At 34.2% G+C, this 72089-nt stretch overlaps 3 protein-coding genes across 4 annotated transcripts; 1 reads left to right on the forward strand and 2 right to left on the reverse strand.

The window, feature by feature from the left end:
• The first annotated feature begins 1430 nt into the window (after nucleotides 1-1430).
• On the forward strand, nucleotides 1431-22815 carry LOC123542798 (multiple epidermal growth factor-like domains protein 11). 2 transcript variants are annotated; one of them, XM_053531118.1, is made up of 10 exons: nucleotides 1431-1597; nucleotides 10385-10433; nucleotides 10759-13593; nucleotides 13848-13968; nucleotides 14355-14458; nucleotides 18004-18212; nucleotides 19906-20022; nucleotides 20433-20520; nucleotides 21302-21366; nucleotides 22034-22815. In XM_053531118.1, the coding sequence occupies exons 1-10, from the start codon at nucleotides 1556-1558 to the stop codon at nucleotides 22139-22141; spliced, it is 3738 nt and encodes a 1245-aa protein (XP_053387093.1). In that variant the 5' UTR covers nucleotides 1431-1555; the 3' UTR covers nucleotides 22142-22815. The 2 variants fall into 2 exon arrangements, with proteins under 2 accessions (XP_053387093.1, XP_053387094.1); XM_053531119.1 differs by having other exon boundaries at nucleotides 14355-14425.
• Nucleotides 22816-34235: 11420 nt separating this feature from the next.
• LOC128551003 (uncharacterized) lies at nucleotides 34236-44531 on the reverse strand. Its single transcript, XM_053531241.1, has 2 exons — nucleotides 43748-44531; nucleotides 34236-34306 (listed from the first exon to the last, which is right to left on the reverse strand). The coding sequence occupies exons 1-2, from the start codon at nucleotides 44529-44531 to the stop codon at nucleotides 34236-34238; spliced, it is 855 nt and encodes a 284-aa protein (XP_053387216.1).
• An 11245-nt stretch (nucleotides 44532-55776) lies between these two features.
• Nucleotides 55777-66450, reverse strand: LOC128551004 (receptor-type tyrosine-protein phosphatase S-like). Its single transcript, XM_053531242.1, has 11 exons — nucleotides 66447-66450; nucleotides 65239-65447; nucleotides 64919-65035; nucleotides 64419-64506; nucleotides 63589-63653; nucleotides 61325-61361; nucleotides 60478-60584; nucleotides 59621-59743; nucleotides 58798-58946; nucleotides 58324-58459; nucleotides 55777-57551 (listed from the first exon to the last, which is right to left on the reverse strand). Exons 1-11 carry the CDS (start codon nucleotides 66448-66450, stop codon nucleotides 57486-57488), a joined length of 1101 nt encoding a protein of 366 aa, XP_053387217.1. The 3' UTR covers nucleotides 55777-57485.
• Nucleotides 66451-72089: the final 5639 nt, after the last annotated feature.

A 72089-nucleotide genomic window follows, 5' to 3' on the forward strand; every position in this document is an offset into this window, starting at 1 on the left:
CAGATTGTTTTTCTGTGAGTCCTCACCTTTCCACCAGTTAAGTAACATAACCTCGGCCCGACATCTACATTTATTACAGGGACCACACTTCAGCGGTTCGCTCATATCAACTTCGCTACAATCGCAATCTCTCGGACTGTCACACCTAGATAACGCATCGCAGTGAGGCTGAAGTCTACTTGGTCGGTATTCAATCGAGAAGTTGAAAGGTGCCAGGATTTCTATCCATCGGGCTATTTTCCCGTTTGGATCTTTCAGACTAAAGAGCCAAATCAGGGCTTGATGGTCACTCCTCGCGGTGAATTTTCGCCCAAGAAGGTACTGCCGGAAGTACTGCATGAAGTTCACTATTGCAAGTAGCTTGCGCTCGGTCACACAGTAATTGCGTTTGGTTTTGATGAGTGATCTACTTGCATAAGCTATTACCCTCTCTTGATCAGATTGCACTTGTGAAAGTACACCTTCTATCCCAGTACCTGAAGCGTCTACATGTAAGAAGAACTCGCCGCCTTCGTTGATGGGAAATCATATCACATCTGCATCCGTCAGCTTCTTCTTTAAGGTCATAGATGCATTCTCACATTCATCAGTCCATGCGAAGCAAGCATTCTTTTTGGTCAGCTCAATAAGTGTTCGTGCCAATTTTGGGTCCTTGATATAGCGCATATAGTATGACCCAGTGTCTACAAACTGTTTACTTTGCTTTGGTGTCGTAGGCCTTCGGCATTCGGTAATCTTTGCTATGTTAGTAAGATCCGGTCGTATACACTCTTTAGACACTACATGCCCCAAGAAAACTACTTCCGTCTGAAGCATGTGACGCTTGTCTTGGTCGTAACTTCATACCAGTCTGTCTTATCCTGTCAACTCGTCAACTCTTTATATGTTCCGCAGTCTGTTCCAAATAAAATTATATCGTCGATATAGACTAGGCACGTCTGCCACTGTAAACTCTGCAATACTAGAACGTGCTGCTGCTGCTGCTGCTGAGACAAAATGGCATTCGTTTTATTTCAAACAGGCCGTATTTACAGGTAAAAGCACTTTTCGGAATATTTATTTATATGCACTAAGACCCTTTCTGCTCACGTCTCTGTGATGAAGTATTTAGAGTTTTATTGGTATAAACCATAAATGAATTAATGACAAAATTTGTGACAGAGTCCATTTGAGACAGTCAGCTTTAGTTTTCCCTGTGTCAAGTGTATTGATAAAAATGATACAGGAAATAATGGTAAATTACTCAGTCAGCAGCACACGCACTTAATGGCTCATACGGAATTACCTCATGATTATTTGTTTCCTTGTACTTACTCACTCACTCACTCTCTCTTCGATGATTTATCAATCTGAAATTCTTAGTAATCTTACAGAATATACGTATATTATACTTCAATCTTTGTAATAATGATAGTAATGATTGTAAATCACATGATGCTGTTGACAATATTTATGTGTCGGTGGTAACGTAAGAAGGTAATTGTGACTTACAATATAAATTACCTGGATTAACAGATGAAGCGGATACAATAGGAAGATATACGATTTAAAACCAATGCTGTTAAGTTATAGGAATTGTTTTAAAACGTCACAAACAGTTAAGTAATTGATTCTTTTAATTAAGAATTGAATGGTATTTTTCTGCGGGTTCATCGATGTATGAACTGTCAGGAAGTTTACATCTAATTTGCATAAACACCGAAATTAGATGTAAACTTCCTGATAGTTCATACATCGATAATCCGCAGAAAAATACAATTCAGTTCTTATAATTACAACTATAAAAACTTCAATCAGTATGTACAAAATCCAAAGGGATCGATGATATCAATTAATAATAAACAACTCTGTTTTATACAACGTTTCGGCTTTATTCGCCTTTATCAAGTATGAATGTTCTGAGACGATTCTGAGACGATTATTATTGTATATTCATTTATCTAATTGTTTATTACTATATGAAAAAAAAAATTATTATTGTTATTTTTATTATTTAAGAGATACAGTGTTTGATATTGGTATATATACTTTTTTAAACAGATACTAACAGGTTTTGTAGATTTAGTTGTTTATAAGCGCTTTAAGAACATTTACTTAATCTCTTTGTCATAAGTTTTGATTATTCTATTTATTTATTTTTTTGGATAAGTATTTTGATAGATATTTGATAGATTTCTTAAAGTTTATTTAGTCTATAGACTGTTAAAAATATACTTCGTAAGAATTAAAGGGAGGTAATTACATTTACTATATTTGTATAATTTTTACCTTAAAATCAATTTTATAATTTTGTAAAAGTAAATTACATTAAATGTAATAACATGCTTTAGAATTTCAGATAGACTTTAATATATTATTTTAATTTTTAAACTTATAAGTTGTACAATACAGCTTAGAATATATAGTAGAAAACTGTCACGTTTAACAAACATCCGGACTTAAGTACGTTTAGGTCTCATTGGCCGCTGAACTTTCAGTCGTAATTCGGCTACGAAATTCATGCTCTTTGGACGAAACTCTCTGGGAATTGCAGAGAGGTACTCAATACCCCTACATTAGAACCAAAACACACTTTAAGAACATGATAAAGGGCATGTTCGCGGTCTATACTCTACGTGGCACTTATATGCTTCATTGTGTCTAAAAGGGCGGATTGACCGTAATTAAACTTAAATAGTCAGTCAGTCGTTTAACAAATATTAACTACCGTTTTCAAAGTCCCATGAATCTTGGGTCTTATGACTTTGTCATCTTCTTTTTTTTAATATTATACTTCTCTGCTAGTCAACGTTTTTCGGCGCGCTACAGTTTATTTTACGCTATGGTAACGTAACGTCATATCCGTAGTAGTGTTATTATTATCATTATTGAGAAAGCAATGAACTTGGTCGAAATGTGACGTGATCATCTCAGAACATTTATACTTGATAAAGGCGAATAAAGCCGAAACGTTGTATAAAAAAAAAGAGTTGTTTATTATTAATTGATATCATCGATCCCTTTGGATTTTGTACTTACTGATTGAATATTTAACTCCTCACATGAAATATTCTGAGATGGGTGTATCGAAGATGACGGATAAACTGTTGCGTTACCAAGCACATGTAGAATTTTTGCAAGGCTGTATAAAAGAAGAAATAATTCCGAGTGGATTCAAGATTAAATGGAATATGCAGATGGATGTAAATGATGTTCTTCTAAATAATGCGAACAAATAAAGAAGAGTTCCTCATTACAATTAATGTCGTTGACAGCAGATGTGTGTAAGAATAAACTCAGCCAGTTGAGACATCAACATAGTGAATCAATAGACAACATAAAAATGAGTGAACGGAAGAAATTACTAAATAAAAGAAAGAACAAAAAGATAGAAAAGGTAAGACGTTCAGATATTTTTACCCAAGATACATATGTCAGTCTACAAGATATTACTATTAGGAAAGTAAAAGGTGACGGCAACTGCTTCTACAGATGTGTAGCGGAGGAAATGTATGGGCATGAAGAAAAACATGGAAAAAAATTAGAAAGAAGGTTGTAAGTCATATGAGAAATAATGTGGAGTTGTACTCGGCGATGATTGATGGGGATTGGGATTCACATACTTAAGATCAGATGCAGACAGATAGGAGGATTTCATCTTGGGCTACGGAAGCCAAACTAGTAACTACGGCAAATGTGTTCAGATTTGTTCCTGGGGTGTATGATAGAAACATACCTGGGCAAGTACCTCTGAAATGTATCCCTAGGAGTAAAGTTAAACCAAATCAACATATTTTTATGAAATTAGAAAACAGCCACTTTGACCTTTTGTATGCCAAGCCATTGAATAGAAAAAATCTCGCTGAAACAGACAAAGAAAATGACAAAAAATGAACTACCCATATTTGATTGGTTTGATATATCGTACGAAAAACATAACAGTTTCAATAGAACAACAGAGACTACTACAGATTATGAAACAGGCACATGTGACAAGAGTTATGCAGAAGAAAGACGTGTCGGATCGAGCGAAAAGGAAGAAGTATTAGATAGTAGAAGTAGACAAATTAATGCAGGTTTTGTCAAAAGTGCAAAAGAGAAATATCAACGAAGCCTGGTAACAAATTTATCTTCTCGCGAATTATCGAATGGCGAAACGAAACTTTTGGCAAAAGGGTTTACATTTATTCCTACAAGAGACAAAATAGATATAACTAAACTGCAGAGTGACCTGATTAAATGGGAAAGACGCATGCGATTGAAAGAGTATATTCATGAGAAGGAAGATGAAAAAAGGAAACTAGAGCACCCATGGGACAAGAAAGAAAGTACATTTACGCCAGAATGTGGTCGAGACAGATGGCTTGACACCTACATAGAGACAGTGAAAAATGATATAATGAACGGCATCAAGAGTAAGATTGAATCAAATCTCACACAAGATGAAAGAAAAGCGTTGTCTAGATTACTAAATGATTCAAGCATTCCCTGCGGACAAAGGATCTGGGATAGTGGTAATTGATACAGAACAGTACGTAAAACAGCTAGAACGTGAAATAGATAGAAGTGGTTCGTACAAACAAACATCAGGAGAAAGACTTTCGGAAGCAGAAAAACGGGTAAAAACTACGGCTGATAAAATGTACAAGGATGGTCTAATATCAAAAAAAACTTTAAGAACTACATCATTCCAAAATACCCAACATGTGGAAAATTGAAGGGGAAACCGAAGCTCCAGAAAAGCGGACATCCATACCGAACGAAATGGTATAGGGACAGCTACAGAACGGATGGCAGAAGTGGCAGAAATGGAGCTTAACAGTTACGTAAAGAACACACCTAGTTACATAAGAGTCACATCTGACTTCCTCCAAAAATTGGAGAATGGCCAGCCCAACTACCCAAAGGGGCTATACTGTTCTGTTTTGACGTAATCAAATTATACCCGTCTATACCACAAATAGAGGGAATTATGGCGTGCAAAGAAGCTCTACAATCACGGATATCGCCCAACATACCAGATATAGCAGTTATTAAAATGATAGAAACAGTTCTAGAAAATAATGTTTTCAAATTTGATAGGCCATTGGATCAAAACTAGGACGTAATTTTGCATGTACTTACATGAGGAAATGGGACGAAGAGCTTCAAAGTATGAGAAACAGCCCCTTTTCTACAAGAGGTTCATCAATGATGGATTTGGGGTCTGGCTCAGCGGTACAGAAGAACTGCAGAAATTCAAAAACTATGCGAACAACATACACCGTAGTATACAGGTTGAATTAAGATCAAGCACAGAAAAATATAGAATTCCTTGATACTTGGGTGAAAATAGTAGACGGCAAAATCCTCACTGATTTGTTCATTAAACCAACTGATAAACACATATATGTCGACCAGAAATATTCCCACCCAAAAAATGTTAAAAAAGCCATTCCCTATGGACTAGGAATAAGATCGAAAAGAATACGTAGCCGCCAAGAAGATTTTCAAAATCATAGAAATCAGTTAAAGAGTAACCTAAGCCGAAGAGGATATTCTCGTAAATTCATTGAAACACAGCTTAAGAGGGTAGACGAGAAGGAGAAAGCGGACATAATGAGCAGTAAACAGAAATCAAAAAATGACATGAATAGGGTCCCACTAGTCCTAACATTTACAAAGCAACTTCCGAATATACACAATGTAATACGAAAGCACCTTCCAACGTTATATAAATCAACGCGCATGACAAGTGTATTCAAAGAACCACCGACAGTAGCATTTAGAAGAGACAGAAATCTAGCAGACATGCTAGTACACGGTAAGTTGAATAAAGTTATGAAGAACAGACAGGAACATTCAAGCGAAATACGAATATGTCAGAGGTAGTGTATGTGGGGGAAACTGGAAGGACTGCTAAGGATAGGCTGAAAGAGCACGAAGCCGACGTTAGGCACAACAGATTTAAACCAGTAGCAGCACATTTTAACACACCATTCACCGAAAATGATGGGCGCAGTGATTCTCGAGCGGGTGAGTGAAACATCTCGTTTTTACAGACAAATAAAAGAACAAGAATGGGTTAGGAAACTTGGTGCTAAAATAAACACTAAACATGTGGGGGAGCTGGAAGGACTGCTAAGGATAAGCTGAAAGAGCACGAAGCCGACGTTAGGCACAACAGATTTAAACTAGTAGCAGCACATTATAACAGTGATAACCACTCACCGGAAATGATGGACGCAGTGATTCTCGAGCGGGTGAGGGAAACATCTCGTTTTTACAGACAAATAAAAGAACAAGAATGGGTTAGGAAACTTGGCGCTAAAATAAACACTAAACAACAAGTAACTACAACGAGACACAACTATTTTTAAATAATTTAAACACTTCATACGATGATAAAAATAACTGAACAACAATTAGCCATTAACTTTGATCAGTCAACATGTATTTTCAATTTATTTTCATATATTATTATTATTATTATTATATTCATTTATCTAATTGTTTATTACTATATAAAAAGTATTATTATTGTTGTTATTTTTGTTATTTAAGCGATACACTGTTTGATATTGTACATATAGATCTATATATATTTTTTTAAAAGACACGAATAGGTTTTGTAGATTTAGTAGTTTTATAAGCGCTTTAAGAACATTTACTTAATCTCTTTGTCTTAAGTTTTGATTATTCTATATATTTAATTTATTTTTGATAAGTAGTTTTTATAGATATTTGATAGATTTCTTAAAGTTTATTTAGTCTATAGACTGTTTAAAATATAATTCAGTAAGAAGTAAAGGGAGGTAATTACATTTACAGTATTTGTATAATTCTTATCATAAAATTAATTTTATAATTTTGTAAAAGTAAACTATATTAAAGGTAATAATATGCTTTACAATTTTAGATAGACTTTAATGTATTATTTTAACTTTCAACCTTATAGGTTGTACAATACAGCTTAGAATATATAGTAGAAAACTGTCACGTCTCACAAACATTAACTACGGTTTTCAATGTCCCATGAATCTCGGTTCTTATGACTTTGTCATCTTTGTTATTATACTCTTCTGCTAGTCTACGTTTTTAGCGCATTATAGTTTATTTTACGCTATGGTAACGTAACGTCATATCCGTAGTAGTGTTATTATTATTATTATTATTGAGAAAACAATGAACATGGTCGAAATGTGATGTGATCATCTCAGCACATTTATACTTGATAAACTTTCATAAAGGCGAATAAAGCCGAAACGTTGTATAAAACAGAGTTGTTTAATATAAAAATTCTTCCATTTATTTCCTATTTGAAAAAAATCCGACCTTTTCAGAAACGAAAAAGTAATCCGTAAAATTATGAATATTAATTAAATCTAATGAATACGTGATGGCTTCATTGAGAAATGAAAGTTGATCACATGTGCTGAAGCAGCCAACCAGAAACGCGCAAATCTATGAATTGAGTAATAGTTGTAATTATTGAAATTTAATATGCAATGAATTTACCGTAACGGTAAATATGATTATTGCGACTGTGACAATAGACCAAAAGTCGCCATTTCAATTTTTTTTCGAGATTTTTACCAGAACTTAATGCTAATCAATTTATACTTAAATAAAGTGTTGTCTCGTTAATAAGTATATATTTGTGTGCATTTGCCTACTTAAAAATACTTTAATTCTTTACCGAAAAAGCTGGATGTCCTTTCTTTCTGCATCGTGTTACTTTGATAGTATCATAAAAATATTTTGTTTACCTTTTATCATCAACAAGTATTTCATATTTTTATATTTACAAGTTAACAATAGGCTTGTGCAATATCTTCGCTACTGCGTCAGTGTGTATTTTCACATCTAATCATTAGATAATATAAAAGTGATGTTGTATATTGCATAACGGAAGCAGCACTCGCAGCAGGAGAGGGCAATAAACAGGACACATGGGGCTTTTTTTACACTGAGGCATATATTTACTGGACTCAAAAGGGCACAGGGCGCTATTAAAAACGGCAGGGCGCTTTGAGAAAGGGACAGGGCGCCGCGTCCTTCTATTCTGCGCTAGCTGGAACACTGGAACATTGTTAAATGTTGTTGTTTTAGTCAAAGGCTTATGGTGAGCTTTTGTGACCGCTCAATGTCCGTCGTGCGTCGTGCGTCGTCCGTCGTCCACCGTGCGTCGTGTGTCAGTCAACAATTCATAAAAAAGTCTTCTTTTTGAAAACCTCTGGCCAGAATTACACCAGATTTCACAGGAATGATCCTTGGGTAGCCCCCTTTCAAATTTTTTCTAACAATTTAATTCCAAGCAGAACTCTAGTTGCCGTGGCAACCAAAAGGAAAAACTCTTCTTGTCCAAAACCACAGGGCCTAGGGCTTTGATAATTGGTATGTAGCATTATATAGTGGTTTTCTACCAAGACTGTTCATATTATTCCCCTAGGGTCAAATATGGCCCCGCCCCAGGGGTCACATGGTTTGGCTGTGTGGCGGCCGTAAAAAGTCGCCCCGACTTCATCTCAGTGTTGTTATATTTTCTGGTCCTTGTTGATTTCAACTCATTTAGATTTGAAAATTGAATACTGCTTAAGCCGGTGCTAGGGGGTGTGGGCAGTGTTACATTTTCCATTACTGCTCATGAACAGACTCAATCAAACCGAGTCTGCAATTTTCATTGTTTGCACTGTTGTCGGTGCTTCCGAGGGATCTATTTTCCAGATTATATTATATAAACTTATATAGGAAAAGACTTTAAAAATCTTCTTGTCTGAAACCACATGACCTACACCTTTGATATTTGGTATGTAGCATTGCCTTATTGTTGTCTACTAAGATTGTTTAAATTATGCCCCTAGGTCGAAAAGAGGCCCTGCTTCGGGGTACCAAGTCTAACATAGACTTATATTGGAAAAATTTTAAAAATCTTTGTGTTTGAAACTGCAAGGCCTAGGCTTTTGATATTTGATATGTAGCATTGCCTGGTAGTCCTTCACCAAGAGTATTCAAATTATGCCCCTTAGGTGAATAGAGGCCCCACCAGGGGGTCCCAAGTTTTACATAGACTTACATAGGAAAAAAACTTTAAAACTCTTCTTGCCTGAAACTGAAAGGCCAAGGCATTTGATATTTGGCATGTTGCATTGCCTAGTGGTCTTCTACCATAATTGTTCAATTATGCTCCTTGGGTAAAACTCGGGGACCCCAAGTTTTACATTATATAGGAAAAAATACAAACAACTCTTTTCTGAAAGTTCAAGGCGCAAGCCTTTGATATTTGGTATGTAGCATTGCTTAGTGGTTCTCTAACAAAATTGTTCAATTTATGCCCCTGTGGTGAAAAGAGGCCCCGTCCCGGGGGTCACTTGTGTATGAGTTATGTAGGAAAATATACTTCAAAAATTCTCTGATCATATTTCCTAGACTGTTTAATTATAATTACCTGATGACCCCAGGTAATTAGGGGTTACTTGACTGTGACCTTGACCTTCTGACCTATATTTTTGTTTTTAAGATACAGCCTTGAAATTTGGATGACATATACAGCTTTGCACACCGATCTTAACAGCATAGAAATTTGGACCACGTCAATAACTTTCGATAAAGATTTCAATGCTAATCTTTAATGTTCTTAGCCCTGACCTACTGACCTACTTTCTTGTTTTTGAAGCTACATCAAAAAGATTTTGACCATATGTATTATTTTTGATACAGATTTCAATACTCATCTTAAAAAGTCTTAATCAGTTGAGCGATATAGGGCCATCATGGCCTTCTTGTTTAAGATACAGCCTTGAAATTTGGATGACATGTACAGTTTTGCTCACTTATCTGAAACCTGACTTTCAGTGACCATGAATATAACCAACTGACCTACTTCCTTGTTTTTAAAGCTTTAGCAAAGAAATTTGTTCAAGCAAGCAACTTAACTCAGATGAGAGATGAAGGGCCATTATGGCCCTCTTGTTTTTATTACAGTATCAATATTTTTGCTACATTATCCATAACAGACTCGTACTTTGGCTATTGCCATATCTTTTTATCAAGTTTGCCTAGTGATGCGTGTCCTTGGCTCTATAGTAAAATAATGTTGCAGGATAGGATGCAACCAAACAAAATAATAGCAGACTCGGTTTGACTGAGTCTGTTCATAAAAGGTGAAGAAAAGTACAACACCTCTTTTGCACCTAGCATCTGCTTTATATAAATACATTTTATTAAGCATCTGATCCATAAGGACAAGGAATACTAATATCACTGACTTTTTTCCCAAAATATATCAGGCTTTTCTTTTTGCCATGATTGTCCCGCATCTTGATAATAAATTCTGGTTAGATAAATTATGTAATTTCGATTTTTTTTAAACAATGGATTAAGGTTTGCATAATAAATTGACTCATATATCATTCATGTATTTCAGATGTTACTTTTGTTTCTTATCCGTTTCATGCTGTTAACTATAAACTGCGGTAAGTATTCATATAACATATACTGTAGCAAAAATTCTTGCGATTATCTGATTTAAATTTTAAAATGTTAAAAAACATATAATCCAAAATGATATAATGATTCTAAAATGTTTATGCCTTAGCGTTAGACTAATGGTTGAATTTTCTGAAACACTTTGTGGTATGATTTGACACTAAGTTTTTCACACCTGATCAATATCATATGATGAGTACGTCAATGTATTAAAAGTTCAAATGTTTTAAAAAATAAATATTATTCTATTTTATATGAACTACTGGATTTAAGATGACCCAGTTTGACATGACGTTTGCAATTTGTTTTTAGTGTCTGGCCAACATATATGTGAAGTAGGATGTAAATGTACCATGTATGGTTTCTGTGCCGCCTGCGAGGATGGATATTATATGCAAAACTGGACTTGTATAAAATGCTCAGCAAATTGCGTTAATTGCTTATCGGGCCAAACTTGCTTAGGATGTGACGCCGGACATTACTTAAACAAATATAACAATGATGCGGATGTATGTTCTCCGTGCTCCGAAGGATGTAACAAATGTTTATCTAAAGGAAAATGTTTAGAGTGCGACACGGGATATTTCAAGACCGATAATTCTTGCAGGAAATGTTCAGCCAGATGTAAAAGATGCACATCAGATAATAATTGTCTTGAATGTAATGTCGGTTTTCATCAAAATGGTATCTTGTGCTTGAGTTGTCCCGAAGGATATTTTGAGGCCGGTGATTCCTGTTCACTTTGCCCAAATAACTGCGCTTCTTGCTCTATTTCTAATGAATGCACGAAATGTAAGACAGGGTACTTCGGCATTACTTGTACACAGAAGTGCTCTCTTGGATGCGTTGGAAACGTTTGCGGTAAAGACATGGGTAACTGTACTTGTCAAGGTAACTTTATAGGAAATGCATGTCATCTATGTATTCGGGGTAAATTTGGTCCCAATTGTACTCGTGTTTGCCCTAAACATTGCATGACGTGCAATTCGTCAGAAAAGTGCGTTGTTTGTCATCCTGGTTATTACGGAATTCAATGTCAATTTAATTGCCGAAATGAGTGTTCGATTAAAAGATGTCACAAAATAACTGGTGCTTGCGTTAAATGTAAGCCATATTTTAAGTTGCCAAACTGTATAAAATGTGTGGATGGCAGATGGGGAAAGAATTGTGGCAGAGATTGTCCAGACAGTTGTCTTTCCTGTTTATCCACTACGGAATGCACAAAGTGCAAAACTGGATATCACGGCAAGCAATGTGAAAAGAAATGCTCTGATGGATGTTCGTTGTTATCGTGTGAACAAGCAACAGGGATCTGCTCTCAAAGTTGTAAAGGTAACTTTGTTGGGCAAAAGTGTGATTACTGTAAAAACGAAATGCACGGACAAAATTGTAGCTTATTATGTCCAAAGAATTGTAAGGGTCACGTATGTAATAAATTGGATGGAAAATGTTCGGAAGGGTGTAATCCTAAGTTTCACGGGACTCATTGTAACGATTCATGTCCGGCCAACTGCAAGTCATGTATATCAGATACAGTGTGTCAATCCTGTGAAGACGGACATTGGGGAGAGCGTTGTCATAAAAAATGTCCTGATGGGTGTTTGGACAGCACATGTCGGTCGAATGGAACTTGCAGTGCATGTATTGCTGGTAACTACGGAGATTATTGTAATATAGAATGCCCAAACAACTGCAAAGACTCTTTGTGCAATATGGCAGGTTATTGCAACGATTGTCAGGCAGGTCATTTTGGTACCTTTTGTTCTGAACTTTGCCCTCCGAATTGTTTTTCAAGTGATTGCTTAAGAAATGGAAGTTGTTATTCCTGTCCATCCGGGCTTTATGGGAAGAAGTGTGACAGATCTTGCCGTGAGAACTGTCATTCTTGTACGGATTATACGTCGTGCAAGTCATGTTTCAATGGTTTTTATGGTCAGTTTTGCCAAGACAAATGCAGTTACTGTAAAACAGGAACAGATTGTAACATTGGTACTGGTGATTGTCAATTTTGTGAAGATGAGATGTACGGCAACAAATGCCAGTCAAAATGTAATACAAAATGTCAAACTTGTAATAGTTCTAGTGGTCGAATTAATGAATGTTTAACGTGCAAAAAAGGTAGTTACGGACGAAATGAAAGCAGTGGGTTTCATCATTGCAATATACGCTGCTCTAGAAATTGTATGAATACAACATGTAATGCTGATAATGGCACATGTGAATACGGCTGCAAACAAGGCTACTGGGGAGGACAGTGCGAGTTGGAATGTCCCAAAAATTGTCTTCACAGCGACTGTCACAGCGATAATGGAACTTGTAGGCAAGGGTGCTTAGCTGGTTTTAATGGAGATAAATGCGACTGTCCAGTTAGCTGTATATGTAATTTAGATGGCACTTGTGCCAAGTGTAGGACTGGTTTTGGAAATTTAGCTAAGAACTGCACATGTACATCGGAAGTATGTAACAATGTTAAACAATGTTCATCATGCTTTAACTCAACGTATTACGTACAAAGCAACTCATGTTGTGAGTGTAATAGCAATTGCCGACAAAATGAATGTTTTTCTGAATTTCACTGCAGACATGGGTGTAAAGCTGGATTTTATGGATCCGCGTGTGTTTCTAAATGCAGTACAAAAGATGACATGTGCACTGACTGCATAACAAACACTGATGGAGAGTACGGCGGATGTATCTCTTGTACACAGGGCTATTTTCTAGACTTGCATTCAAATACAGCCAGCAAACACTGTATAGAATGCACAAAGACATGCACTGATGGGAAATGTGATGCTAGAACAGGTGTTTGCCTTACTGGATGTGTAAATGGTACATGGGGTGATCGATGCGAGAAGCAATGCTTTGAAACATGTTCGGTGTGTCATCGGGGAACTGGAGCCTGTATGAAATGTGTACGTAACACATTGTTAGGACCACTTTGTGACCATGAATGTAATAATAGATGTAAAGATCAGGATTGTGATTTTGCGACGGGAAAATGTAGCGTAGGATGCGTGGTTGGCTTCTACGGAGAAGATTGCAGTTATTCATGCAACGATAAATGTCGCAACAGAACATGCGATAGAGAGACAGGATCCTGTGACTATGGATGTCTAGAAGGTTTTGAAGGGGCCATGTGTTCACAGGGTGAGAATCACTGTCATTATTAAAGTACAAGTTAATACCATTTTGAAAGAAAGTCCCATTAATAAAGACATATTGACAAATGTAAACAGAATAGTTTGATTCGGTAGATTAGTACTTACTCATGATTAAATATATGTTATTTCATTTACGGCATACGTGTAAAATTACTATATAACTTATCAACAAAAAACGTAATTCAAAATACAAAAGACCTAGTTAAGATACCCTATACTTATTAAATATGTTTTGTACAGAAAGAACAATCGAAAATAACTCTAGTACAACAAAACAACTTGGTTCTGTAATACTGCTGGTATCCGTGGTAATACTGACCATCAGTGTAGTTCTGGTAGCTGTCATACTGCTTAAAAGACGGTAAAATATCTTTATTAATTTACTAAATTTCTTTAGTTACATGTCAAAATATAATGAAACTAAAAATAATAATAGTATCGTTATTTTATATATGCGAGATATTATTCAGTTTTATTTTATTTTTGTTTTGTTTTGTTTTGTTTTGTTTTTTCAAGAAAAGTTGTTCTCTTAAAACAAAAGCCAGACATATAACGCTATTAAAATATGTGAATTGGTGACATTTTATGGTTATTTTGACTTCTATTGACTTCTTTTACTTTGATTTAGGTTAAACACCACACAACAATAAAAGTAATAATCTAAAATCACGTATGATTAGTTGAATTAAGCGTTTCACACGTGTATAAGAGGTTTATCCTAATAGTGTAATATATTTTTGTTTCAAGACAAAGCCCGAAACGAGAACGTGTAGTCAGTGGGAGGTTTGGAGAAGTTGTGACATACAGACAAGTTAAAAGTACGTGTGACCGTTCGGAGGACAACTCTTTAGGTGTATAAGTATTAAGATTTGGTTGCGTATAACTTTTGCTGTAGCAGCATACCAACCTTTGAAGTAAATGATAATATGTCCAGTTTGTTTACTGAAAACCCTAAACACATCCTATGCAAATTGTTCACTTACACGTGAAGAGATTAGGATTCTCCTTCACTTGAGCAAAGTTTCATGAAAATAAATTGCTTCAAAAGACGCCATTTCCGATATTAAAAGTCACAGAATAAAATATGAAATCTTGCAAAAATTAAGGACTTTTTTATGTCACATTTAATAAATCGGCAATCATTAACCCCAAGAAATATATTTCTATATGATATTAGTTAGTGCTGCTTAAATATTAAATGACCCAAACAGCTCAGTTACTGCTCACTTAGTTCAGTTGAAGGTCTTAATCATAAAACTTTTGACTGCCTTATTGACAGGTTTTATTTAAGGTATTGGACCCCTAACAGTAATGTTTAAGAAAGGTATTTGCTAGGTATATTCTTAAAGTTGACCATGTTTCGCACTGCGTTGCAAATTTCAAACAACTTTTACCGTGCCGTTTTTTGGTAAATTTTGTATAATATATGGTATATCCTCAAGCTAAAGTAGAAACATATTTCAATGTGATGGCCACTATCTAAAACGTTTGCTGAGAATTCATTACAGCCTTAATTTTTATAAAAGAAACATCAAACTATTGTTAAACAGTTATAAAACACAAAATTAAACTGTAAATATCATTTTTTCTAGGGCGCTTCAAGTAAACAGATTTAATGAGACAGAGTTCTAACTCCAACATTGAAAAATTAAGGTCGAATCCTTTTGCTCACTTCATTAAAAATAACTTTGGGGCAGAAGTAAAACCTACCTGCATTTCTTCCACAATAATATTATGTTATCTAAAGAATGAAGTAAAATAGAGAACTTTTACCGCATGTATCTCAGTATTTTTAAAGATGTCTAACTCTACCCTTCCTGCTTCAGAGGAAAATTCACTTTGAACAGCAAGAAATCGCTTATAAAAGAACATTTTCCACTTTTGTACAATGCATCCATAATAAGTCTTGAAAGAAGTAAAAACTAACTAGCAAAAAAGGAAACTATGGAGAAAAAAATTTGGTCCCAGTAGGGCTTGAACCTACGCCCTCCACCCCTTTGAAAATTGCAGTTAAAGTAGGTTTATGGTAGGAATTGAATACTCTTCAAAAAGGAGGTACTCTAATACGGGTCCAGTACCTTAAACAGAAAGTTTGAAATATTTCACTAAAATAACTTGCTCTGTCGTGGTCAGTAAAACGATGTGTTCACACATCCTGAGTGAACTTACATCAAAATTTCTGTTAGCGTATGAACTAATTATTGACTTCAGTTGGCCTTTTTGTGCTGTTTTGGAAAGATTTTAAAGAAAACACGACAAACATGAACGATTCACTTATTAATCACCGGAACCTTTATCGGACGACGACTTTTATACATCTACTGCGTTGGTCAAACTTTTTAATAACAATTGCGATATATCTTCCTTATATGAACAGTCTATTGTTTTGTATTCAAAGTCATCACGTTCAGTTGATGATTGGTCTATTGTTTAATTTTCTGATTCACTAGCCTTGTTAGTAAAACACATGAGTAATACATGAACCTTCAAGTGACATTCAGCACCACGGTATACATATGTACCTTATTACCCTGCATTTTGTGAACGCAACAAGTGATAAAAAGACGAGAAAAAGATATTTGATAGAAGAAATTTTCAATAAATTCATTTTTATACGATAAACAGCAAAAATAATGAACAGCTAGGTGTTATAAACTAGTTCATTATTGAACATTATACGAGGGGCGTTCAATATGTAATGTTACTCCGTATGTAGCCTATGGTTATTTTAGATGCGGTTTTCGGCACATTATAGAGCAATTTATTTGAAACACATTGCTGTATAAATTATAAAAATCGACAGGTTCAAAGTAAAGATATAATCATTTTAGTGAGGTGTACTCAGGTATACTGGACCATAATTATAATTTAGGTTGGTCCTTGGCATCCAGAGTCTCAGAAAAATATAATAACTTGTAAAATCGCAAAATTTTATCATTTTTCTACGAGGTACATCAATTTGTGATGAGTTTGCGTTTCTTTTAAACTATTTATTGCATTTTTAATATTACAACACAACTAAAAAATCTAAACTCGAGGTTGATTCCACCTGGAATGAGTGTTGAGAGCGATTAATCAAAGTTGTAAGAATTAGTTTCGCAATCGAGAATTAAAATACAAAATGTTTTAAACGATGATAATCGCGCCTGACAAAATTGCAGAGGCTTATTGTACTCACCATATCATTTTTCGAGTAAAAATATACACACTCAATTTAAAACTGTTATAAACATTTTTATTTTAGTTTTCATATGTTTTTGTGATGATCATGATTTGTTTTATCTGAGTGTTTAAACTGAAAATTAAACTATAGTTCTAGTTTTTGAATAGTAGAATCAAGAAACTGCATATTACAAACTCAATATTTTAGACATAAAATTGTCCAGTATACCCGAGTACACCTCATTCATATGATTATATTTTTACTTTGAATCTACCGATTTTTATAAATTATATAGCGTTGTGTTGCCAGTAAATTGCTCTATAATGTGCCGAAAACCGCATCTAAAAATAACAAACGGTTGCGGAACTACATGCAGAGTAACATTACATATTGAACGCCCCTCATAGAACTAATCATTAGTTTACTCTCACTTCCTACTGATGTCAATGTATACTATTATTCTTCTTGGTTGCATTCTATGCTTCAAAAGAATCTTTTTACAGATTTTGTTATCTATCACAACGGCAATCTTTTAAGTGCCATGTGGCGGCTTTAAAAATCTCCCCGTAGTTGAATTTAGTGTTGTTATATTTTCTGGTCCTTTGGGACCACCGAGTCAATTCATTGGATGTGTAACAGAGTTCCGCTTAAGCCGGTGCTAGGGGACCTGAGAGGTGTTGCACATTTCGCAAATTTGCAAATGTCTTCATATTGGGCGCTTGATCTCTTTTGTTGAGAGTGCTAAAACTAAAAACAGAATCGCCTTTAAAAAACTTCTTCTAACGAACTTCTTGACATATATTCATCAAACTTGGCCTGTAGCATCAGTCTTGCTTCTCCAATATTTATTGAAATGGGTGCGCTTGGTCCTTTAATGGACCACTACAGCACAAAATCGAAAATACATTTAAACGCCTTCATGTAATAAACCGCTTGCTGGATACTAATATTGATTTGTAGCATCATTAAACAATAACCAGCTTCTTATCATATCATAAAAAGCTCCTTATCATGAAGTGTGTCCTAACGGTGACGCATATTATGGCTTTCATAGCAAAATATAAAAACATTTAATGATAACTTTCAGTGAACTCCTTAAAGAATGTTCACCAAACTTCAGACAACAAGTCAAATGGCCAATGTCCTGTTCAAGTGATTTACTTACATTTAGGCCTCTTGTACTTATAAATTACATTTTTACTTATGTTTGCTATTTCTATTGTTTGTGGTTAGGCATTGTCTCCATAAAGAGAAATAACAAACAGAAACAAAGGCTATCGGGAAACAAGAAACATAAAGGAGCCTGTCCAGAAAGCTCAGCATCCAACGTTGATAACCATCCAACACACCGTCTGTCCGAAAGCACTGCTGAATATGCCACAATCGAGAGGAAACATTTAGATACGATGTTCCAAGAAGGCGCAGCAGAATGTTCTGAAACAGTGTGTATAACTATTTGTTGTTGTTTTTCGGCGACGCCGTCTAAATTCGTTTTCGTTTTCCTATGCCACGTGACTTCAGTTTGCCAATCAAACTTCTTGATAACGCATTATAGATAATTTATCAAAACGGAAGATTTATGCAACACTCTGCCTGATTGGACGAGAGTGTCAATTTCTTTCACTCTGTTGACTGTGCTACGCTGAGTGAAATGTAGACAAAGCGTTTATCCTAAACGACGCTGCTCACAGTTTTAAAGCCAACTTTGGCTCAGTATATTTAGCAAGAATATTGATATATCTCAAAATAATAAGTAAGTTTAATAAATATGATAAAAACCTGTTCAAACACCAACATATATCAAATTAAAGAAAGAGCTGAATACGGTCTGCGTATCACATGAATAAGGGTGTGATAAGAGTCTTTTATGTAGAGAAATGCTTTTTAAAAGATTTTCCTTGTTACAATTGTCGTCTGTATATGAAAAGGTTTCTTGCTTTTGTGACTTATTCAGTTTGCATATTAAAATGAGTACTTGTTTGCTTTGATATATTTGTTACAAATTATTTAACTGATTTGTTATATATGAATATTTTTTTTTAGTATTGTATGCAAGTATTGAACTCAGTTGAAATCTGTTTCATTATATATATGCTATATAATGACTGAATCTCATTTTACACTGAAATGAAGGTACGTTGCATACAGTTTATCTATGTGATATAACTACGGTCAAACTTTGCTTATGCGGTCAAAATTTGCTTATGAAACAGAAATATTGAAATAATAACAATTTTATGTTTTGCTTGACCTTCACTTTTTATTTTAGAAATAAATAAAAATAATAAATAAAAAAATCCTTTAATTGATTTTTTCTCAGGTATTCTAATCAAACTTGATTTGTAGCATCTTTATTAGGCCCGCAGCCAACTTTGTTCAGCTGGGACATTTGACCCCTTTTAGGGGCTGCTAGAGCTAAAACTAGAAATGCCTTTATACAGCGTCTCATGAACAGCTTGATGGATCTTTGTCATACTTGGTCTGGAGCATCATTATAAGGGTCTCTTCCAAATTTATTTATATAGGAACTTGGGCCCTATTAGGGACCACTATAACTAAAAGTAGATATGCCTTTCTTCGCATTAACCACTAAAATGTAATGGATTTTTATCAAACTCGATGTGTAACAATATAGTAAGGTCTCCTGCTATTTTGTTACAAATGGGGATAGGGACCAATTTAGCTAAAAATATAAACACGTTTAATGACCTCTTCTCATGAACCGCTTTATGAATCTTCATCGAACTACTGCTGTAATTATTCGTCTAAGGATAAACGAAACAAAATTGCAACCCTACGAAACCTTTGCGAAAAATTAAAAGAGAACCATTTAAATTGTTAAAGTGCGGTGTTTAGTTTTGCAATTTGAAAAATGTTAGATGAAAGATGAATGTTAGATGAAAAATTTATAAACTTCTTTCCTTATTACAATTCGCCGACCATCATTTTTAAAGATATTTCTTGTTTCCGTTAATTGCGTACATGTACTAATACATTATAAAATACTAAGTTTCTAAATTGAACTTATAATGAAAAGCATTTTGTTGCTGAACAGAAATGGTAATGCACTTATTCATATTAAAATACAGTGGCATCTCAAAGTTTTCTACTGAAATTACTATGTCTACATTACAGTTTGACGATCATATATACTTCAATGCAGATGAAGTTATGAAAAGAAAAATACCGTTAGATCAACTTAGAGAGTTTGTAAAAAACAAAACTATAGACAATTATGTTGAAGAATTTAAGGTAATATCTTACATCATATATATTAATGATCAGCTGTATTTATTAATTTATTTTGTTTTCCAAGTTGTTACATTGAAACTCGGTGTTGTTTCCTCCGATCTTGTAAAGGTAAGAGGCTGTCAATAAGTTCTTTAATTATCATTTTAACAATTTGTTTTTTCTAGATTAGTCTGTGTCAAATTGCGCTGGGACAATTTCACCGTTATGCCCGAATAAAAAACACATTCAAGTGCCAGAAATTCATTGTCATACTGATCATTAAATTAAACTCAATGAGATAAAGGGAAATGTTATATGACATGCCTATTTCCAAAACTAAAGCTATCTCTGTACATGTATATACAGAGGAACAATCAAAAATGACCTGACAGTGAAGATTGTGGACTTAATAAATTATTCTCTATCACTAGGAATTACCGTCGGGACTTATTAAGCCGCATAAAGTTTCACAGAAGAGAGAGAACATACTGAAAAACCGTTACAGAGATATATACCCTTGTAAGTTAATATATTGTATACATTTCTCGACCACGTCAACAAGGCCTCGATATAACAAATATAGCGTGTAAGCCTACATCGCCTTGCAAAAATAAATCGTGCATGTAATACGTTGCTATTACACAAAACACACTGTGTATTTACGATCAGAATGTATACCTTCTTTAAGTTAAAGATATGACTGGTGTCAAACATGTAAAATAATAACTTTGTAAATAGGAAATATCTATTTTAACCAAGTAAGACATAGCACCGACATCGATTCGTTATAATCGCCTCACAACAAATTTCAAAACCTCCTGGCTCTCCGAAATAAAATATTAATATAACTTGCGACTTTGATAATGTGGCAATGAATGATATCTATAATAATGGCGGTTCTGACTAAAAATCATTACAAAATTAAAAAATGCATTGGTCTAGTGGCAAACACGTTTGACTGTCAATCCAGACGACTATTAGAATCACGGTCAAAACACTGGGTATTTCTGAGATACTCTTAAAAAGTACCTTCCACCCAAATGAGACGCCTGTTCTGTATTTTCCAAAAAAGAGGGCTTCGTGTGTATCGGTGCTCTCTACCGGACACAATTAGAAAAACAATGTTGTCTATTTACAAACAACCGGGATAAGTAAGCAGTGCATATCTAAAGTTGTTTTCTTTTTTCTGTGTCTTGGATCTTCCTCGTGTCAGATCGCTCTTTATTAGCACTATACTGGATGAACTTTTACAAAGAAACGATTATGTAAATCACTTATACAAATAAAATGATTGTTGCAGATGACAGTAAAAGGGTAATTCTACGGGAAGGTAAATCTGACTACATTAACGCAAGTTACATAGACGTGAGTAACTATTTCGTAACATTATTTCTGCTAGTAATTGAAGTACTCAGACATTTACTTATATTGTTATAGATACAGCTATATTATAATGATAAAGATAGGGGAAAAAACTTTCTGGAAGATTTTTGAGTCACCTATATGATATATCTGAAAAAATAAACACGAACATTTTCTTTGTGTAATAAGAAATACATCATGTTCCTTAAAATATTTGCAAATGTTTTGCAGAATCTTTTATTTCTTTCTTTATATTTGTTGGTTATTAAGTCAGTTTGACGCAGTTTAGGCCATATTGCGACTTGTTTGAGGAAGACCCTAGTTGCCCCTCCGGGCATTGGTTTAGGAAGGAACCGACACCTGGGTAAAAGCTCCGTTCTATTTATAAAGAATTGAATACCGAAAGCGAGGTTTCGAACCCACCTTGCCGATGGCCAATTGATTCAGTCAGCGACCTTAATCACTAGAGCACTGAGGTCATTGGATAATATTTTCTATAGTTGTGTTGTATGAATAGTTATCAAATGACGTAAAACATGCTGAATAAATTTAAATGTCGATGCAAACAGCGGCTGTTAACAACTCTGAATGTAATAATATTAAACGACAAAGATCTTGTTTTAAGATGCAAAATGTACTAATGTGATACATTTTTCGGATTCTATTTTAGGGTTACATGAAACAAAGAGCATACATTGCTTCGATGGGTATGACATTTGTATACATTATACATATCTTTACGTACTCAAACTGTATCACATGTGCAAATTTACCATGAATAACACTTTTTCAGACATACACATTCCAACACATGTATTTTAAATAATAAATGATGTCCACGATACAGGAATTATTGAATACTATAAGAGGCTTTAAAAGTGTAAGAACGCAACGAAAGTCAACTAAATGCAGACTCGGTTCTGTTCGATTTGCTTACCTTTGTTTTTGTTCGGTTTAACGTCACATCGACACAGTTACAATTCATATTGCGACTGTCCAGCTTTTGATGGTGGATGAAAACCGCAGATACTCTCCAGGCAATATTTAACCTGGGCAGAATCAACGATCTTCCGTAAGCTAGCTGGATGATTTCTATACCAAAGCGAGATTTCGAGACCATAGCAGTTAGGGGCAGTGTATTCGAAGTGAGCGACCTTAACTTCTCGGCCACGTAGGCCCGTGTTAGTGATTAGTAAAAAAAAATGTGCAAAACCAACTATACAACCAGCTTAAGTGGAACTCTGTTTACATTATTGGCCAATACAGTACGATAATTAAGACAAGAGAACATAAATTACAGTACTTAGATTAAGTAAATACAGATACTAGCCACGTCATCCTAGCTACAGTCCTGTGAATGATGTTACTACAGCTAAGTGGATGTTTAGAGCTGGAATATTTTGTATTTTGTAGGAAATTAGAACGTAAGGCAATTACATTTATTCAACGATTTAGTACACCAGATATGTGTTTAAACGAATATTATCTTATTTTATCCGCTTCATTTAAAAAGCAACAAACATTATATCTTAAAGCTACAATCTTTCTGTTATTTTACCACAGATACACTCAAATTCTATTTAATTAACTATATTTCTAATGCGTTGCATAGTTATTACTAAGCTTGAAGTGTAATAATACAGTTTCATGTGATTATTAACTTTAACAGAAATAACAATAAAACATAATGAACAAGCATTAGGAAAAATACATTAAACGTATTCAATCAGGAAGGAAGTGAAAGTAATGGCGTGTTAAGTTCATACTGACTGTGCCGCTACATGGAAACTGTGACACTTGCGGTAAGTCCGCCCCTTCAGTTTAGTGAACGTCATCTCTGACTTAGACACATGTTATCATTTGATTCAATGGTAATGTAAAAAGTGCATAACAGATAATATGAGCGTGAAAATGTATTTCATTGACGTAAGAACAGATGTCATACTTTCTTTGAACATAAATATTTCTTTATTCACAGCCGTGATTCCCTGTATGTACCTGACGTTTTGACGTTACGTCAGAAAAGTGATATAGCACAAACTAAGGAACGGCGATATATATCAAAGCAACATAAGGGTACTAAAGAATGGTGTTCATGTGTAAATCCTGTTGGATAACGCGCATATTGAATAAAAACGCCGAAACTTGTGTTGTCTGATCAGACAATGATGCAAATTTGAAATATGCGTATGAAAACAAAACAATAAGAATCATTAATAGGTTCATCGGAGTATGAACCTCTCCACTAAACTAGTTAGATAAGGCCTAACAAAAAAGTATTTGTTTAAGGTAACATGCTAAAAATGTGGGTAGGTAGGCCGGTAGTTTCAAAGAAAAGGAATACAAATGAGGGGAATATGGCTATAGAGCATGTGCAGAGAGTTGATTTCTAACATCAATGACCATGTTTTAAGCATAAAAAGTGCAGTTTTGCAACTTTTTGTTAAAAAGTTGAAAACAAATTCTCCAAAGTCATAAAACCATTTAGTATTGGGCTAAAAATTTAGAGTAGGTCGGGGTACCGGAAACAAACATTTTTAGGCTTACCATTCGCTTTGCCACAACCGTTATCAACAACTGGAATTTCCATTTTTTTTTCAATGTTTAGAACATTGTTATCTAAATGATAGCATTGTTATCTAAATGATCTTTCCGAGAATTGAAAGATATTTGTTTCTGTTCGAAAACTGACAGTTCGAGAAGCGCAGACCGTCATAAACTTCTGTATTTTTTTATCTCACCTGTCATGAAGTGACAAGATGAGCTATTTTGACCGCTTGATGTCCGACGTCCGTCGTGCGTCAACATTTTCTAAAAAATCTTCTTCTTGAAAAACACTCGGTAGAATTACAACAAACTTCACAGGAATGATCCTTGGGTGGTTTCCTTTCAAAATTGTTAAAAGAATTGAATTCCTTACAGAAGTCTGGTTGCCATGGCACCCGAAAGGAAAACCTTTTAAAACTTCTTGTCCAAAACCACAGAGCCTAGGGCTTTGATATCTGGTGTGTAGCATCACCTTGTGGTCCTCTACCGAAATTGTTCAAATTATCCCCCTTTAAGGGCACATGGTTTATATAGACTTATATAGGGAAAACTTTGAATATCTTCTTGTACAAAACCACATGGCCTAGGGCTTTGATATGTGGTATGTAGCATCATCTAGTAGTCCTCTACCTAGATTGTTCAAAATATCCCCTAGGGTCAAATAGGCCCCGCCCCGGGGTTTTACATAGACTGTCCCAAGTTTTACATAGACTTATATAGGAAAAAAAGTTTAAAAATCTTCTTGTCTAAAACCACAACACTTAGACCTTTGATATTTGGTTTGTAGCATTGTCTTATGGTTCTCAACAAAATATGTTCAAATTGTACCCCTTGGATGAAAAGAAGCCCTGTCCTGGGGGTCCCAAGTTTTATATAGACTTATATAAGAAAAAGCTTTAAAAATCCTCTTGTCTGAAACCATACGACTTAGGCTTTTGATATTTGGTATGATGCATTGTCTAGTAGTCCTCTACCAAAATTATTCAAAATATGCCCCTGGGATTAACGAGGCCCAGCCCTGGGGTCACTTAGTTATTATGTGAGTTATATAGGAAAAAATACTTAAACCATCATCTGATCCGATTTCCAAGATTGTTTAATTATAATTACCTGATGACCACAAGTAATATGATGTCACTTGACTGTGACCTTGACCTACTGACCTACTTTCTTGTCTTTTTAAGATACAGCCTTGAAATTTCGATGACATACACAGTTTTGAACACAAATCATAAAACTGAATTTCATTGACCATGACTGTGACCTACTGACTTTCTTAATATTTCATTATCAGTTTGACATTTGAAACATATTGTTACGACTCGGGTGTTGCGGAGATGGGTAGGCTAGGCGTACTGAAGAACTCTGGGTAAACTTCACTCAAGTAGTCGAGAAGACAAATAGGGTATAGCCAGGTTGACTCAGTGTACCGTAAAACTAACTAAACTAGAGAGACTATAAAACTCAGGATAACAAGTAAAGAAATTTATTAATGTTGATATATCATACTCCAGAAAATACAGGTGAAGTCAACACATTAAACAAACACATCTAACTGATATCAAATGTAACCACACATTCTTCTTGAAATAAACATATTCAACTTTTGAATTCTGTCAGTATAAGTACAAGCTTATCAATAAGATTAAGACTGTTCCGGCTTTCTATAGTTTACAGGTAGCGAAGCGAGTTTCAATGAACTTTAAAAATGTTTTACAAAACAATACTGCACACTATTAAAGGCCCAAAATGCAAGATTCAATACACAACTCCTTTCGTATTAATCTATTTATGACATATCTGGCGTTCCATAAGTTGTAAATATTGACACGGATATAAAGACAATGTTCAGCAACAGAAATTCCTTCTATAAAAATATAGTCGCTATATTCTCAGTACTTTAATTGTCTTTACTTTAAATAAGGAATGAATATGTAAATACATCTGTGTAAATAAAACTTGTAGAAATGTTACTAAATGTCGTATCAAAAGGGCTTTTATAGACCTATGGCTTTTAATTAATATAAATTCTGATTGCAGAGCACTTTTCTTGCATCTATGTTCAGCATAGTGTTCATTTTAATTAAAATCTATTTAAACAAGCCAAACGTGGTTTTAGGTCTGAACGCTTGAGCTGAAGAGATTTCAGATGGCCAAAATCGGGCCCTTTTATAGTTTTCCAGAGAACGTGACCCAAAACAGTTACCAAAACAGTCCAAATGGGTTACTTTGGGTAAATTGACCGAATGGTTAGTGACCGACGGGTCACAGTGACCGAATAGTCACAGTGACCTAAAACGTTAAACTCTATGCTGAATACTGCTGCTTCATAAAATTGGCGATTTTAAAGAGTGTATAGATGAGAAGAACATCAAAATATGCACCATTGGGTTAACTCTAGCATGTACAAGTGGTTTAAACATCTTAAAAGATTGTTGCAGATTACAACGATATCAATTTTACTTAGCAACGGAAGTAAACAAGCCCAGAATGCAATGCAAATAAAAGTACATCCTGTTTGGAAAATGTGACAAATTCGAGAGAATAATGATGAAATGTGCAAATCACAGACTAAATAAAAGGAAGATACTTATCTTAAACAGACAATTCAGATGTTTGGAACAAATTTGTAGCAGCTGAAGTAATTAACACACTGTGAAATTGATGAAAAGTCCTAAAATAACATGTCAGCGGAAAAGTAAACAAGTTTTGGATTAGATTTAAACGAGCATGGGGATGTATGATAAGCGTCCGATCGTTCTTGTTAATTAGATCAACACTCATGTGTACTTGCAACATAAAAGAATAAACAGATCACTGACTAGAAGACAATAAATGGTAAGCCCCACCCCCACCCATAATCCAGGTTGTTACAATATTACTCAGGTGAGCGATCCAGGGTCATCATGACCTTCTTGTTATTTCCTCCTGTGTGTTCTACACAATTGTTTATTGTATTTTCAGCCCGTTTACTAACAATAAGACCTGAGACATGACATGACGTCATTTGTGTAGTCCTTTATTGTCAGTCCTCCTGATAATATATCGAGCATTGTTTCAATGTCTATAGATTTCCGTTTTGTTTCAAACTCAACGGCCTTCTAGTTTAATTGCGTTGTTCGTTAACTTTCACGCGAGGCAAGGTATGTGACAGTGAAGGTTGCTTTTGTAAACTTTTATTTGTCGAATGTATTGCTTCCAAGTACAAATGCCTGTCACTAAGTATTTGTTGATGTTCTTGTAGTGTAGGAGCATGAAATAGTGAATAACTGATTTACTCAAAATAAAAGTTGAATAATTTAAAAGATATATTAACGAGGTATTGGAATTTAGGAGAGAAACATCTATTTATTTGTGCTAACATATATTTATATTCTTGCTTACGTATTTTTCGACTAAAGTGCCTTGATTTGCATTTCTATTTAAAGCGTTTAATAAATGAATGAATGAGTTGGATTTTAAGGCGAATCGACACAAAAGGTCATATATCGCCAAAAAAAGTTAAATTGATAACATTTATTGTAAAGCATATCTAAAACCATTTAAGTAAAAATGTATATACATATATAGTGTTACAAATTCAGTTTCAAACATAAAAAGAATTGCAAAAGTTGTGAATAAAAATTCAATAAGGTTGAGAGTTTATAATGTAAGCCTATTTTTCAAAAATTGTAAACTTTTGTCGACAGGAATTTGCTCAAACAAGTATCTAAATGATTCAACATCATAGTATAAATTGCGCTGTGGATCGACGTCTACACAGTCGATTAAAATATGTTTGATAGTAAGCGGTGTTTGACATGGTATACACTCAGGTTGATCTTCATTGTCCAGAAGATAAGAATGAGTCAACCGAGTATGATATATTCGACAACGAGAAAGAACAACTTCCTCCCTGCGAACAGATCTGTTTCCTTGGTGTCAGTCACCTAGAGTAGGTTTAATACCATGAAGTTTATTGAACGAAGCATTGTTCCATGATGATTACCATTTAGATATATTTGTTAATATTTGACTTAAAATCAGTATATAGTAATTTCAAATTAGATTGTGTTAATGAAAGGGAATCGTTGTTGCAGTATCAGCATCCTCATTTCCATAAATACCAACATGACTAGGAATCCAACAAAAAATAATCGACTTTTAAAATGATAGTTCATGAACCTTGAGAAGAATATTTTGAATGAAAGGATTTTCCATATTTCGGTTGAGAATTGATTGTAAAACTGGAAGTGAGTCGGAAAAGATAATAAACATTTATTCGTTATATTTGGAAACAAAATTTAACGCCAAATCAATAGCTTTTGCCTCAGCTTAAAAAATTGTGGCGCTATTTGGCAAACGTAATTTTGATTGTTGTAGGTGGCTGACGGCGGCCAATAATTGTATCATCTTTTGAACCGTCTGTGTAAATTGAGAAATGACCCTTGTAAGTTGACTTGATTTCATTATATTTGGACTTGAATATTTCAGGGTTTGTTTCTGACCTTTTTAAGGCAGTTTTCATATAAAAAAAACTGTAGGAGAAACAAGAGTCCATGGTGGTGTATCCGGAACCTAATTCTCCTCCACACCATCGAACTCAAAGTCAGTTTCTTTCATAGAAGTGTTAATGTGAAATCCAAAAGACTTGATTTGTTTTGGTTTTTTATCAGAGTATTTCGGTTTAAAAACGATTTTCTAAGCAGGATTGGATTTGTTTGCAGCCACCCACAAAGCATTTTGCAATGACAGTTTTTCACGTTGGGTGTAAAGTGAGGGTTCATTTGCTTCAGCATACAAGCTTTAAACAGGCGATGTTCTAAATGCGCCAAGAGCAATACGAAGACCTTGATTATGGATAGTATCTAACATTTGTAGATATTATTTTCTTGCTGAATCATAAAGAACACAACCGTTATCTAGCTTGGATCTAATCAAAGCTCTATAAAACCTTGCGATTGGCTCCCCAAACAGTATATGAAATAAACTTGAAAAGATTCAATGATTTCAAACATTTGGCTTTCATGTATTTTACACGTGGTATAAAAGAAAGCTTTTTGCCAAAGATAACACAAAGAAGTTTTGCTTCGTCAAAAACGGGTATTTTTGTACCATTTAGGAAAAGCTGAGGGTCACAATGTTTTGTTTCCGTAAGTGACAAAAGTGGACACACTGAGTTTTCGATTTGGAAAATTTAAAACCATTTTTCCTGGCCTAAGTTTGAACTTTATTCAAACAGTGCTGTTATTGGCGTTCAATTGTAGGCATATTTTTGAGTGATAGCATGTCAGAAAGTCATCCACATATATAATGAACAATCTGTCCCTGGTAACAAACATTTCACAATATTATTAATTTTAATGCTAAAAAGTGTAACATATAAAATAGTACCTTGCAGAACTCCCAGTTCTTGCTCAAAAGAGTCAGAATGGGTAGAACTAACACGTACTTTAAAATTACGATCAGATAAAAATTGTGACATAAATGTTGGAAGACGACCTTTTAAACCTAAGTCGTCAAGGTCATTCATAATACTATATTTCCATGTCGTATCATAAGCTTTTTCTAAATCGAGAAAGACAAACACAGTATGCTCTTTTTAATAAATGCGTCACAAATAAAATTTTCCAGTCGAAGATGATCAGTTGTGCTGCGCTGCTTGTGAAAACCGCTTTGAAAGTTCGAAATTAAGCCATACGATTCAAGATACCGAACTAGTCTAGAATTTATCATACGTTCTAGAGTTTACATAAACAGCTAGTAAGGGCTATCGGTCTATAATAACTGGGGTCCGTGCTATCTTTCCAAGGTTTTGGTATTGGAATAACAATAGCTTCTCTCAAGGAATCTGGAAAAATACCAGTTTCCCATGTAATATTTCAAATCTAATGATTCTTGTGGCACATTAAGTGTTTTAAAAATTGGTAATGAATTTGGGCTGAACCAGCTGCCGTATCATGACATTTGTCTAGAAAAAATTTCACCAAGAGTATTGGCAATGCCCTCATTGGTTGATGCAATAGACTGGCCTGATTTTGTTAGATGAGAAACATTGGACGTTTTTCCTTTTCCATTATTTTACGAATCATTTCCCAGACGTTTTAACCGACGACCTAGAATTCAGTTTAGAAACGTATGAATGCCAAGACTTTCTTTGCTTGTTTTATAGTTCTTCGAGCTTTTGCTCTCAGAACCTTAACAGACTATAGATTGTCTTTTGTGGACCGCTCTACGTTTTCGAATAGCGGTCTTACAATCATCATTATACCATTACTATTTCTTAAAGTTTTCGGAATGGATTTTTCTGCAATATCAGATAAAGTAATAGAAAACTGGTCAACAGGATCATAAAAAAGTGTGAAATTCTCCAACGTCAAATCATTTTTACACAAAGACTGATATTGTTGTCAGTCAGGTTTATTAAATTTAAAATAAGAGGGATAGTCTGACGTTTGATGAACGATATGATGAGATAAAAGGAAAATGATCACTTCTATGTAAGTCATCTGACACCGTCCATTCAAAGTCAAGAAAAAGGCTTGGTTGGCAAATTGATAAATTAGCCTTAAGGTGGAATGCGCCCCAAAAGTTTTTGCCGAATATTATCCTGAAATTTATACTGTTCAAAATTCAAGATATATGCGACTGAGTTCCGGTTTTACTTTTTCGCCATATGTTTTTTTTTTTTGCTATTGTGTCACAAACATGGCCCCTGACGTCACTTTTCGTGACCGAGTTCCGAGTGTTTTCGGCATTCTTCCTTTCCCGCGCTCTGAATGTCATATAAATGAAAAAAACAAAATAATGTTCATTTTGCAAACAGAAAATGCAACTCAATGGTATAAAATTCAGTGAAATGAAATTGACGCTTAGGACGTCAGTGACGATTTTGTGACGTCAAGTTTTCAAAATCGTTCTGTCTTAATAATTATTATACATAAGTTAATTGTCAACAATTTTGCCAACTGATAGAATGGCTATTGTCGGAATTATGCCTCTTAAAGTTAGATCATCCATACCTGCAAAAACCATGTCAAATGCATAGGCTATGCTGAATAAAATTTGCCCATAAAACTATACATTTAATATCATGTCTACTTATATGATAAACGCATTTAAACATTCATTTCTATATTAATATCTTTTTTTGGCTTATGTACTTTCAAAGATGACAATAAAAGCTACATTCCACTATATTTGACCAGTGTTATTTCTGTTACTTTTACTTAATCCACCAAAAGTCGATGTTTCCAATACTAAGCAGCAGTTACTTTTTCCCTAATAAATTTGTTGTGTCTAACCAAGTAATCTTGATAAATCATGTAGTTAACACTCAAGCCATTAAGTATGTCTGAATAGTTCAATTCATAATTTTACTTAACAGTTTTTGCTTACCCTTCTAAGAAAGTTTCCCCTTGATTTCACCAATCCAAGTGAAAAAACTCCACCGAGGTCATGCCACTCCGCCACTCCTAGTGTAATGTTTGTTTTGACAGTGATTCTCACGCCATCCCCCGATCCTAGTGTACTGCTTGATTCAACAATATTCTCATGTCACCCTGGTGTACTGTTTGAATCGACAGTGCTTCTCCTCTAGCTCCAATATAATAACATATAGCAACAGTTCAACGCATATGACAAGAGGATGTAGAAGCTGCATACGCGAACATCTAAACAAAAGAAAATCAAATATCTAGTTTATTTATTTATTTTGTTGGGTTTAACGTCGCACAATTAAATATCTAAAGAATAGAAATAATATACAGTTACTCAGTTATTGATGACATCGTTCTTACGATAAAGTCACAAAACACATAGCCCTAGGATCTATGGACGAAAATTATTAACTAGATGGCGGCAGTAAGATATGTTTGCGGATAATATACTCAAGAATCAATGTAACTGCAATACCCGCACGACTAAACCAATGATAATGTATTATGGAATTACTTTCCCACGTAATACTTAATACGTGCATGCAAAGGAAGCATCTAGCACAGAAAACAGATGCCGACATATTCCGTTCAATTTGATTCGCCTTAGAAATCCGCTTTTACAACAGTTACAGTTAAACAATTTAATAACAAGCGTTAACATCAATATTTCGGACATAAACCAAAGTATAGTCTGTATTGAATATGGTAGAACAAAACAGGACGCCTTTAATGGACTAAAGGCAATGGTTTAATAACATTTAGCTTTTACCTGTCTGCTTTTACAACAGCCACAGCAAAACAGTTTAGTAACAAGCGTTAACATCAATATTTTGGTCATAAACCAATGTAAAGTCTGTATCATACATTTTCTTTATTAATTTAGGGTAGTCGATTTAACGTTTAGACTAAAACAATTTATACAACAACAAAACATAGAAAGAAAGGATTGCTTCACATGAAAATTAAACAGCATATGAAACATGTTTATTACTATTAAACCAATTATCAGTACGGGACAGTACTGCAGAACATGTAATTGTCAGACAAATTGTTGGTACAGATGTTGTTCGTTCATCATTTGATGATATACTCCTAAACCTTAATTCAAAAACACAATGTCTTCAATTCTATACAACAACAAAACATAGACAGAAAGGATTGCTTCACATGAAAATTAAAAAGCATATGAAACATGTTTATTACTATTAAACCAATTATCAGTACGGGACAGTACTGCAGAACATGTAATTGTCAGACAAATTGTTGGTACAGATGTTGTTCGTTCATCATTTGATGATATACTCCTAAACCTTAATGTCAAAAACACAATGTCTTCATAAAATGGTAACAAAGAATGATGGTTGTTGCTACTTTTTCAACAATTTCCCTTGAAAAAAAAACAACAACAGTATTTTTATATCATTAAATAACCTGTGAATGTTCGACATAAACAGATAAATAACGCAAGAATTAGTATTTGAAATAATGCATGAGCTTGAGCAGACAATAATTGTATCTGTTCTTTTATTTTTTATGTAACAGACAGAGTTTGTTCAACGACTTATCTGCATTTCGCCTGAATCCCTTTTTGCTCTGTGAAAAGGCTAGCTTCAAACAGTTGATGTACATAATTTTTAAACACGAAGTGTTGACTTGCCTGCTGAGTTATTTGTGAAGGAATGAACCGGTTTGAAATATAAAATGACCACACCCGTGAACTGCTCATGCATGAACTTGATTAATCGAGGCACATTATATTATATGGACAGGATCAAGAGAACTTAACTTCCTATGTGTACATATTTTGTGCACAGAAATAAGAGTATTGCATATGCGCGAGAAGAAACCTTGTGCTAAACTAAATCTTGTTATTTAGTTCTAATCAGAAAATACCAATTGAAGCAATTTCTTGAAGTGCGAATTTTTCATTATAGGTTAGAATATATTAAATGTATCCGCTACTATTTTCTATATAAAAACGAACAATTAATAACATATTTTATTCAGCATTTCCAGCCTTTCACTTCTTGCGAGACTACCCTTGTCTTGAAAGTCTGTCTTTATGCAAACAAAAAAATACCAAAATATTATTGATTGATAACAAAGCAATGAAACCATTGTCGCTTGACTGAGACACATGTTGAAAACGCTAATATTGCGTAGGTAGGTATCCGTAAAACAGGTCCACTTTACTTTCATTTTACCAAGCAGCTTCAGCACACAATTTGGAAGCATATAATGTAAATAAAAAAACATCCGCAGACATTCTCCATTACAATCAAATATCAATTAAATTATATATAGCATAAAAATGCCCTTTACTTGACGGGAAAATAGCACTATAAACTGATATGGACTACCCACGGAGGCATATCCGGCGAATTACTACCATCGTACCTTAGACGGAGATATCTCCACGGGGATCACGCACCATATATTATATAAATATAAAGCAATGCACTTTATTCGACAAAGCACTGTTAAAGAGACATAGAAAAATGTAGCTTTAATAAAAATGTAGTAAACCTTTGTCTGCACCTAGCTGACACGTTCCCACCTTAGATTCACGAACCAGAGCTATTAAGGATCCTGTCTACCCGATCACTTGCACTAAGGAGGACAGTATAACAATGTCATTATTGTTTAAATACTGCAGATAGAATTAACAGTAGCATTTATGCTGGAAGATTCAATTACTACTGGTTGGATTGATAGTTGATTAAAAGACATTTGCCTCCCCTGGACCTATATATAGTATTTGATGCGTATAAACGAAGTTTGCAATTTGTAATTTCGAGATTAATATCAAGTCTATAATACCCAGTGTGTTAGATTCTGGAAACTGACAAACAGATAAAACAAGTAAGCAGCTTATATCTAGGAAAAAGATGTATAAAGTTGAACCTGTCATGCAATTATCTGGAAACACCTCTCCTCAGAGAGCTTGTCATAAGCAATATCCATATAACCTTTAAAATCTACAAGTAATAAATGTGAATAATTGACAGAGAACAAACACCGGTGCATAGAGTAATGACACGAGGACAGAATATGCTACAATTAGAATTGGTAGATCCTCGCATTTTAATATTTATTCAACTCTTTTGATAAATTCAATAGGAAAAGACATTCATCAAATACACTATTAATTTTCTCTTGAACTATATTCTTAACCTTTACCCTGCTAAATTTCTAAAATGGACTGGTCCATCATTCAATTTAGGCAATACCATTTATTATTTGAAGGGATGTTTACTGAAGATTTACTGACTGCATGGCAAATAGTGCAGGTCATGATCAGCCTGCACGGATTACTTACCACCATTTATTTGCTGCTGATTCTCATTATCATTACTATAGTATACAATTGACGTTATTACATAACTCCTTTTATCCTACTGTCAGTCTACTAAAACTTTATCTTTTGCGAATAAAATAGGTGATATCCGATATAATAGGTTTAACATACAATAGCATCGATCAGGATCCACTTAAGTTTATATTGTTTTATTTTAATTGTTATATAAATAAAAATGGCTTCAACATAAACACAGTCAAATTTGACCATTGCAAAATCCATTTGGTATTATCTGATTCTGGACATGTAGTTCAGTTACAAAAAAAATGTTTCCCTCGTGTAAAAACGATGTTACATTCTACAATATATTGTTCGATATTGAACTCGGTGATCAGGCTATTATCGTAGTCGATAGAGAGCAAAACGACTGTACAACAATGCTGTAGGTTCTGACCGTAGATCTGATGGATGTATCTTTTATCCGATTTTCTCCATTATTTATGATTGTCTTGTATATTGTATCTCATATTATATCGTTAATATTTCGATTTTTACATACTAGTAAACATTAATTGCATATGAATGCATTATATATGCAATTTGAAAATGTTATAGGAATAATATTTGTAAAATAACGGAAAATAAATCAGAAAAGAACGTGGGATTAAAGTAACAAATTAAATGATAAAAAGTGCAAAATAGTGTAACTATGGTTTTCATAAGATCTATAAAAATAGATGCGCGTTACGTTATCCATTGCACTAAAAAGTCACTTTATCATTTTAGTTTAATGATTAAGGACTAAATTTTATTTTTGTGCGTATGTACGGGTTTCAACCAAACTGGGACTTCTTGCAAATAATCCAGAAAATCGTAAGAGTGGTTCAGGGATTTGCAAAAACACAATTAGTTAAACGCAAATAGAAAATATATATTTATTTAAGACATATAACCAACCCAAATTGTAAGTAATAAACCAAACAACAATATCTGGAAAGCAAATAGACACGTAAGTTCATTTATAAAGTATGTTGCATTACAGTATATATTACCTAAACGCTTTTTGGTCAGATATCACTTATCTTATAAAGGGAATTCCATCATTTGATAATCACTAATGACAGTTGGAAACAGGATTATGACAATGAAAAACGCTTTAATGACGTCATTCATCAGGTTTCAGAAATTAAAATGCAAATTTATATCGACCATTTATTGCAGTTGTATTCATTCGCATCTTTACAGAAATCAAAGCGCTGAAAGCACAGAAAGGTTGAAACCTTTCGAAAAACATATGGTTCTGGTAAGAAGTTAGTTCAATAACATTAAATTTGCACAGGGCGCCTTTTAATATTTGGACGTTCAATATGTCACTTTGTCAAGTTTAATTGAATGACAGCCATTTACATAGCAAAAGTTTCAACCTTATTTTATTGAAGTGTAATGTAGGAAAACTCTCAAACACGTGATATATTGGTTTACCGTAATTTTAACTGCGCCAGGAATTACTTCCCCTACACATAGCACAGACTACTCTAGCGTAATTTAATTAAACATCATGAACAATACAACGCACTAGTAAAAAAAAAGCTGCGGCCATTATTTAACGCACTTGTACCGCCGAATGCATGTAGACTAGATTTTTAAACCGCTTTTATATGAACTAATAACTTAATGAAATACATTTTAATCTAACACAGCCAATAAGTGCTGGTTACACCCATCAATTAAAATCATATGCACACTACACAGACAATACCTTAGTAACGGGAAGCATTTTTTTTTATAAAATCCGACCATGAGAATACGTTGCGTCTAAAATCATTTTTATAATAAAGAAAATTGGACAGTTTCGTGTTGTGATGCAAAAGCGAATTAATGTAAATTTCATTTTCAAAGTGAGGACAGGTCTCCGCTAATTTCAGTATGTTCAATGGATGTGTAAAACAGGTTTTCTTTGGCCGTTGTTGGTATTTACCTATCACATTTTAGTCACTTCCACCGTGAACTTGTAAAATTTTCCGCAAGTTTTTTGCGGAAAGGTCTACCGGGAAATTTATGAAAACTTCGATAGAACATCGGACTATATGAAATGCCAAAATCGTAAAATATTAAAGTCCGACGTTTACTTATCGACACTAGTAAGAAGTGTGTATGTAACCTTCACTTTCACAGGAGCTGGTATTTAAGGCATGAAGGTAGTTATTCGCCAGATATGCCACCATGGTCTACTCGAATTTAGTTCATATAAATAGATTTTTCCCGACTAGTAAAACCTACTTGCATGACAAATATCAGCTTTATTTATGCTTGTTTGTAAGAAAAATGTCTGCTGGTGTTTTAAGCTACGTTACATGTTTCAAAAAGTTAGTCGAAGCTGTTTGGTAAAGTTAAAGTAAAGTTTGTATTTCCTGCTGTCTACCTATACCATATTTGCGTTTCCAAACAATGTTTATTCAACAGAAACTACAAACTCATTGTGTACATAAATGCGCTTCCATTGTTTCCAAACTGCGCTTATCATTCAAGAAAGATAAAACAAACAAAAGTGTCATTGTGGTCCTACTGTTCACCAGGGTTTCAAACGCTATTCTTTAAGTAATCAGATCTCCAACAGTTCAACTCAAATATTATTTATGTTTGCTATGTATCAAGTTTTTTTTCTATAATTGTAAGTTGAAGCATATTTTCAAGAATTGCTAAATTTTGGTGATAAATTAGTAAATCAAAAAATTACCAAGTGTAAATTTGAAGGATATGAAAATAATATTGTAAAATCAGTCACCTCCCATGACTGTTTGCTAGGTTTCAAGTTGTTTTTGTTTTTGTACAGTTGCTTAATTGTGAGGCTTAATAGATAAATTAAACGAGAATTATGATTTGTTCTAGCAGGATTGGCATATAAGTGAGAACTGTTATAGAAAGGTTCAGAATTCAAAAGCTATACATGTATACCATCTTATATGTACCTCTGCATGTCGGTCTTTGGATTACAGTATGTTATAGCGTTTTGAAAACTAAAGAACAAATCTATAGTTGGCAGCAGGCAACAACAAATTATACACATTCTTGACCTAATCAATACCACTTTCTATGTTCACCAGTCTATTGTACATATAATGTTTGAGTGAATGTTTTCTTGACAAATCGTTGTGTATTAAAAAAATAAGGCTGCTTATTAAGAAGAGCCATTTTGTCGACTTCCACATATCAAAAACACAATTTTCAGATATATAGAATAATGTTTTGACAAATAAGAATCTTATTCTTAACTTAGTCTATAAGCTAGAAGACATACTTTAAAAAGTATTTCTATGTAGCTAGGTTCAAAGTATCGAGTAGAATAGAAAAATCTAATTATTTTTCAAAATTTAACACGATATCACATAATACACCAACTTTCACAATTTTTGGAGCAAGGGTTGTATAATTCTACACATTTCAGCGAAATCAATTTCTTGTTTAGCCGACGCTAGAAATAAAATGTACTGATGTCACGACTTAAGTAATCGTGACACCAAAACATTAAAAATGTTGCAACCCTACTTCTTTAATTTATGGGTTGTTGTCTTCAAACTCCGCTACCTTGTTAAAAATGTTTGTACAAACGACCGACCCTGCTAAAACAACAGTAGAAGTCAGTGGGATCCACCAAGCTAGAAACTAGACCTGTATCTACCCCAAGATCATGCTGTTTTGACTTCCATGCAGTTTTGAGATAAGAAAAAGAACTATACACAAGAAAATCGTCAGGAGAAGACGCAAATGCCCCTTGATATGATTTGATTCAATTTTGCTTAAAAGAAATCAAACAGTTTCATTTATCGGGGACACATATGTAGGCCAACAAACAGAGAAACTTCACATCAGGCAAACATCCACATTTGATATTCTAAGATAAGATTTATTAATTGAGACGGAAAGACAATTACAATTAACATAAGCTCTGATGAGATTTGTAACCGACTATAAATTCTCGTCATGTACTGCTTCGATTCTATTTTGCTTGATAATCTATTTTAAAAACTCTGTAGCTTTTACTCTGTTTTATTAACGTTTATAAAAATGACAACTTTCATGTGAATTTTTCAATTCAACAACAATTAAAATACAAATCCGGAACTGATGTAATGTTGTTAAAAGACATAGTAAAGTACCGCTAATATCTAAATATATTCAGGATTTGCAAGGAATGTCAATTATTTAACTTGTAAGTACTAAAATAGGTTGTTATATAAAATATCAAGACAAATATGTAAGTTAATCAGACTTGCACATGCAGTACGACCATTTGCTTAACTTTTAACGTGTAGCTTTCCGTGCTAAAGTGGACTATTATAGCAATTAATATAGTACAGTTATAAATAAAAAGGAAATCTTAAACAAATATTTTGACTCAATTTTACATAAATCTTACAAAGATATTAAAACGAAAAAATAAAATGTTAATATGAATCGGTCATTATAAAAGCTGTACAAAAATAAGAATAAAAAATAAGAATAAAGGGAACTTCAAGTAATTCAGAAAGCAAATCTATTTTTAAATGAAATAAAGCAGTTTATCATTTAGCTTACTCCTCCACAGTGATCTCCCTTGTCATTCGAATCAGGACAGGTAGAAAGAATCGCATGCAGATCTATATCTTATACAACTAATAAAAATGATTCAGATCATATGCTGTTTTATTACTGACGAGTGCATTATGTATTACAGTAAGGCTAAACTAGAGAAATCTTTATTATACGTTTTGAACTATTTTTCACGGCATATTTTCGTGCGCTTCGGTCACGTCTGGGTTTTTTCTGAAGTGTTTTAAAGGAATACACCTTCGCTTTTCAACTTAGCCATGCTCGACAGATCAACAGACTTAAAAAACATAATTTTAATACGAAATGACGCATTCTTTAACCTTATTGTATTTACATATGTATGAAAATATCAACCGACTGTAGAACAATGTTCAGAAAACAGTTTGTATCAATAAGAATATCTGTCGATTAGCCCGAAAAAACGAGCAAAAACCTTACAGCGGATTAATCTGTCATTCAGTGAAAATGGTTAGTCTGATATTTTTGCAAGCTCTGGAATACGGTAATTATAGGTCTCAACCACTTCGTGGTTTCAACCTAAAAACTAACATGAATTGTTTTGTTTGATATTATTATAAGACTACATATTTGATAAAAATGGGTGCGGTCAATGAAATCAAATCATTCACAAGAAAGTTGTAAAATTTAGAAATGACTAAAATTCAACATTGATACGGTTATCAAATATAGTTTGTTTATGGGGTGGTGGTGGCGGAAGAGTAGGGGGAGGGGGGTTGAAGAAGGTTGCCCCCCCCCCTCCCACACACACACACACACTCCTGCATCCGTCCTTGATATTTACTGGCACAAGTTAAAAGTTACCAACAAAAGGTAGCAACAATTATATAAAGTATTATTGTATTGCTGATAGTCAGTATCGAAGGTTGTAAGCGGAATACGTCTGTCTATATTTATGCACTTATACCTCCTCGATATGGAAAAGCATTTAGCGTTTACGAGACCATATAATATTAATGAATCAATACGGAAATGCTATGAATGCCTCTGACATAGTTAATTTGAAACCACATTTGTTAAACTTTTACAGGAAATAATGACATAGTGTCACTTATGTACATACAAATAGACATTTGCGGATTAAGTCTTCGTAGACTGTGAACACCTAAGACGATCGATTTTTCAAGGGAACCGTCTCAACATGATTTTAATTTATGTGTGGTAGGAAAACTTTCCTATAATGATGGTAAAGTCTGGCTTATTATGTCACCGCACAGGATAAGATTTGGATTTGTCTGTCCGTCCGTCTGTCCGCCAGAGAAATGTTTTGTTATGCATATCGCAAAAAGTATTTGATCTAGCGTCATAACACTTTCCTGAAATGTTCTTCAATATTATAAGTTGCGCATCTGCGACAAAGTTGAAAAGATGAGCTAATCTGATCGCAATGTATCCGTAGTACATCGTCGTCGTCGTCCGAAATGAAAAAAAACCCAAACTGGGATCAAAATATAGGTCAGCAGGTAAAACATTGTGAAAACTGTAGAAAACGTAATATCTTGCGTCTCCATTCCTTTGTTGTTATTATACAAAGGAACGTATTTTGGGATACCCCATGTGTTCATCTGACCGTCTGTCTGTCTGTGTGTCCGTCTGTCCGTTAGCAATTTCGTGTCGACTCCGTTCTGTAACTCGTGAAACCCCTTGAAGGATTTTAAACAAATTTGATACAAATGTTCTCCTCATCAAGACGACGTGTAGAGCGCTCTGTAACGCTTGATCTGTTTGAAGGATTTTACAGAAACATTGCACAATTGTCCATCAGAGCGCATGTTTTGGATGGCTGGCTAAAAGATCAATGTCACACTTAGGGGTCAAAGGTCATATAACTTTGTTTCTAGTGCGATGTGTAACTCTTGAACTGCTTGAAGGATTTTAAAAAAACCTTAAATGTTCACCACATTGAGACGACACGCAGAGCACATGGCTCGCTTCAAGGTAAAGGTCACACTTAGACGTTAAAGGTCACATGACTTTGTTTTTTTTGTTTATGTTGCTTTGTATTGCGGTGCTTTTGTTGTTATTTGGCAGATTCCTTTTTTGTTCACTTACAATATTTTTTGTTGAATTACTTCCCTTTTATGTTACTATAAATAGGTTTTTTTGTAACTTTTTTTATTGGCCATAGGTAAAAACCAAGACCACTTTTCGTTGGTACAACATGGATGGTACCTGCAAAGTTAAAATAGGGAAAAGTGGAAACTTCACAGGTCGCTCAACACGACAAAAACGAAAATGTTGCAGGCTTGCGGTTTGATTGAGCTTATTCATGGACGGTAGTGGAAATGCATGCTACCGTCCACGCCCTCTAGCCCCGGGTTGAGCAGAACTCAACATTTACACATGCTAAAGGTACAAAAAGCAATTTAGAGACATCCGCAGATGTATTCAAACGGCGGTGAACATGGAACCTTCAATGATACACGTGTTGAGGCGTGTAATTCCATGAAGAGCGGCGTTTTGACCCCAGATAAAATAATGGGTTTGCCCCAAACGAGAAAACAATGGGCATTTTAAGATGCATTTTGACATATCTGTACCTGGTAATGATTTTTTAGTGAATTTAGAGTTTTTCGGGGAATTTCTTCCCTTTGTTGTCCTTCTCCTTAGGGCTTCAACAGTAAAGTTCTTTGAATTTTGCTCGCATCCTCTAATATTTGACTTTATCAAAAACTTTAACCAAACATTCTAAGTTAAAAAGGGACATAATTCTTTCAAAATTCAAATCAGAATTATGAGGATTGTTTTCCTGGTGTAGACTTCGATAGTAAATAACTATTTTAAGTTTCAAGTCAATAGCTTCGATAGTAACAGAGATATTTTACTTTATCAAGAATTTTAACCAAAATCTCTAAGTTAAAAAGGGACATAAATCTGTCAAAATTCAAACAGAGTTATAGGGATTATTTCGCCTGGTGTAGACGTTGATAGTAAATAAGTATTTTAAGTTTCAAGTCAATAGCTTTGATAGTAACAGAGATATTTGACTTTATCAAAAAAATTTAACCAACGGCGACGCCGGGGCCGGAGCAAGTGCAATAGCTCTACTTTTTCTTCGAAAAGTCGAGCTAAAAACAGCACATCTTAATTTATATCACCAACCTCATAGTGATGATATAATAACCCAAACCCTATTGCCGTTATAAACTATTTTTCGTACTGCGCATTGTATAATCAAATTATGTTGAGACGGTCCCCTTGAAAAATCGATCGTCTCAGGTGTCCACAGTCCACTTAGACTTAATTCGCAAATGTCTAGTAGTGGGTGGATATAGAAATATAGTCTATTTCAATTATTTCAGCAACTTTTAATTGAGCCAAAGAAGTATGAAATACAATTTTATTTATTTTTATAGCTCTTTGATTGAGCCGGGCTTAGTGTGTTTGTAGACACTGTAGGTCTGCGGGGTCTGTGCGGGTTCTGCACGGTTGGCTTAAAGCCTCTGTAATAGTCACAGTGTCTGGGAGCCAACGGTATGGGTCCCGGGCGGGCTTCACGGGTGGTGCGGCTGTTCTGGATCCATGGGGTTGCATGCGCGAGGTGATGGTTTCTCGTGGCGCGACTCAAATTCTGGTGACATAGGTAAATAATACGTTATATATGTGTAGGTATAAAAATGATCCGTAGTCAAATATAGTTATATTTGTTGACGGTATATAGAGGGAGTGTAAATTGTATATAGTGGGAGTACGGAAATATTAAGTGATCGCCTTATTAACAAATAAGAAAAATCAACAACAACACGTGTAGCGTTTGTTCATAGATAATTACTAACTTCCAACGTTTCGGCGTTAAGCCTTCCTCAGGGAAGAATAACAATAAAAACAACGGACGTGACGTCGTTAAACAACGTCGCGTAAAAAGGCGGTAAAATGTATACAAAGTTTAGATCTACATTATTTACAATGTTAAATAAATTAAAAATAACGTTCCTTTAAACGGATTTAACAAACATACCGAGTAAATTGTCGGATAGAGTTTATACAAAATTTCCTATACTTATGTATATAAAAAACAGAAATAGGAAAAAACAACGATATACTCGGCATTACATATCTATATATGTAGATCAATACAATTAGTTAATTGGTCAATTAATATCAAATAAAACTTTAGAATTTAAACCATCTGGATAGAGCGTTTTCAGTTTATGTATCCACACTGTTTCTTTGCAGAGACGATCAATGTCATTTCTTACAACATCAATAGGCATAAAAGAAAAGTCCTTTAAGCAATGATCTCGTAAATTGAAATGTGATGCAACCATTGAGGAAAAAGTAGGGTCAGTAAAACTATTAATATCAAATCGGTGACTGTTCATGCGTTTTGATACAGGTTGCTTAGTTTGTCCCACATACTGTTTGTCACATTTTTTGCAAGTAATCAAATAAATTACACAGTTACTTTTACAGTTTACGTTATGATGTAAACTGTATGCTTGACCAGTCATTTGACTGGTAAATTCTGAACCTGTTTCGATATTGGTACAATGCGAACATCGGCTACCATTACATCTCTGTGAGAGATAAAGTTTATCACTTTGCTTATTGAACTCTGAACTTATCAAATAGTCTTGTAAATTTTTCGGACGTCTATAGGCAACAACAGGTTTACAGTTCTCATAAACGGATTTAGTTGTAAAGCTTTTTGATAGGTTCAAAATACTCCAGTATTTATTAATAGTGTTACCAATACGTGGAAGCGCTGGATCATACACAATAGTAAAAGGAATTACACTATTTTTGTCCCCAACTTGAGTCTGTAAAGCTTCTTGCTGAGATATATTGACTACTTTCTGGAAGGCACGGTCTAACACATCATGTGGGTAACCTCTGTCAACGAAGAATTCACGAAGCTGTGATAATGAATGTTTGAACTTGTCATCATCTGATATTATATGTCTATAGCGTTTTGCTTGACTATACGGAATACCGTTCTTACATTGTTTGGGATGACATGATGTATAGTCCAAGTACTGGTGGTTATTAGTTTCTTTCACATATATGTTAGTTTCGACACATAAATTCTCTCCCTTGGATATATTTACATCTAGAAACGAGAGCGAATCTTGTGAAATAGTATGCGTAAACTTTATGTCAGGATGAAAACTGTTTAACTCTCTGATGAAAAGTTCTAGTTCTTCCAAGGAATGATCCCACACCATAAAAATATCATCCAGGAAACGCAGCCAAAGTGTCGGTTGTAGATCTCGATTTCTAAGGAAGTCTTGTTCAAATTTTCCCATAAATAACGATGCGTATGATGGTGCCATTGAGCTGCCCATCGCAGTACCCATTTTTTGGAGATAAAAATCTTCATCAAATTTGAAATAATTATTTTGCAGAACAAGTTTAATGAGTTTGGCGATATCGTCACATTTCAACCTTCCATGTTCCCATAAATAACGATGCGTATGATGGTGCCATATTTTTTTTTTTTTTTTTTTTTTTTTGTGATCGCCTTATGTAATTTGAAAAAAAAAACAACACACAATTAAACGGATAAACGATAATTAAACACTTTTTATCCTGTTACATGTAAAAGTCCCATTTGCTCGTTTATTAATATAGAAATTTCCTTACTGCAGACCAATAAAAGTAGTGCCGTAGGTACAAACAAGTAGTTCCGTGCCATACAATTATTTAACCATCAAAATATAACCATTTTGCCACGACGGTATTTTTAGCTGTCGAACGTCAAAATTTTAACGTATTTTTTAGTCTGTGTAATATACATTTCTGTTTTTTTTTAGTTCTGACTGCAGTAACATGTTAATGCGCAAAAACTAGGTCATCAGACAAACGCCGAATATATATTAAATAAATTTATTGGCTAATATATATACGACTATTTTGGATTCTGGTTAATACATTTACGATTATAGTAGCATAGCACCGCGAGACACGGGAAAGTTGTAAATACATACAATTGAGTTGTAAATATTTGTGAATGAGTAATAGTTGTTCGATTTTATAAATGTTTTTTTTTTTTTGTTTTTTTCTTAATTATTCATTCCGTCAGTAGCGTTTTAATACATATGTACATGTATTCCATCAAAATGTTGATACAGTAATGAAATGACGGCGCTAGGAACATTTCACTTTTTATTTTTAAATCAAAGGTTCACATGTTACACTTTACTATTGATTATTCTCCGCGCATTATTCATAGATGTATCACTCAGTCTGCATTCCTATATCGGATTGACAAAGTCGGAATATTGGTAGGTAGGCGCTATGTCTGCCCGATATAAAAAATATGACCCACACCATTTTTTCCTGACGATTGGGCCTAGTGATATGTGTGTAAGATATGATTCAATATACCCTCAGTCAGTACCTAACCATTCATATGTGTTAAACACATCAAAAACAACAAAGGTCAAGTATTGGCCAGATTTAAATATAATGAATGTAAACTGTTTGACATCTGATTTCAACGTTGATGATTTTTTTTGTGAACAGTGAACTGAGTAAAAGACGGAGTGTCACCAGTGACGGATAGACGGTTTAATACCTGATCGATATCGGACCTAGACATGATCGGCCAGACATAAAACCAGTGAGCAAAACTATAATGGTATGACATTATTTTACGGTATTTATTCTATATAAAAAAGATATTGGTCCAGTCGTGGTTAAATATGGACTGGATTAGATAACACTTTTATAAAGTGCTGAAACGTTATCAAAACGGAACAGAAATTATTTCAGGGACTACATCTTCCGCTGGCTTTACAGGCCTTCATTTTGCAAATCTGTATAGAAATGTTGTTTTATTTTTTTTGAAAAATATATAATGTACTAGTAAATCAAACAATAATTTGTTTCTAAATGCTTAAAAGCATCAAGTTCAGTTAAACGGTCAAAAGTATTCATGAATGCAATTACGGGTTAATACTGATGGCGAGTTATGGTTTTATCGGTCACGCAAAATATTGCAAAGGTCTCTGTCTTAACTTACTTGCAGTATTTTAATTTATATGTCCACAAAGTACAGCTTACGGATAACTAATCTGAGGCTAATAAATTATATGTTTCGAGAAATCATTGACGAGGAGTATGTAGTAACCAGTCACATGTTTACATGCGGAGAAAGCCATATCTATAGGGAATCTTTGGAAGGCCGATACGCAATGCAAATTGTCAAATGCCTAATGCCGAATAATTAATGTTAAATGCCAATAACTTAATGCAAAATGGCAGTTACTTATTGCTAAATGACAGTTTCTTAATGCTTAATACATTATACCAAATGCTTTATGCTATATAATTAATACTGAATTCCTAAGGCTTAATGTCAAATAGCTAATGTTAATTGATAAATGATAAATGCTAATCGTCAAAATCTTGTACAACCTGTTTTGTTCAGAGACAGTCGATCCTCAAGTACTTTCAGTCCTTTGATTATTTTCACTGTTGTTTTGCAGTTATGTCAATTTCAGTCATGTTTATTTGTATGTTTTGTTATATAATATTGTATGTAATTCCTGAATGTATGCTACGGGTACAAATCAAAGTAAAGTGTAGCTATGACATCGGGTAATATTAAGATAATATCTTACAACTGTAGAGGACTACATGATTCGAAAAAAAGAGCAGATGTATTTTATTTTCTTAAAGAAAGAGATGCAGATATTTATTGTTTGCAAGATCTGCACATTACAGCTGGCATGCAGAAACAAGTTTACTCAAAATGGAATGCAAATTGCTATTTTAGTTTTGGTGAAACTAACTCGAGAGGTGTTGGCATATTATTTAAAAAACAAAAGGGCCATGATGGCTCTATATCGCTCACCTGTTATCATTGCACTTGAGGACAAGAAGGTCCTCAGAAAAAATATCTAAGTCCAAAGGACAGGAACAACAGAGGAAAGAAATATAACCAATAAGAAAAAAAAAATCTTACAAGGTACAGATATGTCAAAATACATCTAAAAATTGGAGATACCATCCATGTTGTACCACAGAAAAATGGTCTCGGTTTTTCCCTACGGCCAATAATAAAAATGTTACTAAAAACAATCTATTTATAGTAACGTAAAAGGGAAATTATTAAAAAAAAAATTATTGTAAGTGAACAAAAGAAGGATCTGCCAAATAAATCTGTTGACATAAATGAAATTTCAGATCAATATCTTCGTTAGTTACGGAAATATACCCATTTTAATTTGAAATAAAGGGAGGTAATTTGACATAAGATCAGTCCATAGTTATCTACCCTGATTGGCTCAGTCCAACCAATGACAATAATGAAATTTCAAATAAGTCCTATAAGTATATATAACTTACTGATATAAATCCATTTTGATTACAATCAGGGGAGGTAATCAGATATAAAATAACTCTGGAACCTACAAATGAATCTGATTTGTCATGGAATCTAAGATTTATTGTTGTTGAAGATATTTTGGAAGTTTGTATCAAATAAAATCATAAATGAAGTCTCTATATGGCTGCAAAAGCCAAAATAGCCAATTTTGGACCTTTAAGGGGCCATAACACTGGAACCCAAGATGGAATCTGGCCAGTTCAAGAAAGGAACTAAGATCTTGTGGTGATACAAGTTTTGTACAAGTTTGATTAAATTCAAATCATAAATGAAGCTGCTATTGTGCAGACAAGGTAAAAATAGCTAATTTTGGCCCTTTCAGGGGCCATAACTCTGGAATCCAATATGGGATCTGGCCGGTTCAAGAAAGGAACTCAGATCTTATGGTGACACAAGTTTTGTACAAGTTTGATTAAATTCAAATCATAAATGAAGCTGCTATTGTGCAGACAAGGTCAAAATAGCTAATTCTGGCCCTTTCAGGGGCCATAACTCTGGAACCCATAATGGAATCTGGCCAGTTTAAGAAAGGAACCAAGATCTTATGGTGATACAACATGTGTGCAAGTTTGGTTAAAATAAAATTATAAATGAAGCTGCTATTGTGCAGACAAGGTCAAAATAGCTAATTCTGGCCCTTTCAGGGGCCATAACTCTAGAACCCATAATGGAATCTGACCAGTTCAAGAAAAGAACCAAGATCTTATAGTGATACAAGTTGTGTGCAAGTTTGGTAAAAATCAAATCATAAATAAAGCTGCTATTGTGCAGACAATGTCAAAATAGTTAATTTTGGCCCTTTCAGGGGCCATAACTCTGGAACCTATAGAAGGATCTGGCCAGTTCAAGAAAGGAACCGAGATCTAATGGTGATACAAGTTGTGTGCAAGTTTGGTTAAAATAAAATCATAAATGAAACCACTATCGTGCAGACAAGAAATTGTTGACGCACGCACGGACGACGGACGACGGACGAAGGGTGATCACAAAAGCTCACCTTGTCACTATGTGACAGGTGAGCTAAAAACAGCTGTTTTTTCAAACTAATGATATTGTTGTAGATAAAGAAGGAAGTTAAGTATGTTAGATTTAACTGTATATTCGAAAAGATTCACTTTAGTAAATTTATATGGACCTAATGTTGATAAACCTGATTTTTATAGGCATATTTTCCAAAATATAGATGACATAGGAAATAGTTCATATAACATATCATATGGAGATTTTAACTTAGTAACAAATGTTGATTCAAATTACTGTAACTACAAATCCATAAAAAATCAATAGGAATGCCAGGATATTTTTACTTGATGCCATCAAAGACAGACGCTTGCATGATCCATTTAGGGAATTAAACGGTTATGCAAAAAAGTATAAATGGAGAAGATCCAATCCTACCCAGCAAGCAAGACTAGATTTTTTATAGTAACTGAAGACTTTCTTTCTGAAATCCGCGTTAGTGATCTAGATATAAGCTATAGGTCAGATCATTCGCCTGTTATTTTTAAAATTATTTCTAGAAGAAAAAAATACACATGGTAAAGGTTTGTGGAAATTTAATAGGTCATTATTACACGATAGTGAGTATCTTAAATGCATAAAAGAGAAAATAGAAGAGGTAAAAGCACAGTATTGCTTACCCGTCTATAATATGTTTAAGCTACCAGAAATAGATATGTTGATATTTAATTGATAATCGATGATCAATTATTCTTAGAAACCCTTTTAATGGAATTAAGAGGAAAAACTATATCGTATTCAAGTTTTAAAAGTAAATCTACTAAATCTAGAGAAGAGTATTTGATTTCAAAGATTAAAAAAGCTTGAGGAAAATTTCTCCGAATTTACTTATTTCAAAGGCAGAATTAGATAATATAAGACATGAGAAAATGAGAGGACAATTTCATTTTACAATGGAGAAAAACCGTCAAGTTTTTTTGTGTAGTTTAGAAAAGACTAACTATGTAAACAAAACAATTCCTTTTACAGAAAAATATAACGGAAGTAAAGTTTACTCACAACAAGACAAGATTTTAAAAGAAACCGAATTGTTTTACAGTAAATTATATACCAAGAGGGATACACCCTGAGATATAAGTATTGAAGCCTTTTTAGAAAATGCAAACATTCCGAAGCTAAATAATGATCAATCAAATGATCTAGAAGGACTCCTTTCATATGAAGAAGTTTCAGAAACCCTATAATCTATGAAAAACGACAAGAGTCCTGGGTCGGATGGTTTCACTTCTGACTGTTTTTAAGTATTTTGGTTACAGCTTGGTAATTTTGTAGTAAGGGCTATCAATTTTGCCTTTCTGAAGGAACATCTCTCTGTTACACAAAAACAAGGTATTTTGTTTGTTTTGGGTTTAACGCCGTTTTTCAACAGTATTTCAGTCATGTAACGGCGGGCAGTTAACCTAATCAGTGTTCCTGGATTCTGTACCAGTACAAACCTGGTCTCCGCAAGTAACTGCCAACTTCCCCACATGAATTATCAGAGGTGGAGGACTAATGAAAACAAGGTATTAGTACTTGCATTCCAAAGGTGAATAAACCAAGGCAATATCTAAAGAATTAGTTTGCTTCAGGTACAATAGCAAGACGACTAAAGTTGGTTTGATAGGGATCAAACAGGATTTCTCAAGGGCAGATATATAGGCGCAAATACGCGTCTTATTTATGACATAATGAACTTCACTGAGCAAAATGAAATTCCGGGTCTCTTGATGATGATTGATTTTGAGAAAGCTTTTGATACTTTGTCGCTAGAATTTATTAACAGGACTTTTGAGTTCTTTAATTTTGGTCCAATGTTTAAGAAATGGATAAAACTGTTTTACACAGATATCAAAACATGTATTCAATCAAACGGGTATTTGACTGACTTTTTTGTTATTAGAAGGGGCTGTCGTCAGGGGGACCCGATAAGTCCTTACATTTTTATTTTATGTGCCGAGATTTTGGCAATCAAAATTAGAAACAGTAAGAAAATAAAAGGAATTGTAATTGATGGAGTAGAATATAAAATAAGTCAGTTTACAGACGATACATCGTTATTGCTACATGGGTCTGAAACCACTTTGCACTCTACTTTAGATGTGGATCGGGGCTTTGAAATACAGTACAAGGTCAATAAAAACAAGATAGAAATAAAACTGGGGTACAAAATCATTTACACTGCTGGGTTTGAAATTTCATATTGATCATAAAACCATGTGCGATATAAATTATAAAGAAAAAGTTGATAAAATAAGGATCGTAATTTCGTACTGATACAAAAGAAACCTTACACCGATTGGCCGGATAACCGTTGTAAAATCTCTTATTTTACCATTGCTGACACATCTTATTATGTCTCTACCAAATCCAGAAACACAGACCTTACAGGTAATAAATAAACTGTTTTTGGACTTCGTTTGGCAGGGGCCAGCAAAAATTAAAAATTCAGTAGCAGTAAAGGAATATGCAGAAGGCGGATTAAAAATGGTTGACGTGTACGCATACATGAAAAGTTTAAAACTTACCTGGCTTAAAAGGATGTTAAAGGGTACTAAAAATAACAAATGTTACAGTGTTACTGGTAATTTATTGAATTTGGAAAAACTATGCAATTGTGGAAAGGGATACATAGACATAATGGTAAACAATGTTACAAATTGCGTTTGGAAAGATGTATTGCGTGCATATTCTGAACTGTTTGAAAAATCTGCTACGGTGGACAATTTTATTAAAATGCTATTATTCTATAATCACTTTATTCTCATTGATAGGAAACCTATATTTTTGAAGTTATGGTATGATAAAGGTATTAGATATGTAATAAAGACCTAGGGATAACTTCAGATTTGAAAATAAATTTTCTTACATATGATGGAATGAAAAGAGCAATCTTACAAGCTTTTAAATCTGTTCGTTTAATGGATAAAACGTCGGATTTGAACTATGTTTTTTCAGTTATACCCTTTTTATGAAGCCTATTTTAAGTACAGACAAACGAATAAAACAAATGTACAGAATTTTTATAAAAAACTTCGACAATCCAACGTCTCAAGAAAAATGGTGTAATATCTTTGATATTGATAACGCTGAATGGAAATATAATTATATAGCTTGGTTTATATGACGTGTAATGATACATATTTACAATGGTTACAAACTAGAATTTCTCATAGAATATTAGGTACCAATGTTTTGTTATTCAAAATGAACAAGACTATAACCGAATATTGTACATTTTGTAAACGTGAAAAGAAAACCCTAGTTCATTTATTTTGGGAATGTGGTCATGTAAAACATTTGATCACAAAAATTGAAAAAATTGCCAAGACTTATGATGATAAGTTTTTTACTAATTGTGTAAATTTTATATCTTGGGTTATCCAGGAAAAACTAAATGTAATTATAACGTTTTGTGTTTAGAAATTAAAAAAAATCATATTTCTTTGTAAAAGAAGAGATGTTATACCATCTTTACATGTACTTAAACCAAGCTTTAAACTTGCTACCACAATAATTAATAAAACACGTAGAGTAGATAAACCAAAAGGTATGGACTCTTGTAGAACTTCTGAGCCATTAAAAGAAGTACACTGATGCTTTATTCGATATTTAATTTGAATTCCTACATAAGCATAAAATTATTAGTGTGAAGAAGAAACCTTTTATATAAATAATAGTAATACATTATGTTGATAAGTTTGTCATCCTGTTCTCTCGTAGTAAATGTTTTTTGTGCCCCCCCCCACCATGAGCCGTGGGGGCATATAGATTTGCTCTTGTCCGTGCGTCCGTCCGAAGTTCGTGACGCGCCTAGCTCAAAAAGTATTTGATATAAATTGATGAAACCTTGCATGAATCTTTATCATGATATGAACTTGCGCACCTTCTATTTTTCGTCTGGCTCCGCCCCCTAATTTTAGAGTTATGGCCCCTGAAATAGTCAAAAATGCACATTTTCACCTTGTGACACGCCTAGCTCATAAAGTATTTGATATAGATTCATAAAACCTTGCATGTGTCTTAATCATGATATGAACTTGCGCACCTCCTATTTTTCATCTGGGTCCGCCCCCTATTTTTAGAGCTATGGCGGCCCCTGAAATAGTCAAAAATGCACAATTGCATCTTGTGACACGCCTGGCTCAAAAAGTATTTGATATAGATTCATGAAACCTTGCATGAGTCTTAATCATGATATGAACTTGAGCATCTCTTAATTTTAATCTTGGTCTGCACCCTATTTCTAGAGTTATGGCCCCTGAAATAGTCAAAAATGCACATTTTCACCTTGTGACAAGTCTAGCTCAAAAAGTATTTGATATAAATTGATGAAACCTTGTATGAGTCTTTATCATGATATGAACTTGCGTACCTACTATTTTTCATCTTGGTCCGCCCCTATTTCCAGAGTTATGGTCCCTGAAATAATAAAAATAATGCACATTTTCACCTAATTATGTGCCTCACTCAGAAAGTATTTAATGTAAATTCATGAAACCTTGCTTGAGTCTTTATTATAATGTGACCTTTTCTTGAGAATTTTAGCGTTTATTACAGAGTTATGGCCCTTGAAATAGCCAAAATGGTGGATTTTTTGTTTGTGATGCTCATAGCTCAAAAAGTATATGGTATAGAATAATGAATCCTTTTCATAATTTTGTTTTTGAGGCTATACCCTATTAAGATTGCAAACATGTGAATTATTTCCCCTTATTTGTGTCAAATTTTCCAGTGTGTGTGTGTGGGGGGCGGGGGGGGGGGGGGCACACCCTGTGTCCTACAGACACATTCTAGTTTGAAAGATATTTTAAACATTGGTGGTATTCATACTGTAAATGTTTATATTAAATGTAACATTCAGAATTATATAGACATAGAACTAAAATGTAGTTTTATATTTAGATAGAGAATTGACTGAATATGTATGAAAAATGGGGTAGGATAACAGCTTTTTATAATCAGTAATGTATAATCGAACAGTAACATTTGTACGAAATTGTTGACCTGTTATTAATGTATCACAGTTATATTATTGACTCAGCTTAAAATCAGTTGTTTTTTTTTGTAAAAATTGTTCATTTTGTTTATACTTTCTAGTAAGTAGTGACACTAATGTTAGTATAGTATTGAAAAAACCATATATAATAGAGCTTGTATGTAATATTTGAATTGAATTTTTGCTGAGTAAATAAGTCCTGTGTGAGATGCTGTGGAGATGAATGTGATGGAAAAATCACTTTATTTATATCGCCAAGAAGATTTTAGATAATCTTAGAAGGTTTGTTTAATTAAACGAACTTGTTGGTACAGGCTCTATGGGTAGGGTAGTATGTAGTAGTTCTTTTTTTGAATATGTGATGGTACCATTAACCAGGGGCTTTGAACCTCTATATGCAGCCCGTCTGGGCGTACCATGTAAGGCTTTAAGCACTGGTATTCGCAATAGGGGTAAAATGAACTCAAGAAGAGGGACGCGGTCTGTTTGTTAAAATAAGGCTGTTATTATTGTTATTATTGTTATTCTTGTCGTTATTAATATTGTTATTATTATTATTATTATTATTACTATTATTATTATTATTATTATGTACAACGCCACTGAATATGTCAATGTATAAAAATAAGCGTTTAATCAAATTATTCAGTTGCAGTTTCAGTATTGCATATGTCTTATTTTGTAGTGAATTTATTTAAGACCACTATACCCACTTATTAAAGTATATAATAAGGAATTTAATGAGTACGTGATTGACTTATGTTTGATTGTGAACTGTGAAGCTACCCTCGTTTAGGTCGTTAATTAGAAGATTACGAACAGTTAACTTTCAGTATAACAGAAGTTACAAAATAGTAAAAAAATAGGTAAGGGTAGATTTCCCCGGAAGCACAGAGCATTTCAATCACAGCCACATGTAAATATGCCAATTTAATGGAAAAGTAAACTATCTATGTTACCTGTAACACAGATAACACAGCCGCATGTACATATGTCAATGTAATGGAAAAGTAAACTATCTATGTTACCTGTAACACAGATAACACAGTCATGTATCTGATAGTCCTCAGTGTTTTCTTTGATATTCTCATACATGTATTTCTAGATACATGTATTTGTCAAATACTTTGACGCGTATACATATATTTCACTTTATCCGGCATAACTCCGATCAAACCATTGTACTTTTTTCATCTTTTTAGTTCACCTTACTTGATACACACTCTTTTCAGTTAATTATTTCTTCATCAAAGTCTCCTATGCATCAATTATTGCAATATTTTTCCTAATTAAAGTTTTAAGGGTGTATAACTGTATAATCTTATTGTTAGACAAAATACCTAAATTACACTTTGCGAGTTTATTTCAGTACTATCACAGAGCTAAAAATATCAGTACCTGCATAGTTTGAAGGAGGTTAAAAATACTTAATTACCTAAGCCTAAAAAGTTTTAGCCGCCATTTTTCCGAAATTATTTACCAAGGATATTCTTTTGCCTAAAAACACTTTTTTTTTTCAGAAAATGCTCCTAATCCAGATTGTTAACTTTGATGCAGGTAACTACCCATGTGTCTAAAACATGTAGTGCGTACCTGAAGTTTGTAATTTTTTTTTATTCCAATGCGTGCATTATGACAACTGTACTGGACAGAACTGATGTGTCTTCAATCAACTCTTTTCTAAAAGCATCTGAATGCAGTATATTGCAAAATCATTCATTAAACAATATTTTAGATGATAGGTATGAAAAGACACATACTTAAGTGCAATTGTAAACCTGAAATCGTATATGGGTGTTGTAACTAAATTATCACAATATTTTGTTTTCACATGTTTTTCTGTTCATGTCGTACAAAAGTAGGTTTACACCAACAGAAAGCTAAGTGACTTCTCAGATGCATCTGTAAACGGAAGTATCTATGTTGAAAATATTCGTCTTTTTGTGTTTGCGTGGCTAGAAAACGCAAAATGATATTTACGGCTTCTCTTACGAAAAGATTATAAAAAAGAATAGAATAATTTTACTTTCTCTGGTAGCAATTATGTAAACATAAAAAGTCTAAATCGGTAAATACTGCCAGATCATGTTATGCAGAATTCAATAATGCGCACTTCTGTTGATATATTTATTATAAGGGAAGAGAAACAAATCCAGCAATCAATAGAAGTTAAAGAAGTTATAATTTTGTCCATTAATTAAATATGCAAATTCGGCTGAGCACAAACATATTTTTACAGATTGTAAGTAAGTAATGACCAGAACAAGCACACGTATTTACATCATTTTATTGTGTTGTTATACAGATATTTCTAAACAATTCACACTTCATGTTATAACATTCATAAACTTGCTAAAAGGTTGATAACATTCAGTATTTTCACTACTTATAAGCTATATGAGGTCATATTTGAGAAGTAAGTGAATAATTACTGACTGTCTTCTATAGGTTTTCACGCTATGTGATATATAGAATACAGCCAATAACAAAATGGGTCTCATTCTGAGTTTCTGCAGAACGTCATAATTCACAAAGCGGAATAAGGAATACAAAATTCAAAAAAAATGAAAACAATTACATGTACACGTCAAGCAAATTGTTCTAGAAATATGCGACAATTGCAGTTTTAAATGCTTAAGACATATTTTTTTTTAAATTTTGAAATGAATACAAAGACAGAAACTTCATCGTTGGAAGTCATGTACATGCAGAAACTGAGGAACATAATAATGATGACGGCAATTAATTATATGTAGCATACGAACTGGTGCAACTCCTTTTTCAAACATCAAATAAGAAAAATCAGTACAGAATTCCAAACATGAAAACATTGTAGATTCAGACTTTAGACATTAATTAATTACCAATATTTGTCCTTTCGTCTGAAGCATATTTATTGCCGATATCCAAATATGTAAATCCTCTTCATCATTTCAGTTATATACATTTTAAACATATGAAAACTTACTTACTTACTTACTTACTTTTATACCTGAGAATAAAGGCAAGAACAAATCGACGGCATGAAGCAAAAATACGCTGCCTTCATTTCACATGTGCTTGCGTTGCGCCCTCGCAATGTTAGCGGGAAAATTCATGAAAACATAAAGTTATAACAGCTTTTAACTTTGTACAAAAATTGTGCATGCAAATGAATCACGTTATTATAACAGTTTTATCAAATATCAATAATGCTTATTATGATACATGTAGAGCAGTCTTGAAATTGTGCACCTGCACCCACAAGCTGGACATAAACTCGGGACCTCTTACACCTAAGGCAAACACTCATATCGATTTAAAAGTTTGATTTATAACATTGCAGTACAAGTATATCCTTATATTTTACCCTCCCCCCACCCCCTCTCCATTGTAGAATTTGCCATTGAATTCAATTCATGGTAGTCGGGAAATATATACTTTGTGCAATAAAAGCGCACTCTCAAACTTGGCCAGACTACACAGGTTACATTATCATCCCAATATCAAACCAATGTCACAGAATAATTAATATGTATGTGTTAACTTATTGCATGAAATTCAGCAACGACTGTCTGTACTTATTCTTGCTTTCTTTTCATATACTGTTTACTTTAATAACAGTTATTTTTCTATCTATTTCAGCTCTAGTACCTCATCGTAGGTAATTATTATAACATTCTGCAAGCATATATACAAGGAGATTCGCGAATTAATAGCGGCTAAAGAACATAAAATACACTCACATAGCAGTTACTCAAACATTTAGCGTTTATTTGGTAAAAAATGTTTTGTCAGCCTAGCGAACTTTAGCAGATGTCGGAACGTGCTGTCATTTTAACAGGCTGCACTATGTTATGATAATTTCCAATTTTATTGCTGGTGACTGTTCATAACAGGTAATGCGATGTTTGCACTTCTTGTTAAATTGGGTGTTGTTTATTATACATTGGTGTTATCAGGGGACAGGATCTGTAACAAAGCCTCATGGAGGAATCGATATTGGCCCTGAAATTTACAAAATATAATATTCAAGAAAAGCCTCACACAGAACTAAACAGAACCAAAGAAACCAAACATTTACACCATTACAAACGGACGTAACGCTGACTGCTCTTATTTGTATAAACGTTATACGGGCGAACCAGATGAAATGTCTTCAATATGATACTTCTGTATGAATTGTGATGTTGAACATTTTTAAAAGGAAATACAGCAATAAAAGGACAACATGCATTTAGGAGACAACCTAAGAAGAGGGCAAAACGTAGTTTCTTAACACAATCATATGATCTAATATTTATTTCTTTTAAAAGCACAAAAAATGTATTGAAAAAGTGGTCTCTAACTGTCTCTAACTAGATGTGGTTTCTAAAACGGGTTTGTCTGTAGAAACACGCTCTTAGAGATCAACCTTAGAGCGAGATAATGGAAAAAACAAATATCACCACTAATTTTAGTTTTATCCTTTAGTGTTATATGAGCCAGAATGTGAGCCATATGATATTTATCATTGATATAACGTGAATCAAACAATGGCGTAAAATGTTTTTTTCGCCTACTTCAAGTGTTAGTGTTCCGCGGAACTGCAGATGTGGATATTTCAGTGATATCACGCTGAAAACAATTGCATACCAAACTTGTACGAACTAAATTTTCCGAACTTTATAATGGTCGGAAAAACTCTAACGGTACATTTATTCTTATCAAGGTACTTTATTTGAATTGAGAGAAACATTGTAACAATTAGACTATGATAACGTAAATAAATACAGCCTACCACTGTCTGTACCAAGCAGACGCGTTCTTCCCTCAGGTTTCTGACACATGCAAAAACATCCACGTGACCCTCAGACATTCCTTCATTGGCTAATATGTCCAGTGCTATATAAGTTCCCGTTCGGCCAACCCCTGCACTAAAGGGAAAAGAAAAGTCAATATCACCTTCATTCTTTTAGACCCTATACACTATAGACATATAATCGTCGTGTATAATGAGGTGGATATCGTTTGTGAGAAGTACAATTACATGTGATTGGGCAGAAGGTTGGTACACACGGTACACCAACTGAACTAAAAACCATTTGTAGTAAATGCTTGTTTACGTTGTTCTACAAGTAGTTCACTAGTGAATACGAGACAGGGTCGTACAAGTACGGAGTCAGAAACTAACATCGAGGATGAATTTATTAACTACTTAGTATGTATAGATGTTTTTCTTCTCTTTTGCAAATCGTAAAAATGAAATATTTACCTGCAATGAACAATCATAGGCCCATCTTCTGTTGTACTTATGCCTTTTACTTTCTCCCAGAAATCTGTTAAACTGGAAACTTGTTGTGGTGTACTTTTGTCTGGCCAGACTGTAAAATGCATCTGATAAAGCGTCCTTCTCTCTGTTTTCTGATAAAAACGGGAAATAAAACAGGCAGGAGGAATCGTTTTACTTGCAAAAGAAGCCCGATGTTTTTTTTTCATTATTTTGAAGTAATTACTATGTTGATGTTTTTATATTATCTACAACCAATATAAACGTATCTCATTGACACTTGATGTTAGGGAATTCAATCAAAGGTATATTACATTTCTGTGGCGTTTTCAACAGTATACATCATTTATGTAACAGCGGGCAGCTAACCTAGATTCTGTACCAGTACAAACTTGTTTTCCGCAAGTTACTGCCAATTTCCTCACATGGATCACAAGTGGAGAACAAATGATTTCAGACACAAAACGTCCCGGAGAACAAACGCCTCGCCCGGAGATCAAACTCACAACCCCGTGAACCGTAGGTCTGCGCTCTCCTTAATTAGCAAAGTGGATGGACTATACATATATAGATGTATTGTTACCCGACAATACGAAAAGATTGAAGGAAATGCCTTTTAGGTTATAAGCGACGTCATTAATTACATTCTCCTGAAGATCCAAAATGTGTATTTTTACACAATTAAGTTATGTCATACAAAAAAAAACATTGTCTTCATTTTCCCCGCTATATATATTATAAATACCTATACTGATAGTCTAATCATTCAAGTAATGATATACAAACTGATAACCTATGCTACATTTACCTCCATTGTGAAGATCCTGGCTGTATAATTAGCATAGATCTCTTCAACCTGACACATGACCTTCACGTGCCCATACTTGTTACAACATCCTTCATCAGGCCAATATTTGTCACATTTCTGTACCTGAAACACGGAGATACATAGCATTAATATTTAGAACAGATAATGACAGAAATATTTGTTGTTACAAAACGCCATAAAAGAAGTTAAACCATGCGTTATCTACAAAAACTGGTGTTGGTCATTTTCATAAGTACTTGATTTCGTTTGTACTAAAATCGGTGGAATGCCTTGAAGGTTGAAACAAGCATACTTTCATCATGGACACGTATAAATCTTAATCTAACACTGAGATAATGTCTTTAAAATATGTAAACGACGTTGGGGGTGGGGGGGGGGGGAGGTGGGTGGGGTGGGAGGGTAGTAATGAAGGCACACACAAGTTTCACTGGTGAAAGCGTATGGTATCTAACTCTACCCAACAATGGCCCTGTTTATTTTTTCAAATAAAGTGGATGATCAGCCTAGCAGATTAATATACTTTTCCTATGTGCACATCGGAAAATGTGAATACGCTCCTCTATTAGTCATGCTTAAGACGAATCTGACTGATTTTGGTTGGTAGGATTTGTTAAAGGTCTATCTTTATATATATTCAAGATATAAGACGGAAAAGGAAGTCGGACGCTGTGCGACGAAAGGTAAATGGTTACAAAAGCTAAACTTCAGCACATTATTCTCTGTTGAGATAAAAAAATACTTAGTACCTATCAGAATTTCTTAACAAAAAAAAACGTTAAAGAGAAAACTGAAGAAAAGTTCAGTTTTATATGATTTTGAATTAAATATTTGCTTACCCCCGACTCTCTAAGATTGGTCAGCATAACAATTTTGTCTACCCTCTCCTGCCAGACCATGTTCCAGAATACATCAAAATCAGCACCCATTTGTTTGATTGTCGGCCCTGAAATCGTGTTCATATAACATGTCTCATCATCATAAATCGTAATACTCAGGATCATACTAATAGTATCGTCTCTTTATTGAGGCATGCAGCTAGGATGACGTGGCTGGTATCTGTATTTACTTAAACCAAGTACTGTAATTTATTTTCTTTTGTTATTCTAATTATCGGACTGTATTTATACATTATGTAAACAGAGTTCCATTTAAGCTGGTGGTATAGTTGGGTTTTGTACATTTCTTTACTAATCATTAACACGAGCAAACGTGGCCGAGTAGTTAAGGTCGCTAACTTCGAATACACTGCCTCTAACTGCTGTGGACTCGAAACCTCGCTTTGGGCTCAGAAATCATCCGGCTAGCTTACGGAAGATCGTCGGTTCTACCGAGGTTCCTGTCCTTATGTCAAATATTGCCTGGAGAGCATCTGTTTCTATTCACCTCCAAACGCTGGACAGTCGCAATATGAACTGTAATTCTGTGACGTTAAACCCAACAAAAACAGAGGCAAGCAAAACTTATCACGAACAGATCCGAGTCTGCATTTACTTTGCTTTGGTTGGGTTTTACACGTTCAAAGCCTCTTATAATATTCAATGTTTCTGTACCGTGGACATTATTTCTTATCTAAAATACACGTGCTAGAATATATTTGGCTGAAGAAAGTTTTATTCATTGTAATTGTACAAGTGATATAGTTTGAGCACGTAAAGATATGTATAATGTAAACAAATGTCATACCCATCGAAGCAATGTATGCTCTTTGTTTCATGTAACCCTAAAATAAAATTCGAAAAATGTATCACATTAGTACTTTCTGCATCTTAAAACAAGATCTTTGTCGTTAAAATTATTATATTCAGACTTCTTAACAATCGCTGTTTGCGTCGACATTTGACTTTATTCAGCAGGCCTTACGTACGAAAGACTCGTGGTGACATTTCAACTTCATTATTTCACCCTTTTTGCTTCATGATTTCACTATTTCCACTTCATGAATTCACGAATTCACGATTTCTGCTTCCTGATTTCACGAATTTCACTTCATGAATTCACGAACTCATAATTTCACGATTTCTCGACAGAACTTCACGATTTCGCTATTTCACGATTTCACGAATTCACGATTTCACGACAAAACTTCACGATTTCCACTTCACGAATTCACGATTTCACAATTTCCACTTCACGAATTCACGATTTCACGATTAAACTTCACGATTTTACGATTTCTTGATTTCAAGAATTTACGATTTCACAATTAAATTTCACGAGTTCACGAATTCATAATTTCCACATCAAGAATTCACGATTTCTCGATTTCACGATTTCATAATTATAGTTCAATTTCAACTTTTCGCGACTTTATTAGTCACATGACTAATGTATGACGTAGAAAACCGCGGGAAACATTCGCTGCATGTAAGATGGCGTGTTATATATTTGTACATCCAGGGTTAGGTATTGAAAGTGGAAACTGGCCAAAAATGCCTCAACTCATGAGGAAATAGACTTACAAACAATACTTTTAGAATGCAATATTGCTTTAAATGTGAAATTGTTCCAGTCCCTTTTTTCGGTTTTAGAAAGCTCCCCATCTTTGTTCTATTAAATGAAAAGCGATGCATCTTATTCACATGTAAGCTATTGCCACCTGCTGTGTAAATGGTATGCAAACTGAGTTAATCAAGAGTACGGCCTTACCACGAGGGCCGTTTAAAACGTAAAAAAGCGGCTTAGACGTTTTACTACGTTACAGGCGTGGAAAGGATATACATACAAAATATAAATTCAATCCATGCAAACATTCTCTTTTAAATGAACGGAAACCAATGTGTCTATGGACGGAAAGACGGATTCCAAAATAACGGAATGACGGACGGACAACTGCAAGGCTTAATGCTCCGTCACCATAAATGACGGGGGCATAATAAACATACTTATATATTTTGAAATTGTCTAAAACAGTAAAGTTACTTGGGCATCTTTTTTTTGTTCATACATGTTTTAGTGTTGAAAGTACCAAAAAATGTCTTGTTACAGGCACCAATATCCCTCCCCAACCTACACACAGACGTATGCAGGAGTATAAACTAATCCTCTGTAACCCAGACCATTCATTACGTATACACTTCATTGAATGGAGAGTAACGGGATGGATTGGCCAAATGGAAATAGTGAAATCATGCAATCAAGAAATCGTGAAATCAAGAAATCGTGAAATTGTGAAGTTTTTTCGTGAAATCAAGAAATCGTGAAGTTTTTTTTTCGTGTAATCGTGAACGTTTTTCGTGAAATCGTGAATCCTTGTCATAAATCGTGGAGTTTTTTTTCGTGAAATCGTGAAATCAAGAAATCGTGAAGTAGAAATCGTGAAATCAGGAAGCAGAAATCGTGAATTCGTGAATTCATGAAGTGGAAATCGTGAAATCATGAAGCAGAAATAGTGAAATAATGAAGTTGAAATGTCACCACGGGTCTTTCGTACTTACATCATTTGATAACTATTCATACAACTATAGAAAATATTCTCCAAGGGCCTCCGTGCTCGAGTGGTTAAGGTCGCTGACTGAATCACTTGCCCATCGGCAATGTGGGTTCGAAACCTCGCTTGCGGTGTTCAATTCTTCATAAATGGAATGGAGCTTCTAACCGGGTGCCGGCTCTTTTCTAAAACAATGCCCGGAGGGGCATCTAGAGTCTTCCTCAACCTTCGAAAGCTGGAAAAGTCGCCATATGACCTAAACTGCGTCAAACTGACTTAAAAGAAAAAATGAATGAAAAAAAGAAATAAAAGATTCTGCAAAATACTTGCAAATATTTTAAGAAACAAGAGATGTATTTTTATTACATAAAAGATGTTCCAAACATCCTCCAGAAAGTTTTTTTTCCCCTTTCTTTATCACATAATAGATCTGTATCTATAACAATACAAGTAAAGGTTTAATTGCTTTATTTACTAGCAGAAATAATATTACAAAATTGTTTACGAAATTGTTACTCACGTCTATGTAACTTGCATTAATGTAGTCAGATTTACCTTCCCGTAGAATTACCCTTTTACTGTCATCTGCAACAGTCATTTTATTTGTATAAGTGATTTACATAATCGTTTTTTTTGTAAAAATTCATCCACTATAGTGCAGATAAAGACCGATCTGACCAGATGAAGATCCGAGAACAGAAAAAGAAAACACTTAAGATATAGGTATGTACTGCTAACTTATCCTGGTTGTTTGTGAATAGAAATCATTGTTTTTCTAATTGTGTCCGGTATAGAGCACCGATACACACAATACTTTCTTGGAAAGTACAGAACTGGCGTAGGTACTTCTCAAGAGCATCTCAGAAATTCTCAGTGCCTGGTTCGGGATTTTAAACCCGATCCTCTGGATTGACAGTCCAGCTTGTTGCCAGTAGACCAATGTATTTCTTAATTTTGTAATGGTTTAAAGTCAGACCCGTCATTATCATACATATCATTGCCACATGTATCATAGTACCGCAAGTTATTTTAATATTTTATTTTGGAGAGCCAGGAGGTGTTGGAATTTTTATGAGGTGATTATAACGTATCGATGTCGGTGTTATGTCTTACTTGGTTAAAATAGATTTTTCCTATTTACGACGCTATTATCTTACATGTTTGACACCAGTCATATCTTTAACTTAAAGAAGGTATGCATTCTAACCGTAAATATAGTGTGTTTAATGTAACAGGAACATCTTACATGCATGATTTGTTTTTGCAAGGCGATGTTGGCTTACACGCTTTATTTGTTATTACTAGGCATTGTTGACGTGGTCCAGAAATGTATGCAATAAATTAACTTACAAGGGTATATATCTCTGTAACGGTTTTTCAGTATGTTCTCTCTCTTCTGTGAAGCTTTATGCGGTTTAATAAGTCCCGACGGTAATTCCTGGTGAGAGAAGAAAACCCATATGAGTTCGCAATCTTCGATGTCAGGCCGGTTTGCTTTGAGATAAATATTGTACCTTACAAAGAAATAGCTTTGGGTTTGGAAATAGGCATGATTTATGACATTTCCTTTCACCTCATGAATTTAAATTTATAAAGTTAAACATAATAATCAGTATGGAAATTAATTTCTGGCTCTTGAATGTGTTTATTTTTTTCTGAGCATAAGTGTGAAATTGTCCTAGCGCAAGTTGGCATGCGCCGACTAATCTACAAAGTCGGTGTTGTATCCTTCGACCCTGAATAGGTTAGGGACTGTGAATAACTTCTTCAATAACCATTCTAACAACTTGGACAGCAAAATAAATCTACAAATAAAGCTGATCATTAATATATATGGTGTAAGATATTACCTTAAATTCTTCAACATAATTGTCTATAGTTTTGTTTTGTACAAACTCTCTGAGTTGATCTAACGGAATTTTTCTTTTCATTACTTCATCTTCATTGAAGTATATGTGATCGTCAAACTGTAATGTAGACATAGTAATTTCTATAAAAAGCCTTGAGATGGCACTGTATTTTAATATGAATAAGTGAGATATTTGCATTACCATTTCCGTTCATAAGTAACATAAAACTTTTCATTGCAAAGTTCAATTTAGAAACTTAACACAATTTACAAGTATTTGTACATGTACGCAGTTAATGAAAAACAAATAATTATACACACTGTTTCAGCACATTCTGCTGTGCCTTCTTGGAACATCGTATCTGGATGTTTCCTCTCGATTGTGGCATATTCAGCAGTGCTTTTGGACAGACAGTGTGTGGGATGGTTATCATCGTTGGATGCAGAGCTTTCTGGACAGACTGCATTATGTCTTTTGTTTTCTGATAGCCTTTGTGTCTGTTTGTTATTTCTCTTTATGGAGACAATGCCTAACCACAAACGATAAAAATAACAGACATAAGTGAAAATGTAATTTATAAGAACAAGAGGCTCAAATGGGCATAAGTCACTCACTCGAAAAGGACCTTGACTATTTGACCTTTCTTTAAGAAATTCATTAAAAGTTACTTTTAAATGTGCGTCACCTATAGAACACACTTTATGACAAGGAGCTTTTAATGATAAGATGTTTGTAATTGTTTTCTGTCTTTAAGCTTTGGTGACTCCTAAAAGGGACCAAGTGGACCAATTGCAACGATGCTAGAAATCAAGTTCGATGAAGATCCAGTCATCGGTTCATCACAAGAAGTCGTTTAAATATATGTCTGTTTTGTGCTCTAGTGGTCCATAATAGGGCCCAAGAGCCCCCTTTTTAATAAATATTGGAGAAGCAAGACTCATACAAAAGCCAAAGTTTGATGAATATCTATCAAGCAGTTCGTAAGAAGAAGTTGTTTAAAGGCGATTCTTTTTAGTTTTAGCACTCTCTACAAAAAGAGATCAAGCGCCCAAATTTGAAGAAATTTTGGAGAAGACCTTCTACTAACTTGTAAAGACACACTGAGCGGTTCATGAGAAAAGTCGTTTATAGTTTTTGTTCTGTTTTTTAATTTATAATGAAATCTGCAACATCTCTCACGCCCCAAGCACCGGCTTAAATGGAACTCTATTACACATCCATTGAATGGACCCGGTGATCCCAAAGGACCAAAAAATATAACAACACTGAATCCAACTACGGGGAGACATTTTAAAGCCGCCACACGGCACTTAAAGATTGCCGTTGTGATATATAATAAATCCTGTAAAACAAGATCCATTAGAAGCATAGAATGCAATGAATTTATTGAGAATCGCTTTTTACCAAATATCTTTTTCTCGTCTTTGTATCACATGTGGTGTTCATAAAAGCAGGGTAACAGATGATACCCTATAACGTACATATGTATACAGTGGTGCTGAATGTCACTTGAAGGTACATGTATTACTCATGTGTTTTACTAACAAGGCTAGTGAATCAGAAAATTAAACAATGGGCCAATCATCAACAGAATGTGATGACTTTGAATATAAAACAATACACTGTTCATTTAAGGAAGATATATCACAATTGTTATTAAATAGTTTGATCAACACAGTAGATGTATTAATTTCGTCGTCCGATCAAGGTTCCAGTGATTAATATGTGAATCGGTTGAAAATGATAACTCATATATGTAGTGAATTCTTTGAAACATTTCCAAAACAGCACAACAAGGCCAACTGAAGCCGATAATGAGTTCATACGCTTACAGAAATTTCGATGTAAGTTCACTCAGGGTGTTTGGACACATCTCATGTTATTGACCACGACAAAACAAATTATTTTGGTGAGATATTTCAAACTTTCTGTTTAAATAAAACCTGTCAATTAGGCAAACAAAAGTTTTAAGGTTAACACCGTCAATTAAACTAAGTGAGCATAAACTGAGCTGTTTGGGTCATCATTAAATATTTAAGCAGCACTAATTTATATCATACAGAAATATTTTTGGGGTTGGGGTGGAGGGGGGGGGGTGGGGGTTAATGATTGCCGATGTTTTTCATATTTTATTTTGTGACTTTCAACATAGGAAATGGCGTCTTTTGAAGCAATTCATTTTCATGAAACTTTGCTCAAGTGAAGGAGAACTTAATCTCTTAACGTGTAAGGGAAGAATTTGCATAAGTTTGTTTTAGGTTTTCCTGTAAATAAACTGGACACATTATCATTTACTTCAAAGATACTGTTACTAAAGCATGAATTGTACACAACCAAATCATGACTCTTATACCGCTTAAAGAGTTGTCCTCCGAACGGTCACACGTATTTCTAACTTGTCTGTATGTCACAACATCTCCAAACCTCCCACTGACTACACGTTCTCGTTTCGGGTTTTGTCTTTAAACAAAAAATATTAGACTAATATAGCAAATGTCTTATATGCGTTTAAAACACTTCTTTGAAACTTAATTTAATTGATCATACCTAATTTCAGATTATTAATTTTATTGTTGTATGATATATAACCTGAACCACAGAAACAGAAGTCAAAAAAAATCATAAAAGCTTGCTAAATCACATATTTTGATAACGTTATATGTCTGATTTTTTAAGAGAACAACTTTTTTTGAAAAAAAAAAAAAACAACAACAAAAAAAACAACAAAAACAACATTATATTTACATTATAAAATCGATGACTCGCATATAAAAAATAACGTTAGTTTCATTATATTTTGACATGTAACTAAAGAAATTTAGACATTAATTCAATAAATGAATAAAGAAGTTTACCGTCTTTTAAGCAGTATAACAGCTACCACAACTATACTGATGGTCAGTATAACCACGGATACCAGCAGTATTACAGAACCAATTTGTTGTGTTGTACTAGAGGTATTCTCGATTGTTTTTTCTGTTTTAAACATATTTAATAAATAAGATATCCTAATTAGGTCGGCAATGCATTTTAGATTACGCTTTTTGTTAATAATTTATAAAGTATTATTACATGTAAGCCGTGAATGAAATAACATTTATTTAATCATGGATTAGTAGTAATTTGCCGAGTCAAATCTTTCTATTTTCTTTCAGTGGCGCTATTTCTGTTTAAATTTAACAATCCGTCTTTCTCAGTGGGAATTTATTTCAAAATGGAATGAACTTGTTCTGAACTTAATGTCAAAGGTTCTCACCCTGTGAACACATGACCCCTTCAAAACCTTCTAGACATCCATTGTCACAGGATCCTGTCTCTCTGTCGCAGGTTATGTTGCGACAATCATCACTGCATGAATAACTGCAATCTTCTCGTAGAAGCCAACTACGTTTATAGACAAATTTCTAAAACCAGTCTTACACTTGGCACATGTTCCATTTATATAACATATACAATTAATTGGACAGTCGCATTTATCTCCATTAAAACCAGCTAAACACCCTTGCCTACAACTTCCACTACCGCTGTGACAGTCGCTGTGAAGACAATTTGAGGGACATTCCAACTGGCACTGTCCTCCCCAATAGCCACGTTGGCAGCCGTAGTTACATGTCCCATTGTCAGCATTACATGTTGTATTCATACATTTTCTAGGGCAGAGTATGCTGTAGTGATAAAACCCACTGCTTTTATTTCGTCCGTAACTACCTGCTTTGCACGTTAAACATTCATGCATTCGGCCACTAGAACTATCACAGGTTTGACATTTCGTATCACACTTCGATCTGCATTTATAGCCATACAGTCCATCTTCACATGACTTGCACGAAAAACTATCTGTACAGGTTTGACAATATTTGGAGCAAGGTCTGTCACACCTGGACCCGTAAAACCCAGGCAAGCAGGAATAACACTTTCCGTCCCTCAAACACTTGTCTGATAAACAATCTGGATGACAAAGTTCAGAACAAAAGTTACCGAAAAAGCCTGGCTGACAATCCTTGCAATAACCTGACACATTGCACAAGGAGTTAATACAGTTCTCAGGGCATTGCATATTGCAATGATCTCCATAGTAACCAGAATTACATGCATTGCAAGTTCCATCCGACCGGCACGTGCCATTCGAACACTCAGTAGGGCATTTTGTCTGACAACGCTCTCCCCAAAAACGATCTTCACATGACTGGCAGGAGCTTTCTGAGGTACATTTCTTGCAGTTACCTGGACAGGACAAATTACAATATTTGTCATGAAATTTAGGAATGCATCCTAACAAGCATGTTCCATCCCGTGCATCACACGTTCCATTATAACAATTCTCCGGACATGATACGCTGCAATTAGCTCCATACATTCCATGTATACACTGATTGCAGTACGTTCCGGTAAAGTTTGCTTTACAGCTTTGAGAGCATATCCCTGTGTCTTGATCACACAATTCTGAGAAGCATCCATAAGGACAGTTCTTTTCACATTCTTCTCCGTGAAGTCCATATTTGCATTTTGTGCACTCCATAGCTGATAAACAGGAACGACAGCTGTTGGGACAATTGCTTCTGCAGTCGTTTCCCCAATACCCATCCATACAATTTATACATTTTGGCCAATCGAAAAGAGGTTTACATTGATGACAGACGCCAGTTTCCCTATCGCAAACGTTATTTAAACATCCTCTTGGACAAGTCATTTCACATCTATGTCCATAATACGAAGGTTTACATTTATCGCAGATACCATTAACCGGGTTACAGCTACTCTCCGAACATCCACTAGAACAACTCTGTTCGCATCTTTTACCATAAAATCCGTCAAAACACATAGTACAGTTTTCGTATGAATCACAAGTCCAACAATGTTTAGGGCAGTCTTGATGACAAGTTGGTCCAAATCTTCCAGGACTACACGAATTACACGATTCGCCAATAAAGTTGTCTTGACAATTGCATTTTCCGTTTTTCTTTTCACATACGTTGCCTACGCATCCAGGAGAGCACGTTTGTGTGCACGTACATCCAGAATATCCAGGTTTGCATTCGGTGCATTCATAATGCATCGCACAAGAGGCACAGTTTTCGGGACATGGTAAACAAGCAGATTTCAGCCCGTAGAACCCTCTGGGACATGCCAAACACAAAGAACCACTTTGACGGTAACCATCCTTACATTCAAGACATTCATGTTCTGATCTGCAATTTGTACAATATGTAGGACATTTTCTACACGACTAACCGTCCTTGTAGTGCCCCATTTCACATTGAGAACATACATTTTCAGAAGAACATATTCTGCATCCTTCGGCACAAGATGTACAGAGAACACTTACACCAAAGAAGTTATAAGTTTTTAGAAAGAATCCTTGGTTGCAACTCGTGCAAAATAGATATGATGAACATGTTAAGCAATTTGCAAAACACCTTTCACATATCCTCTTATTAGTCATATACAGCGAACTTGCCCTTTCCGAACCAGTTTTTAATTTTTTATCGTTTTACCTCGTCAAGTTTATATTTTAAATATAAATTTCATTTTAAATGCTGTACGAATATGTCAGGATAAAAAAATGTGAAAAGAAATTCGAAACAAAACATTGTTTGTAACAGATTTCTGTAATTGATCAGACTGGTACTGTGCGTAATCCGGGTCATACTCGCCTATTCCGAATCACCACAAATGACCTGAAATGGTTTTCTTACTACTATACACAACAACATAAAACTACCATCTTGAATCGAAAACTGAAATTATTATATTTCAGGAATAGAAATAATCGCATTTAAGGCTAATTAAATGACTAAAACGATAGGCATGACATCCTTCTTTGGCATTATTGAAATATTCTGTTTTAAAACAGTCATGTGGGCGGTCTTGTCCTTTATGTGAATTAAATAGTCACATTGTATAATAATACCTCTGCCTTTTTCTTTAACATCTGGCCATGGGTAAAAACAATAACATAAATTAATATTTTGGACACAATGAATCGATATTTTTCTGCAATCTTTAAACAACGTGCAACAGAACAGAACTGAAAATGTGTGATTCGGAATAGGCACAATGTATGCCATCAATATTTCCTCTTTAGGCATCTAAATGGTCAAATTGTTTTTAATGTGGGATATATGACTGGAAAGAGCATAAAATTTCCTTCTTTTTAATCTCACTTCCGTTTCATTTCATTAAAAAGCTAGAACGCAAGCGCTCTTTGAATCTGACATTTTCGTTTACATTCGTCAAATTTCCACAAAAGAAAAAAAATAGCATTTGGACAATGTTGCAAATATGTATTATGTAAGAATAACTTGAACATTTACCAGCAATTAATTATTAGTTTAATGTATTAGATATAAAACCAAAACATAGCTTACGGTTAATCTTGACGTATGCGTGACGGCTGCTTAAAAACTTGGAAATGTGTCAATTCACAGACTGGTTCGGAATAGGCAAGTTCACTGTAATAGCCTTCATTACAGCCGTTACAATAACCGGTCCAGCTAGTGCATTGACATCCTGGACTACATATAGATACGGTAGATCCTGAAATCAAGTCAAGTCCTTATTTCATGTTGAAACATTTTTGAAAATTTAAAATAGTAAAACATGTTTACTTGTATATCGACTTTTAGACTAAAAAATTCTCGCAAATCGACATGTAACCTTTAACATGTTATTACTCACATATTATAAAGCAGCCACTTTATCTCGTATAGATAAAGACTGCTTATATTTCCATAAAATTAATGTTTGTTTCTTTCTATACTTATTTAAGAAATTTTGCTATTAAAGAAGAGAAAGCACTAACTATTGTAAACTGCAAAAGCATTTGAAATAAATAATGAAAATTTAGGTTTCGTTATGAATAGTTCAGTGAAGTTCAAATGATTTTGTTTTCAAATGTTACTAATTTCTGTTTCTTGATAAACAAGTCTTACTGCTGTTTTATAAATAAGCCCTTACGAGGTCTTGGATCCAATGCTCGAAAAGCCGTCATATTTTACACTTATTTAATGACTTGCCGGTCAATAATCAAAACTATTGCCCAACCATGGACTGGTTGGCTATATAAGAGGCCATATAATTTATATATATATATATGTGTGTATAGATAAATGTTGAGATCATATATATTGTGTGATCTCAATATTTAGAAGTTGAGTCAGAATATTCTTTA

The sequence above is a fragment of the Mercenaria mercenaria genome, chromosome 19 (genome assembly GCF_021730395.1).
Source record: "Mercenaria mercenaria strain notata chromosome 19, MADL_Memer_1, whole genome shotgun sequence".
In the NCBI taxonomy this organism is placed as follows: Eukaryota; Metazoa; Mollusca; class Bivalvia; order Venerida; family Veneridae; genus Mercenaria; species Mercenaria mercenaria.

What these genes read in the sequence shown, in the direction of transcription:
- LOC128551003 (XM_053531241.1), bottom strand. Translation starts at nt 44,531, where the DNA reads ATGGGTACTGCGATGGGCAGCTCAATGGCACCATCATACGCATCGTTA. An exon ending in ACTTTATCTCTCACAGAGAT is followed by an intron (nt 34,307 to 43,747) that starts GTAATGGTAGCC and finishes TATTACTTGTAG; the next exon opens with ATTTTAAAGGTTATATGGAT.
- LOC128551004 (XM_053531242.1), bottom strand. An exon ending in AGCATACATTGCTTCGATGG is followed by an intron (nt 60,585 to 61,324) that starts GTATGACATTTG and finishes ACACGATTTCAG; the next exon opens with GGCCGACAATCAAACAAATG. An exon ending in CCTATGATTGTTCATTGCAG is followed by an intron (nt 58,460 to 58,797) that starts GTAAATATTTCA and finishes TTTTCCCTTTAG; the next exon opens with TGCAGGGGTTGGCCGAACGG.
- LOC123542798 (XM_053531118.1), top strand. Translation starts at nt 1,556, where the DNA reads ATGCTGTTAAGTTATAGGAATTGTTTTAAAACGTCACAAACA. An exon ending in CAGCAGAATGTTCTGAAACA is followed by an intron (nt 18,213 to 19,905) that starts GTGTGTATAACT and finishes TCTACATTACAG; the next exon opens with TTTGACGATCATATATACTT. An exon ending in TTAACGCAAGTTACATAGAC is followed by an intron (nt 21,367 to 22,033) that starts GTGAGTAACTAT and finishes ATTCTATTTTAG; the next exon opens with GGTTACATGAAACAAAGAGC.